General features: G+C 38.2%; 8 protein-coding genes and 1 pseudogene across 24 annotated transcripts in view; 2 read left to right on the top strand and 7 right to left on the bottom strand.

Annotated features, from left to right (window-relative positions):
* The first annotated feature begins 5280 nt into the window (after positions 1-5280).
* LOC113461301 (nuclear transport factor 2-like) lies at positions 5281-6021 on the top strand. The gene is made up of 2 exons (XM_026801161.2): positions 5281-5455; positions 5633-6021. The coding sequence occupies exons 1-2, from the start codon at positions 5432-5434 to the stop codon at positions 5987-5989; spliced, it is 381 nt and encodes a 126-aa protein (XP_026656962.1). The 5' UTR covers positions 5281-5431; the 3' UTR covers positions 5990-6021.
* Positions 6022-7859: 1838 nt separating this feature from the next.
* LOC103697198 (probable indole-3-pyruvate monooxygenase YUCCA11) lies at positions 7860-8609 on the bottom strand. The gene is made up of 3 exons (XM_008779005.3): positions 8406-8609; positions 8126-8248; positions 7860-8027 (listed from the first exon to the last, which is right to left on the bottom strand). Exons 1-3 carry the CDS (start codon positions 8607-8609, stop codon positions 7860-7862), a joined length of 495 nt encoding a protein of 164 aa, XP_008777227.2.
* A 283-nt stretch (positions 8610-8892) lies between these two features.
* LOC120112222 (probable indole-3-pyruvate monooxygenase YUCCA10) lies at positions 8893-9642 on the bottom strand. The gene has a single exon (XM_039131084.1). It carries the CDS (start codon positions 9529-9531, stop codon positions 8893-8895), a length of 639 nt encoding a protein of 212 aa, XP_038987012.1. The 5' UTR covers positions 9532-9642.
* A 10443-nt stretch (positions 9643-20085) lies between these two features.
* On the bottom strand, positions 20086-21819 carry LOC103711091 (annotated as a pseudogene).
* A 7891-nt stretch (positions 21820-29710) lies between these two features.
* LOC113461300 (succinate dehydrogenase [ubiquinone] flavoprotein subunit, mitochondrial-like) lies at positions 29711-50026 on the bottom strand. 17 transcript variants are annotated; one of them, XR_005513621.1, is made up of 11 exons: positions 49812-50026; positions 49076-49244; positions 47774-47938; positions 46885-47063; positions 45779-46397; positions 45617-45701; positions 45260-45545; positions 44992-45061; positions 44784-44904; positions 44246-44687; positions 29711-29768 (listed from the first exon to the last, which is right to left on the bottom strand). XR_005513621.1 is itself a non-coding variant. In XM_039130788.1 (4 exons), exons 2-4 carry the CDS (start codon positions 45477-45479, stop codon positions 44886-44888), a joined length of 309 nt encoding a protein of 102 aa, XP_038986716.1. In that variant the 5' UTR covers positions 45480-45545; positions 45617-45762; the 3' UTR covers positions 44784-44885. The 17 variants fall into 17 exon arrangements, 1 of the variants encoding a protein (XP_038986716.1); XR_005513623.1 differs by lacking the exon at positions 29711-29768 and adding an exon at positions 30369-30413; XR_005513618.1 differs by lacking the exon at positions 29711-29768 and adding an exon at positions 47207-47316 and having other exon boundaries at positions 43815-44687.
* Positions 50027-53287: 3261 nt separating this feature from the next.
* LOC120112221 (probable indole-3-pyruvate monooxygenase YUCCA10) lies at positions 53288-54052 on the bottom strand. The gene is made up of 3 exons (XM_039131083.1): positions 53849-54052; positions 53569-53691; positions 53288-53470 (listed from the first exon to the last, which is right to left on the bottom strand). The coding sequence occupies exons 1-3, from the start codon at positions 54050-54052 to the stop codon at positions 53288-53290; spliced, it is 510 nt and encodes a 169-aa protein (XP_038987011.1).
* On the bottom strand, positions 53992-55171 carry LOC120112138 (probable indole-3-pyruvate monooxygenase YUCCA10). The gene has a single exon (XM_039130787.1). The coding sequence runs from the start codon at positions 54972-54974 to the stop codon at positions 54330-54332; it is 645 nt and encodes a 214-aa protein (XP_038986715.1). The 5' UTR covers positions 54975-55171; the 3' UTR covers positions 53992-54329.
* Positions 55172-58087: 2916 nt separating this feature from the next.
* Positions 58088-62628, top strand: LOC103699168 (SAL1 phosphatase-like). Its single transcript, XM_039130785.1, has 5 exons — positions 58088-59402; positions 60303-60378; positions 61255-61328; positions 61415-61622; positions 62279-62628. The coding sequence occupies exons 1-4, from the start codon at positions 59355-59357 to the stop codon at positions 61598-61600; spliced, it is 384 nt and encodes a 127-aa protein (XP_038986713.1). The 5' UTR covers positions 58088-59354; the 3' UTR covers positions 61601-61622; positions 62279-62628.
* A 468-nt stretch (positions 62629-63096) lies between these two features.
* Positions 63097-63679, bottom strand: part of LOC103699475 (probable indole-3-pyruvate monooxygenase YUCCA10) — a 3652-nt gene continuing 3069 nt past the window's right edge. Inside the window, exon 4 of the mRNA XM_008781494.3 lies at positions 63097-63679. This exon is cut by the window's right edge and continues 477 nt beyond it. The gene's annotated coding sequence lies outside the window, so the exon portion shown is untranslated.

Genomic DNA, 63679 nt, shown 5'->3' with positions numbered 1-63679 from the left:
TAATGTCTTCAACATAAGTAAACAACCACCAGACGACAAAGAAATCAATGAAGTTGACATGATTGAAAGTCTGGTTCAGGAGACTTTCATACAAACTTATAATAAGGATCCTTTAGAAGCTTACCTTGCCCATTCCGAGGAAGGGGTCAAGCATGCGCCCCTTAGTTCTGTTCCCCTTATGAGTATAGATCGTCATCAGCCGACTATTCTTCATCGGACTCTTCCAAAACCATTCTTAGATAATGGTTGAAAAAAAAGGAGGATTTACATTTTGTCCGGCTGAAGACATAAAACTTTGCGCTCTTGGGAGGCAACCCAACATGTAATTTCCAAAAAAAAAATCAATACATTACTAACATGCAGGTTTGGGGGTTTTTGGCCCCAATTATCACTTTATCCACCCATATCAGGTAACTTCTCCTATGTCCTATCACTGCTTTAAATCTTCTTTAACATTGAGGACAATGTTAGATTTAGGTATGGGGGTGAGAATATTTTTGATTTTTTTATGCAATTAAAAAAAATTTTAAAAAAAAGGATTTCAAATTTTTAACTCAAACTTTAATCTTTTTGGCTGTACAAACTAGGAATTGTTTTGACAATAGCTTTGAGTTAAGGAATATGATAACAGTTATAGTTTGAGTTTTCGTCCCACCTATCTTCTGCTAACATGATACAAGATGATTTAGCACCTACACGTAAGCACATGAATAGTGGGGTATGCAAACTTGCAACTAATATGAATACTTTTAATCTTTGGAATAATTTAAAGTTATATGTGTGATGAACACCCTAATCAAAAAAAAAAGATAAAATAAAATAAAATAATGAGTTTAATTTAAGTCTTCTCACTGAGTAACCGGGCCTCTTGCTTGGCAAGCAGCGAGTGTTCGTGTAAAAAGGTGAGGATGATTGAGATTAAACTCTGAGTGACTAATTTGGCCTTGAAGCCTAGTTAACTTGAGTTATTAAGCCTGTTAGGGTGTCTCTACACCTAGTGCCCTGAGCCATCTGGATCGGGAGTCATGGGCCTAACACTCGCTACATGGGTTAGCTAGAAAGTTTAATAAGGCTAGATATTGCACAAGTCATTCTTCTTAGCATTCAGTCTGATAAAAAAAAAATATAAATAAATAAATAAATTCGGGGTGTTCATTACCATTTAACTCTAGAAAGTCTTGAAAATTGGAGTGATCATGTTGGAAGTAAGTGAAAGCCACTCATTTATATGATACTATCTTGTACCTCACTACATTCTTGACTTGTTAGCAGATAGATGGGGTGTAATGAAACTTGAGTTAGAGTCTGTTTAAATATGATAGCAACAAGTCTCTATTGTCCTTGCAATTCTAGTTTCATACAGTAATACCTGTTGAAATTTCGAGTTAAAAATTGGAAATTTCTGACTGATGAAGTTTGTGGGTAACTTCACTGCAAACCCTCACGAGACAACACTCGTCCACTAGGGTAACCTAGGGGTTTAAAGGCTTGTTGCACGTGCTAAGTGCAATCGTGATTCCCTACGAAAATGGGTACATATCTTAGTTTTGTATATTTAGTTTAAAAAAAATTAAAAAAAAATAGAGTCATAAGTTAGACTACATCTTTTTGTGCCCTCATTTTATCGTTTGCTTGTTGATTGCTAGAGACTAGCAATAAGCTAGTTGGGGGGTGTGATGAGAGCACAAAAGTGCGACCTACATGTCACTAAAATTAGTGTTGTTGCTAACCGATAATGATAAATTCACTGGATTAATATTATATTTGGGTTTGACACAGATTATCATAAATTAGAGATAAAATGCACATTGAGTACAAATTTGACTTCAGAAGGATCCCGTCCCAGATCCGACCTGGTTGAAGATCGGGTCGGGTCCGAGTCAGGTTCGGGTCCGAATCGGGTCTATTTTGTTTGTGTTTTTTTGGGAAAGAATTTTGGGGCAAATCTAATTTGGCCATATCATAACTATGAGGTGCTGGGTGACCCATGACTTGAAAGACTTGCAATTGATCTCCAGTCAGAACAGATGACCCGTGACGAACCAAGTCCATCCATCTACAAGCCAAATTTCATATCACACTATTTTTTATCTATATGACTAATTGGATGAAACTTGGTGTCTCCCAGCTCCCCTCTCAGGAGGGCAAATAAAATCCCAAACCTTCTTCCAAATTCCAATTCCATTGCAGAAACTGGCACATGACCCATAAGCAGTCCGCGTCCATCTCCACGCTCCCAGCCGTTCCGTGCATTCATTCCTCCCAAAAGTCACGCGTCTGCAGCTCCTCCCTCTTCCGTGTGGACCCGGACGACCGTCTCCTCCAGTGATCCCGCGATGCATCGTCAACGAACCGAAGCCAATCTTCCATTCCCGATTTTAATCCATGATCCCAGCACCAAGCCGTCCACATCTCCAGCCTCCGACACCGCGTCCGTGATCCACGCCTCCTCCCAGGCGCCCGTTTGAATGCAGTCCAGCCGTTCGTCCGCCTCCCAGCTTCTCCAAGAGATCCCGCGGCCAGCCAACCTCCCAGCGGTCCCACGGCGCCATCCACGGATCTGCTCCTCCCAGCACCGATTCCGGCCGCCCGTTTCAAAGATCCACAGCTTCATCCCGTGCGGAAACAAGGGAGAAGAAAGGATCCCACGCCCGGATCCAAGCCGTGACCGCCTCCTCCAAGTGATCCTGCATCCGTCCATCTTCCACGGCGTCCTTCCGTCGATCCCGCGGCCAGCCTTCCGTTTCTTCTTCAGCCAGCGAATCCCATTTGCAGCATCCCTTCCGCCCGTGATTCTCCCCCAAATCCCAGCGCCCGAGCTTCCGGATCCCCAGCAATCACGCATCCTCTCCCTCTCGATGCTTCAAGGATGGATCTATAAAAGGGGGGAGGAGCTCACGTCCAAGGGGAGGCCAAGGAGACAGGGGTTCTCGGCTCGGTTGGAGGAAGAAGAAAGGCTCTGTTGTCAAAAGAAAAGGGAAGAAACAGAGCATGGCTCTGTTTCGTTTGAAAGGAAGAATAAAAAATTAGGAAAAAAAAAGAAAGGGGGAGATTTCTATTTGATTTTCTTTTAATCCTTGTTTTCTTTTTTTTTATTTGCAGAAGAAAAGAAGCATTAGGCTTCATCTTCAATATTTTTTACTTCTGTAATCATTTCTTGTTATGAAATTTTTAATTTTTATTTTATGAAATCCATGTCTAAGATTCAGTTTAATTTCTGCAATTTATTTTATGCACTTTGGAATTCTTAGTTTTAAGATAACTCTAAAATTTTTCTTTGCTATTCGATCTGCAATTTTTCTTTATATTATGTCTTCAGGAATCAATCCCTACTCTGCATTAGAATTCAATTGCAAGTTTTCTTTCTCTCCTTTGTTTATTTTCAAATAGAAAACATTCTCTGATAGACTAGAGAATCATTCCACATCCCCGAAGTAATGTTTTCTTTTATCATTCAAAAATCGATTTCGAATCCGAGTGAACGTTTTTATTTTTAAGCAACTCCAATCGCCTCCCTGTGGATCGATCTCTTACGACCACTATTCTTCGAGTAGAACAGGTAAGAGTAAATTAAATTTAAACTTTTTTTGTCGGTTCTAACAACGATCTGTTTAGCATATTTTTAGTTAAACAGGAATCGCACAACACCTCGCATCAAGGCTGCTTCGCTTAGTTGTTTGGGCAAGCTTGGACCAATATTTTAGGCACGGCAAGTTGGGCAAGGATGAGAAAATTGGCACGTTTTGTAAATGGGCCGGGCTTGGGCCAGGGATTAAAGCTCGACCTAAGTTCTTTCATTTTTCATGTGTTGTTCATTTATGTTTGACATATTTGTATATTTAATTTGCAATTGTTGTTGATATGAGAACATAATGGGACAAGAATATTGTCGGTTGTTGATATACTATAGAAAAAATATAAATATTGGAATCCAATTCCATATTATAGTCCATATAATCATAAAATCCTTTATATAATCAAATATTGGATATTCCTAATATCAAGGAACGTGTATATCTAGCTATCCCAAAAATTATGGAATTTGAATTATATTGGATTATACTTATATATTCATATATATACTCCATAAATACAGTAAAGCACATCAAGTCATTCTTCCTAACTAATTTTCTATCTCCTCAAATCATTATAAGTGCATGATATAAATTCTAAATCTTATATAGTATCATCGATTAAATGCATTTTCTCCCTACAAGTGCTGATTAGAACTCCTCATAGCACCCTGGCATATGTTTGCCTGATTCACCTCCTCTCTTTCTACATTACCCTCTTTCTATGTGTGCAATCTCTCTCTCTCTTACGTAAAAATATATATTAATCTCTCTCTCTCTTCTTTTTTTTCTATTATCTAAGGATTTTTTTTTTGATTTAGAAAATCTTAAAATTGGTAACCTATTAAACGGTTTAATGTAATTTCTCTGCTTTACCCCTCTTTAAATGAATGAGAAACTTGAAATAAAAAAATGAAGCAAATTTCAATTTATATTTATAGATGCCATACAAGCTATATACAACAACAAGAGCAGCAACAACAACTGAAACAATGACGATGATAATAGTGGTAAATCATCGACATCATCCTATAACTCGTGAATGATGGGTAGATCATTGAACGATTTTTTGATTTGAAAAATTCTTAATCTGTAACCTATTAAACCAATTAATGCATAAATTCTCTTCTTTACCCTGTTTGTATGAATGGAGCAATTTGAAACAAAAAAATGCATCAAAATGAATCTCAATTTATATTTATATAGGTCATTCAAGCTATTTATGATGGTATTAAGAACTACAACAACAATGATAGCCAACAACAATAACGATGGCCTCCTTCTCGTCCTCCCCCGCTTCATCCTCCTTCTCGTCCCCCTCTTCGACGGCCTCGTTCTCCTCCTCCCCCTTTTCCCCCGAAGCGGATTGTGTCGCTGAAGAGATGGCTCTCCTCTCTCACCTCAAGCCCTTGGGAGCGCTCGACGGATCGAAGGAGAAAAACCAAATTTTCGCGACTTTTAACTCCAATCCCTCCTTGGATCCGATACTAGGGGCTAGATGGATCAATCCGTGACTCTTTCCATTGATGCATGGCACTGGCTCCATTTCCCAGCGAACTAGGGTTATTCCAGCTCTTGTTGACCTTCGACTCACGGCACGACCTCCAAGCAGTCGGCTCCTAGCGGATCTCCCCCCTCTGCTCAAGGGGTAAGCGTCTCAATCCGATTGGGCTCTATTTTTCTTCTTCTTGATTTAAGAATGCGAAGAAAGGTTCGTTGCTGTCTGATTTATTGGATTGTTGGCAGCTTGGGAACGTCCTTGTTCACCAATACCACCATATCCTTCACCAGTCTCCAGAGCTCATCTACCGCTTCTACCTGGGGAACAGTAAGCTCGGCCAGCCAAAGGCTCAGGGTTCATGAGTTCGATCACCACCATGCAAGTAAGCTTGTCCTTGTTTCTTGCAGGAATTTAACATCTTTGAATTTCATTGATGAGAGAAAGTAGAGAAAAATAAGAAAAAAATGAAGATTGATCGTGCTTGATGGCAATTCTTGCTTCGGGTTTTTCTTTTCTGATTTAATTGGTTTTTCTGTTGCATGGTTGGATTGATGGGAAGGCGATCAACGAGAAGATACTGTCTATGGACTATAGAGAGTTCGGGGCGGAGATAAAGGTGGTGGATGCTCAGGAACCGCTTGATAGTGGGGTGCTCGTCCTCATAACTGGGTACCTCATAGGGAAGGAAAACATCAGGAGAAGCTTCATTCAGTCTTTCTTCCTTGCCACCCAGGATAAAGGTGGTAATGTATTGAATGATATATTTAGATTTGTGGAAGAGGCTGATGAGCAACGGGGGACCTCTGGGTTGGTGAACGGCACTGGTGTGACTCTACTTGAGATTCTTCTTTGGATTACATTGGGTTTCATTGTGAAATTTCTTCTACAATATTTAACTATCATGTTCTTTGGATAAATTGTAATGAATTCTTTCTTTGTTTCTTTTTTTTTTTCTGGTTCTCTGTCAGTATCAAGTTTTAGTTCTGGAATGGAAACAAAGGATGCTTCTTGAAACAGAAATAGAGTTTTAATTTTTTTAAATACTTTTTTTGCAAAAAAATTAACTCTAACGACGCTTATAAGCATCGGCCTATCTTCGGTTTTCGCCGATGCTTACTAGTGCCGATGGACTCCAAAATATGCCGATCCCTATAACCGTCGGCAAAGCTTCAATTTTTACCGATGCTTTTTAAAAGCGTTGGCAAAAAACGTTTCTACTCCCACCTACACAATGCTTTTGAAAGCATCAGCGCCAAATTTTTTGACGCATATAAGCATCGGTACAAGCTCTAAAAAGTACCAGAACAGACTATTTTTTTGTATTTAAAATATTTTAAATATTTTGATATCTAAAAAAAAATGGTAAGAAAGTCTGAGATCTAATCCTAAGCCCAAAACCCACCTGGGGTTGAGCCGAAATATAGGATTGAAATCTGGGCCGGGCTAAGGGCCCGAGTCTAAGTAAATTGTATTGATCTTTGGGCAAAACCTAGCCTAGCCTATGATAGGTATACTAGCTGTTGTGTCTGACAAACATTAACACATATTTCTATTAGCTCTTATCTCTCCACAATCATTTGAATTCATTTCTATACTTGTTGAATTATTTTTTCTATATTTGTATTAGGCAACCGAGTCGAATATGCACACTCTCATCTCTCCAAAAAAAGGATTAATTACCAAATCAATAAGCCTTGCAATAATAGACGATCATTGGGATACATTTTTATGTTTGTACCATCTATAATCATGGACAAATATTGGAATCCAAATCCATATTATACTCCATATAATCATAAAATCTCTTACTATTGACATCCATTATTGTACATACTATACAGATATATCTAATATCAAGGAACATGTAAATCTAGCTTTCCAAAAAATTATGGAATTTCAATTAAATTAGATTATACTTATATATATATATATACACACACACACTCTGCAAATACAATAAAGCACATCAAGTCATTCTTTCTAACTAATTGTCCATCTCCTCAAATCATTATATGTGCAGGATTCAAATTCTAAATCCTATATAATATGGTCAATTAAATGCTTTTTCTCCCTACGAGTGCTGATTAGAACTCCTCATAGCACCCTGGCATACGTTTGCCTGATTCACCTCTTCTCTTTCCCCATTACCCCCTTTCTATGTGTGCAATCTCTCTCTCCCTCTTACATAAAAACACATATTAATTTCTCTCTCTCTCTTCTTTTCTTCTATTATCTACGGATTTTTTTTGATTTAGAAAATCTTAAAATTGGCAACCTATTATACGGTTTAATATAAATTTTCTGCTTTATCCCTCTTTAAATGAAGGGGGAACTTGAAATAAAAAAATGAAGCAAATTCCAATTTATATTTATAGATACCATACAAGATATATACAGCAACAAGATCAGCAACATCAACTGAAACAATGACGATGATGATAGCGATAAATCATCGACATCATCCTATTGCTCATGAACAACGGGCAGATCATTAAAGGATTTTCAGATTTGAAAAATTCTTAATCGATAACCTATTAAACTAATTAATGTGCAAATTCTATTCTTTACCCCTGTTTATATGAATGGACGAATTTGAAACAAAAAAAGTGCATCAAAAATAATCCCAATTTATATTTATAAAAGTCATTCAAGCTATTTAAGATAGCAGTAAAAATTGCAGCAACAACAACAATAATAGCCAACAACAATAACGATGGTGATGATGATAATAATTAAGGCGATACTGATTATCATCATCATCATATGAAACACAAGTTGTGGGTACATCAATAATAAGCCATGTTTATATCATCAGCAATGTTTTTTGCATCCATGGAGATTCCGGCCAATCCGCTTCTAGCAAACCCAGCAAAGTATAGCCCATTTTCTCCCTTCCAGTGGTTTGGAAATTTTGCTATGGGAAACCCATCTAGGCCAACGAGACCAAAATCATCCTACATCCATATATTAGTTTTGTGAACTATAGCCCAAGTAAGTTAAATGAAAAGAATTACATCCAATGATAAAAAATCAATTGACAATTTCCTTATACCTTTAACCATTTTTTTACTTTGCTTTGATAGCCGGTTGCAAAAACTATTGCATCGAACTGATATGACTTGTCATCGGTAAAAAGTACCTCATTGCCTTGTATTCTCGATGGCCCTTTGACAACCTATTCAATAAACACATGCAAAACAAACGTCATCAAAATCAGGCACATGCGAATTACTTGGCCTATCTCTTGCGTGATATTATGAAGAAATTAATTGAAAGTAAAAGAGCATAAATAATTTGGGATTTTGGCTCGTCAAAAAAAGTAAAATAGTTACCTGAATCTCACCGCTCTTGATCTTTGCTATAGTACCAACATCAATAACTGATGATCTACCGGTCGCAATCTTAAGAGAGAGAGGGCCTAGTTTTGGCCTTGTAATCCCATACTTGGACAAATCTCCGTATTTGAGATTGCTAAGCATAAGAAGTAAGGTGTCCACCAAACGAACGTTGAGGTATTTTACTAAAACCATCCCCATGTATATCAACTCCTTGGTCATCACATGGAACTGTTACAAGAGCCCAAAAGCAAAATTACATCTACTAGACAAATATGTTCTAACTAATAAAATACAACACCTATGGATTATCCTTAGTTGCACCGTACTTTTATAAGGGGCATATGGTGTTTAAAAATATAGCAAATCCAACCTGTTGTGTATTTCTAGCATGATATTGATTATATTTGCAAGTATGAAATATTGGATACAACTACTTATATAAAACATACAAACCCCTATAAAACTAATTGTAATACTAATATCAAGCATGTTTCAAGGTAAATCTAGTTACCGGGCTTTGGATGGTGATGGCGGTTTTTGCTCCAAAGTTTGAGAGATCATAAGCAATCTCCATGCCTGAGTTACCGCTTCCAACAACCAGAACATTTTTGCCAGCGTAAGCAGCCCCCGACTTGTAAAAAGAAGAGTGGACGACCTCCCCAGAGAAGGTCTTCAAACCCGGGATATCTGGTATCATCCCTTCATCGTTCTCTCCAGTGGCCACGACCAGAAACTTTGCCGTGTACTCTTTGACCTCCCCCGTGACCTTGTCACAAGCCATTATGCTCCATGTTCCTTTGTATTTGTCATAATTAGCAGAATCAACAACAGTGCAATAAACAATATTCGGCTTGAAACGTGCTTGATAGTTATCCAAGTACTGGATGAATTGATCCTTGGGTATGAAGGTTGGGAACGTGCTAGGGTAAGGCATGTGCGGCAGCTCACAAAATTGCTTGGCAAGGTGAAGCTTCAGACGATCATATGCCCTCCTCCTCCAAAGAGAAGCACTGCAATCCTCTTTCTCTAGTATGATGTTTGGAATGGAAAACATGTTTAGGCATGCAGCAGTGGCAAGGCCTGATGGACCAGCTCCCACGATCAGCACCTCCTTCTTCATTGTAACCTTGATGAGATCAAAGGCTTCAAATTGGCTATAAGGATGGTATCGCGAATGTCACCCTAAATTATCCCACTTGCCGACCCCATTGCATCCTCCTGCTTATATACATGCACCAATATCCCTTTTTGTTTTTGAAATAGTTTAATATTTGCTATTATTTCACTAAATCTAGCAATGACCATGGTCAATATCCATCTCTATCTTGTATATGGATAAGATTTGCAATAAATTCACCAAAATTAGCAAAAGCAGAACTTTCTATTTTTTAATCTTCAAAATGGCCATATCCCTTTTAAAAAAAAGGAAGGGAGACACACCTGCACTATAAATACTTAATCGAATAAGAAACTCTGGTTGCTAAGTAAATAGATGATTGAAATAAACCGTAGATGCAAAACCTTGAAATATGCTTGATAATTACCAAATTCCATTATATGTTGCTTATAATTTCTGTTTAATCTGAAAGGAAGATTAGAAGCTGTCTAATCTAGGAGAGAATTTCAGAAATTTTTTTAACCTGATAAATCTCTGTGCAATTAGATTTAAGAAGCTACTAAATCTCACTTAATTCTAAGTCTAATAGGGTCAAATTGTTGTGTGGTGTTGGTTGTGGTCATCTGTGTCTAGCCCTTCTCTTCTCTTATGATTTTGTTTATTTTAGGAGTCAAATCTAATGAATTGTTGATAATGTATGCATGGTAGAAGGTCATTAAGGGATAAGTTAACCCCATTTGATCCTGAGATTGACAGAACTTTTCATCACAACCTGCGAACTGTAAACCAACTGTGAATCTCTACAATGGGTGAACATATCAGAACTTTGAATGAGTTGTTTGCACCCGCATCTGCTAGTCCCCCTACTTGCATAGTATTACCAATTAATAATGCAGCCCAATTCGAGATTCGAGCTGCAACAATAAACATGTTACCCAAGTTTCATGGGTTCGAGAGTGAACAACCCTACATTCATCTAAACAAATTTTTGACAATCTGTCAAACATTTAGAAATCAAAACTTAGATGAAGAGGGTATTAAATTAAGGTTGTTTTCCATGACTTTAGAGGATCGTGCCGCTGCATGACTGTATTCTCTTGCTTCTAATTCCATCACATCATGGGAACAACTATCTAGGAAGTTCATGGCTAAGTTCTATCCCATGGTAAAAACTAAAAAAATTAAGGATGCCATCAGAACTTTTAGAAAAAAATCTGAAGAGAAATTTTCCCAACTTTGGAAAAGATTCCATGATCTTTTGGTCAAGTGCCCGCACCATGGGCTTGATAAGGCTGATCTGGTCCACTTCTTTTATAAAGGACTAACTCCGGCACATAGAAATATGATTGAGTCCATGCACAAGGGTAGGTTCATGAACCAAACCCCAGATCAAGCCTATGAATTTCTTGTTGACTTAGCTGAAAATGCCCAAAATTGGAGTAGCTATCGTGAAGAAGTAAATAGAGATGAGTTCGGGTCTAGAGAACCAAGTACCTACGGAATGAAAACAGATTTAGAACTCAAAAATGTCATGTCCAATCTGGTGACTGGAATGAACAACTTAAGTAAAAAGTTTGATGCTTTCACTGTTTCCACTAGTTCGAGTTAATACAAAGAGTCAAATCCCGTCATGAAAGTGGATCACGAGTCATATAGTTTGTGTGTCTTGTGTAACAGTCTGGAGCATCTAGTGGAGTGCTGCCCTAATCTGCCCACCATAAAGGCCGAGCAAGCAAATGCTCTAAATTCATATAGTGCCTTTAAGAAGCCCACTCCCAACTCGTTCAGCCCAGTTTACCATCCTGATAATAGGTTCCACCCAAATTTCTCATATAAGCAGAATGAACCTATTCAGCATCAAGGTGGTCCATCAGGTTTTCAGAACAACTTTCCCAGGATAGGTCCATCACAAATGAACCAACCATTGGTTCCATCTGTACCTCCTTATAATGCCCCTATCCCACAGCAACCTTCACAATTCGAAACCATGATGGCTAATATGATGAAACAACAACAAGATTTTATCAAGCAACAACAACAGACCAATACAGCCCAAGCCCAGACTAACCAATTCCATGCGCAAGCGATTGCAAAACTTGAGGTTAGTCTAAGCCAAATTGCAAACTCTCCAGGGGATAGAAAGAAAGGTGAACTACCTGGTCAACCGGTGCCTAACCCTAGTAGACAACAAAATCAAAGTCAGAGAGGTCAGTATCAAACCGATTCTAATGAAAATCCGACCTATGAAGTCTAGGCAATTACCACTTTAAGGTCTGACAAGCAAGTGGACAATAAAGTCCAACTTCCTGAATATGAAAAAGAAAATAAAAATGAATCCGATAAGAACCCTATTCAGAAGAGAGGTAAAGAACAGGATAAATCAGAAAAAAAGGAAGAACCCATAGAAACATACAAACCTAAGGTTCTCTTTCCCAGTAGACTTCGGGACTCCAAGAACTTTGATGAAATAATGGAAGTCTTTAAAACTGTTCAAATAAATATACCTTTCCTCGATGCCATACGACAAATTTCCTCCTATACAAAATTCTTGAAAGACCTCACCACGGTCAAAAGAAAAACCAGCATTCCTAGGCAAGCTGTTATGGCTGCACAAGCCTAATCTCTCATTCAACAATAGATTGCCCCGAAATTCAAAGACCCTGGTTGCCCAACCATTGAAATAAAAATAGGAGAGACGATCATCCAGAGAGCTCTATTAGATTTAGGAGCCAGTGTAAACCTACTTCCCTACTATGTGTACCAAAAATTAGGTTTGGGGGAATTAAAGCCTACAAATATTACCCTTTCCTTATATAGCAGATAGGACAGTGAAGTACCCCAAGGGGATTGTAGAGGATGTAATAGTGAAAGTAAATGAGTTTTACTATCCTGTGGACTTCGTTATCCTTGAGACTGAACCTGCAATACATCCAGATAGTCACACACCTATAATTTTAGGTGGACCTTTCTTAGCCACAGCAAATGCTGTGATCAACTGTCGAAATGGGATGCTGAAGTTATCTTTTGGCAACATGAAAGTCGAACTTAATGTCTTCAACATAAGTAAACAACCACCAGACGACAAAGAAATCAATGAAGTTGACATGATTGAAAGTCTGGTTCAGGAGACTTTCATACAAACTTATAATAAGGATCCTTTAGAAGCTTACCTTGCCCATTCCGAGGAAGGGGTCAAGCATGCGCCCCTTAGTTCTGTTCCCCTTATGAGTATAGATCGTCATCAGCCGACTATTCTTCATCGGACTCTTCCAAAACCATTCTTAGATAATGGTTGAAAAAAAAGGAGGATTTACATTTTGTCCGGCTGAAGACATAAAACTTTGCGCTCTTGGGAGGCAACCCAACATGTAATTTCCAAAAAAAAAAATCAATACATTACTAACATGCAGGTTTGGGGGTTTTTGGCCCCAATTATCACTTTATCCACCCATATCAGGTAACTTCTCCTATGTCCTATCACTGCTTTAAATCTTCTTTAACATTGAGGACAATGTTAGATTTAGGTATGGGGGTGAGAATATTTTTGATTTTTTTATGCAATTAAAAAAAATTTTAAAAAAAAGGATTTCAAATTTTTAACTCAAACTTTAATCTTTTTGGCTGTACAAACTAGGAATTGTTTTGACAATAGCTTTGAGTTAAGGAATATGATAACAGTTATAGTTTGAGTTTTCGTCCCACCTATCTTCTGCTAACATGATACAAGATGATTTAGCACCTACACGTAAGCACATGAATAGTGGGGTATGCAAACTTGCAACTAATATGAATACTTTTAATCTTTGGAATAATTTAAAGTTATATGTGTGATGAACACCCTAATCAAAAAAAAAAGATAAAATAAAATAAAATAATGAGTTTAATTTAAGTCTTCTCACTGAGTAACCGGGCCTCTTGCTTGGCAAGCAGCGAGTGTTCGTGTAAAAAGGTGAGGATGATTGAGATTAAACTCTGAGTGACTAATTTGGCCTTGAAGCCTAGTTAACTTGAGTTATTAAGCCTGTTAGGGTGTCTCTACACCTAGTGCCCTGAGCCATCTGGATCGGGAGTCATGGGCCTAACACTCGCTACATGGGTTAGCTAGAAAGTTTAATAAGGCTAGATATTGCACAAGTCATTCTTCTTAGCATTCAGTCTGATAAAAAAAAATATAAATAAATAAATAAATTCGGGGTGTTCATTACCATTTAACTCTAGAAAGTCTTGAAAATTGGAGTGATCATGTTGGAAGTAAGTGAAAGCCACTCATTTATATGATACTATCTTGTACCTCACTACATTCTTGACTTGTTAGCAGATAGATGGGGTGTAATGAAACTTGAGTTAGAGTCTGTTTAAATATGATAGCAACAAGTCTCTATTGTCCTTGCAATTCTAGTTTCATACAGTAATACCTGTTCAAATTTCGAGTTAAAAATTGGAAATTTCTGACTGATGAAGTTTGTGGGTAACTTCACTGCAAACCCTCACGAGACAACACTCGTCCACTAGGGTAACCTAGGGGTTTAAAGGCTTGTTGCACGTGCTAAGTGCAATCGTGATTCCCTACGAAAATGGGTACATATCTTAGTTTTGTATATTTAGTTTAAAAAAAATTAAAAAAAAATAGAGTCATAAGTTAGACTACATCTTTTTGTGCCCTCATTTTATCGTTTGCTTGTTGATTGCTAGAGACTAGCAATAAGCTAGTTGGGGGGTGTGATGAGAGCACAAAAGTGCGACCTACATGTCACTAAAATTAGTGTTGTTGCTAACCGATAATGATAAATTCACTGGATTAATATTATATTTGGGTTTGACACAGATTATCATAAATTAGAGATAAAATGCACATTGAGTACAAATTTGACTTCAGAAGGATCCCGTCCCAGATCCGACCTGGTTGAAGATCGGGTCGGGTCCGAGTCAGGTTCGGGTCCGAATCGGGTCTATTTTGTTTGTGTTTTTTTTGGGAAAGAATTTTGGGGCAAATCTAATTTGGCCATATCATAACTATGAGGTGCTGGGTGACCCATGACTTGAAAGACTTGCAATTGATCTCCAGTCAGAACAGATGACCCGTGACGAACCAAGTCCATCCATCTACAAGCCAAATTTCATATCACACTATTTTTTATCTATATGACTAATTGGATGAAACTTGGTGTCTCCCAGCTCCCCTCTCAGGAGGGCAAATAAAATCCCAAACCTTCTTCCAAATTCCAATTCCATTGCAGAAACTGGCACATGACCCATAAGCAGTCCGCGTCCATCTCCACGCTCCCAGCCGTTCCGTGCATTCATTCCTCCCAAAAGTCACGCGTCTGCAGCTCCTCCCTCTTCCGTGTGGACCCGGACGACCGTCTCCTCCAGTGATCCCGCGATGCATCGTCAACGAACCGAAGCCAATCTTCCATTCCCGATTTTAATCCATGATCCCAGCACCAAGCCGTCCACATCTCCAGCCTCCGACACCGCGTCCGTGATCCACGCCTCCTCCCAGGCGCCCGTTTGAATGCAGTCCAGCCGTTCGTCCGCCTCCCAGCTTCTCCAAGAGATCCCGCGGCCAGCCAACCTCCCAGCGGTCCCACGGCGCCATCCACGGATCCGCTCCTCCCAGCACCGATTCCGGCCGCCCGTTTCAAAGATCCACAGCTTCATCCCGTGCGGAAACAAGGGAGAAGAAAGGATCCCACGCCCGGATCCAAGCCGTGACCGCCTCCTCCAAGTGATCCTGCATCCGTCCATCTTCCACGGCGTCCTTCCGTCGATCTCGCGGCCAGCCTTCCGTTTCTTCTTCAGCCAGCGAATCCCATTTGCAGCATCCCTTCCGCCCGTGATTCTCCCCCAAATCCCAGCGCCCGAGCTTCCGGATCCCCAGCAATCACGCATCCTCTCCCTCTCGATGCTTCAAGGATGGATCTATAAAAGGGGGGAGGAGCTCACGTCCAAGGGGAGGCCAAGGAGACAGGGGTTCTCGGCTCGGTTGGAGGAAGAAGAAAGGCTCTGTTGTCAAAAGAAAAGGGAAGAAACAGAGCATGGCTCTGTTTCGTTTGAAAGGAAGAATAAAAAATTAGGAAAAAAAAAAGAAAGGGGAGATTTCTATTTGATTTTCTTTTAGTCCTTATTTTCTTTTTTTTTATTTGCAGAAGAAAAGAAGCATTAGGCTTCATCTTCAATATTTTTTACTTCTGTAATCATTTCTTGTTATGAAATTTTTAATTTTTATTTTATGAAATCCATGTCTAAGATTTAGTTTAATTTCTGCAATTTATTTTATGCACTTTGGAATTCTTAGTTTTAAGATAACTCTAAAATTTTTTTTTGCTATTTGATCTGCAATTTTCATTTATATTATGTCTTCAGGAATCAATCCTTACTCTGCATTAGAATTCAATTGCAAGTTTTCTTTCTCTCCTTTGTTTATTTTCAAATAGAAAACATTCTCTGATAGACTAGAGAATCATTCCACATCCCCGAAGTAATGTTTTCTTTTATCATTCAAAAATCGATTTCGAATCCGAGTGAACGTTTTTATTTTTAAGCAACTCCAATCGCCTCCCTATGGATCGACCTCTTACGACCACTATTCTTCGAGTAGAACAGGTAAGAGTAAATTAAATTTAAACTTTGTTTGTCGGTTCTAACAACGATCTGTTTAGCATATATTTAGTTAAACAGGAATCGCACAACACCTCGCATCAAGGCTGCTTCGCTTAGCTGTTTGGGCAAGCTTGGACCAATATTTTAGGCACGGCAAGTTGGGCAAGGATGAGAAAATTGGCACGTTTTGTAAATGGGCCGGGCTTGGGCCAGGGATTAAAGCTCGACCTAAGTTCTTTCATTTTTCATGTGTTGTTCATTTATGTTTGACATATTTGTATATTTAATTTGCAATTGTTGTTGATATGAGAACATAATGGGACAAGAATATTGTCGGTTGCTGATATACTATAGAAAAAAAATAAATATTGGAATCCAATTCCATATTATAGTCCATATAATCATAAAATCCTTTATATAATCAAATATTGGATATTCCTAATATCAAGGAACGTGTATATCTAGCTATCCCAAAAATTATGGAATTTGAATTATATTGGATTATACTTATATATTCATATATATACTCCATAAATACAGTAAAGCACATCAAGTCATTCTTCCTAACTAATTTTCTATCTCCTCAAATCATTATAAGTGCATGATTTAAATTCTAAATCTTATATAATATCATCGATTAAATGCCTTTTCTCCCTACAAGTGCTGATTAGAACTCCTCATAGCAACCTGGCATATGTTTGCCTGATTCACCACCTCTCTTTCTACATTACCCTCTTTCTATGTGTGCAATCTCTCTCTCTCTCTCTCTCTTACGTAAAAATACATATTAATCTCTCTCTCTCTCTTCTTTTTCTTCTATTATCTAAGGATTTTTTTTTTTTGATTTAGAAAATCTTAAAATTGGCAACATATTAAACGGTTTAATGTAATTTCTCTGCTTTACCCCTCTTTAAATGAATGGAAAACTTGAAATAAAAAAATGAAGCAAATTCCAATTTATATTTATAGATGCCATACAAGCTATATACAACAACAAGAGCAGTAACAACAACTGAAACAATGACGATGATGATAGTGGTAAATCATCGACATCATCCTATAGCTCATGAAAAATGGGTAGATCATTGAACGATTTTTTGAATTGAAAAATTCTTAATTTGTAACCTATTAAACCAATTAATGCATAAATTCTCTTCTTTACCCTGTTTATATGAATGGAGGAATTTGAAACAAAAAAATGCATCAAAACGAATCTCAATTTAAATTTATATAGGTCATTCAAGCTATTTGTGATAGTATTAAGAACTACAACAACAATAATAGCCAACGACAATAACGACGGTCTCCTTCTCGTCCTCCCCCGCTTCGTCCTCCCCCGCTTTGTCCTCCTTCTTCTCCCCCTCTTCGACGGCCTCGTTCTCCTCCTCCCCCTTTTCCCCCGAAGCGGATTGTGTCGCTGAAGACATGGCTCTCCTCTCTCACCTCAAGCCCTTGGGAGCGCTCAACGGATCAAAGGAGAAAAACCAAATTTTCGCGTCTTTTCACTCCAATCCCTCCTTGGATCCGATACTAGGGGATGGATGGATCAATCCATGACTCTTTCCATTGATGCATGGTACTCGCTCCATTTCCCAGCGAACAGGGTTATTCCAGCTCTTGTTGACCTTCGACTCACGGCACGACCTCCGAGCAGTCGGCTCCTAGTGGATCTCCCCCATCTGCTCAAGGGGTAAGCGTCTCAATCCGATTGGGCTCTATTTTTCTTCTTCTTGATTTAAGAATGCGAAGAAAGGTTCGTTGCTATCTGATTTATTGGCTTGTTGGTAGCTTGGGAACGTCTTTGTTCACCAATACGACCATATCCTTCACCAGTCTCCAGAGCTCATCTACCGCTTCTACCTGGGGAACAGCAAGCTCGGCCAGCCAAAGGCTCAGGGTTCATGAGTTCGATCCCACCATGCAAGTAAGCTTGTCCTTGTTTCTTGTAGGAATTTACCATCTTTGAGTTTGATTGATGAGAGAAAGTAGAGAAAAATAAGAAAAAAATGAAGACTGATCGTGCTTGATGGCAATTCTTGCTTCAGATTTTTCTTTTCTGATTTAATTGTTTTTTCTGTTGCATGGTTGGATTGATGGGAAGGCGATCAATGAGAAGATACTGTCTATGGACTATAGAGAGTTCGGGTTGGAGATAAAGACAGTGGATGCTCAGGAACCGCTTGATGGTGGGGTGCTCGTCCTCATGACTGGGTACTTCATAGGGAAGGAAAACATCAGGACAAGCTTCATTCAGTCTTTCTTCCTTGCCACCCAGGATAAAGGTGGTAATGCCTTGAATGATATATTTAGATTTGAGGAAGAGGCTGATGAGCAACGGGGGACCTCTGGGTTGGTGAACGGCACTGGTGTGACTCTACTTGAGATTCTTCTTTGGATTACATTGGGTTTCATTGTGGAATTTTTTCTACAATATTTAACTATCATGTTCTTTGGATAAATTGTAATGAATTCTTTCTTTGTTTCTTTATTTTTTTCTGGTTCTCCATCAGTATCAAGTTTTAGTTCTGGAATAGAAACAAAGGATGCTTCTTGAAACAAAAACAGAGTTTTAATTTTTTTAAATAATTTTTTTGCAAAAAAATTAACTCTAACGATGTTTATAAGCATCGGCCTATCATCGGTTTTCGCCGACGCTTACTAGCGTCGATGGACTCCAAAATATGCCGACGCCTATAACCGTCGGCAAAGCTTCAGTTTTTAACGATGCTTTTTTAAAAACGTCAGCAAAAAACGTTTCCACTCCCACCGACACAATGCTTTTGAAAGCATCGGCGCCAAAATTTTTGACGCATATAAGCATCGGTACAGGCTCTAAAAAGCACCAGAAAAGATATTTTTTTATTTAAAATATTTTAAATTTTTTGATATCTAAAAAAAATGGTAAGAAAGTCTGAGATCTAATCCTAAGCCCAAAACCCACCTGGGGTTGAGCCGAAATATAGGATTGAAAGCTGGGCCGGGCTAAGGGCCCAAGTCTAAGTAAATTGTATTAATCTTTGGGCAAAACCTAGCCTAGCCTATGATAGGCCTACTAGCAGTTGTCTCTGACAAACATTCTCACATATCTCTATTAGCTCTTGTCTCTCCACAATCATTTGAATTCATTTCTATACTTGTTGAATTATTTTTCTATATTTGTATTAGGCAACCGAGTCGAATATGCACACTCTCATCTCTCCAAAAAAAGGATTAATTACCAGGTCAATAAGCCCTGCAATAATAGACAATCATTGGGATACATTTTTATGTTCCTACCGTCTATAATCATGGACAAATATTGGAATCCAATTCCATATTATACTCCATATAATCATAAAATCTCTTATTATTGACTTCCATTATTGTACATACTATACAGATATATCTAATATCAAGGAACATGTATATCTAGCTTTCCAAAAATTTATTGAATTTCAATTAAATTAGATTATACTTATATATATATACACACACACACACTCTCTGCAAATACAATAAAGCACATCAAGTCATTCTTACTAACTAATTTGCTGCTATACCCCTCTTTAAATGAATGGGGAACCTGAAATAAAAAAATGAAGCAAATTTTAATTTATATTTATAGATGCCATACAAGCTATATACAGCAACAAGAGCAACAACAACAACAACTAAAACAACGACGATGATGATAGTGATAAATCATCGACATCATCCTATTGCTCATGAACAACGGGCGGATCATTAAAGGATTTTCTGATTTGAAAAATTCTTAATCAGTAACCTATTAAACCAATTAATGCGCAAATTCTATTATTTACCCCAGTTTATATGAATGGACGAATTTGAAACAAAAAAAGTGCATCGAAGCTAATCCCAATTTATATTTACAAAGGTCATTCAAGCTATTTATGATAGCAGTAAGAATTGCAATTACAACAACAATAATAGCCAACAACAATAATGACGGTGATGATAATAATAATTAAGGCGATACTGATTATCATCATCATCATATGAAACACAAGTTGTGGGTACATCAATAATAAGCCATGTTTATATCATCAGCAATGTTTTTTGCATCCATGGTGATTCCGGCCAATCTGCTTCTAGCAAACCCAGCAAAGTATAGCCCATTTTCTCCTTTCCAGTGGTTTGGAAATTTTGCTATGGGAAACCCATCTTGGCCAACGAGACCAAAATCATCCTACATTCATATATTAGTTTTGTGAACTATAGCCCAAGTAAGTTAAATGAAAAGAATTACATCCAATGACTAAAAATTAATTGACAATTTCCTTGTACCTTTAGCCATTTTTTTACTTTGCTTTGATAGCCGGTTGCAAAAACTATTGCATCAAACTGATATGACTTGTCATCGGTAAAAAGTACCTCATTGCCTTGTATGCTCGATGGCCCTTTGACAACCTATTCAATAAACACATACAAAACAAACGTCATCAAAATCAGACACATGCGAATTACTTGGCCTATCTCTTGCATGATATTATGAAGAAATTAACTGAAAGTAAAATAGCATAAATAATTTGGGATTTTGGCTCGTCAAAAAAAATAAAATAGTTACCTGAATCTCACCGCTTTTGATCTTTGCTATAGTACCAACATCAATAACTGATCATCTACCAGTCGCAATCTTAAGAGAGAGAGGGCCTAGTTTTGGCCTTGTAATCCCATATTTGGACAAATCTCCGTATTTGAGATTGCTAAGCATAAGAAGTAAGGTGTCCACCAAACGAACATTGAGGTATTTTACTAAAACCAACCCCATGTATATCAACTCCTTGGTCATCACATGGAACTGTTACAAGAGCCCAAAAGCAAAATTACATCTACTAGACAAATATGTTCTAACTAATAAAATACAACACCTATGGATTATCCTTAGTTACACCGTACTTTTATAAGGGGCATATGGTGTTTAAGAATATAGCAAATCCAACCTGTTGTGTATTTCTAGCATGATGTTGATTATATTTGCAAGTATGAACTATTGGATACAACTACTTTTATAAAACATACAAACCCCTATAAAACTAATTGTAATACTAATGTCGAGCATGTTTCAAGGTAAATCTAGTTACCAGGCTTTGGATGGTGATGGCGGTTTTTGCTCCAAAGTTTAAGAGATCATAAGCAATCTCCATGCCTGAGTTACCGCTTCCAACAACTAGAACATTCTTGCCAGTGTAAGCAGCCCCCGATTTGTAAAAGGAAGAGTGGACGACCTCCCCAGAGAAGGTCTTCAAACCTGGGATATTCGGAATCATCCCTTCTTCATTCTCTCTGGTGGCCACGACTAGAAACTTTGCGGTGTACTCTTTGACCTCCCCTGTGACCTTGTCACAAGCCATTATGCTCCATGTTCCTTTGTATTTGTCATAATTAGCAGAATCAACAACAGTGCAATAAACAATATTCGGCTTGAAACGTGCTTCATATTTATCCAAGTACTGGATGAATTGATCCTTGGGTATGATGTTGGGAACGTGCTAGGGTAAGGCATGTGTGGCAGCTCACAAAATTGCTTGGCAAGTGAAGCTTCAGACGATCATATGCCCTCCTCCTCCAAAGAGAAGCACTGCAATCCTCTTTCTCTAGTATGATGTTTGGAATGGAGAACATGTTTAGGCATGCAGCAGTGGCAAGGCCTGATGGACCAGCACCCACGATCAGCACCTCCTTCTTCATTGCAACCTTGATGAGATCAAAGGCTTCAAATTGGCTATAAGGACGGTATCGTGATTGTCACCCTAAAGGACTATTACCTGCAATTATCCCACTTGCTGATGCCATTACATCCTTCTGCTTATATACATGCACCAATATCCCTTTTTGTTTTTGAAATGGTTTAATATTTGCTATTATTTCACCAAATCTAGTAATGATCTCCCAAATATTACCCTGATGACGTTCTGCTTAAATGTATGCACTAGGTATGACCATGGTCAATATCCATCTCTATCTTGTATATGGATAATATTTGCAATAATTTCACCAAACTTTGTAAAAGCAGAACTTTCTATTTTTTAATCTTCGAAATGGCCATATCCCTTTTTAAAAAAGAAAGGGAGACACACCTGCACTAGAAATACTTAACCGTATTCGAAACTCTAGTTGCTAAGCAAATAAATGATTCAAATAAACCGTAGATGCAAAACCTTGAAATATGCTTGATAATTACCAAATTCCATTATATGTTGCTTATAATTTTTGTTTTTGAATTTTTTTGTTTACTCAAGTTGCAACTGTGCTTTTTTTTTTTGTCTGTCCCTTTAGTAGACAAGGTTTTGCTGTAGAATTTGAAAGCATATATAACTAATCTCTCTCTCTCTCTCTCTCTCTCTCTCTTCTTTTTCTTCTATTGTCTAAGGGTTTTTTTCGATTTAGAAAATCTTAAAATTGGTAACCGATTAAACGGTTTAATATAAATTCTCTGCTTTACCCCTCTTTAAATGAATTGGGAACTTGAAATAAAAAAGTGAAGCAAATTCAAATTTATATTTATAGATGCCATACAAGCTATATACAATTACAAGAGCAGCAACAACAATTGAAACAACGACGATGATGATTGTGCTCAATCATCAACATCATCCTATAGCTCATGAACAATAAGTAGATCATTGAAGGATTTTCTGATTTGAAAATCCTCCAAAGAGACGCACTGCAATCCTCTTTCTCTAGTATGATGTTTGGAATAGAGAACATGCTTAGGCATGCAGCAGTGGCAAGGCCTGATGGACCAGCTCCCACGATCAGCACCTCCTTCTTCATTGTAACCTTGATGAGATCAAAGCGTTCAAGTTGGTTGTAAGGACGGTATCGCGAATGTCACCCCAAAGGACCCGCAATTGCATGGTATGGGAGGGTCATATGTATGCAGATTTATTGCTGTGAGTGCAGAGGCCATTTTCATGTTTCGAGCATATGACGCCCTTACCATTGTGCAAAGGTCTGCCGTTGCTGTCTTGGGTATATTCATAACTTGTTGGAGAATCAGATCTGATGCCGGACACAATCTTCTAAGTCTTAAATCGGGTTAAATGTTATAGAGCAGGCCCGTTCCATGTCTACATGGCCCACTACCACCTCAACTTTTTTTTTTTTGAAAAAAAAAAAGAAACTTGAAGTTTAACCAATTCTTTGTTGTTTTAAAGCCATTTGAAAATCTTGACTATGTGGAATATAGAATTATCTGTGATTCAATATAAACAAAGATTTAGAATATGAATTGAGTGGTCATATAATGGATGCTACTTGTCTTCTTAGTTAGAAATTTTTTTATTCGGTATTCAAATAAAAAACCCATGCTGTTGATCATGATATTTACGCCTTAAACGCACATGAACCAAAATTTAGTAGGTATTGATCCTTTGTACCTACAAATCATGTGCAATTATATACATGTCCTTAAAAGTTTGTTTATTACCAGTTGGTGCATAGGTAAAGTAACTTCTTTTTACCTTTTTTGACAATCTGGTATGATATATATTGTGATCAATTGTATGAACTCTCAATTTTGAATGGCCCATAGCGTTATAGACAATAGATACAAAAGTTTATATGTCGATGAGATTCATAACACTTTATTAAATTAAACACTTTGGGCTACTTCTTTCAAAAACATTGATGAATATGTATAGCTAATTTATCTTTCTTCTATGCTTGATGGAGAATGGCAGGTATTTATATTCATTCTCCATGACATCCTTGCCAACTTTTCGAGAGATTTTCATTAAGGCTCAGCCTTTCTTTTTTAAACCAACAACCTTTCATCTACTCGTAACCATGTTCATCTGGGCTCGGTACTGTCATTAGGAGGATATGTTCAGAAGAAAATTGATGTCAACATATCTAATTGCATATTTCGGTCTTGGTCTCAATTTTGTGCTTGTTTGAGTAGAATTTTAGAAGGCTGACCCTTTTTCCCCAGTATTATTAACCATGGCCCAATGCAAGCCCTACTTCTAAGTTCTATTTTGCTTTGCTCCTTCATATTTTAAATAATTCATACTCGTGTCATCCATATTACACGTGGACAAGTGATATGTATATAGTCTGAAATGATGGACAAGTGATATGATATTACACGTGGACCGGACTCTCGCCAAAAAGAAAAAGAAAGAAAAAAAAATCCCTTTTTAATTCTCAGTCCCTCTCTAAAATACACGATGCATGGTAACATGGTATCTGGTATGGGAAAGGGACCATAAATGAAAGAGCTGGAAAAGAGCCTCGTTTTCTTCTTCTCCAACTCCTTTTTCCTGAGCCGATCCCACCGGATTGAAGACGACTAGGAAAAAAGGCAACGGATTGAAGACCATGGAGTACATTCAGCAGGTATGGCACAGCCCTCTTCTTTTCTTTTCTTTTGTTTTCTCTTTTCCTATCAATTGATATTACCACAGTTGACTGCATAAGATATATGTTTCTTTTAGCTGCTGTAGCGGATAGAGAGCTTGGATGCAATTTTCATATGGTCCTAGAATGCAGGAATCACCATCTCGCACCTTACCTATAAGCTCATCTCCCATCAAGAACTTAAGCTCTAGATGCAATTTTGAAGCTATAGTCCTAATACCATAAAACAGAGGACCTAACTAAAGAGAAACAAGCTGTCTGTCTTGATGCAATACATTCAGTTGGAATTTAGCTTCCACCTTGACGTTGTGTCAGTGGATATTGAAAAATCAATCAACATTGAAGGATAAAAAGTTTTTAACTATTATATTTGTTCCATACTTCTATAGTACTGTCACGCCCCGAGCCCGAGGCGCGGCAGACGCCGCACGCCCGCACGGCGGGCCGCGCAGGCGTGCAAGGCAACGGATTACATCAAAGCAGATACAGATGTTCAAAATTGACATAATTATTTAAATTGTTCAAAAGCAGTCTTACAAAATTTCAGAATAACATATGCCAATATAATTCAAATGTCCAAACTAAACTAACTAAAATGCCAATAACTGAAGAATCATCGGAAACTCTAACGCACTCCCCAATCCCGTGCGATCAAGCCTCTGGATCTGAAAAATGGAGAAAAACAGAATAATGAGCTACACTAGCCCAGTAAGCAACAAAATATCCCAGAGTGGGGTCAGAGCATATCAGATCAAAATACAGGATAATAAGATAAATCATAAATAACATTGTTTTACTATTTTCAAAACTTATTATCATTTTTCCAAAAACTCTGATACCAGAATCTCAACATAATAGGCTACGGCCACGTAACCCAGTGGCATGGGTTGCACAAGGTGCCAAACACCACTATTATTAAGCACCGGTGGTACGGTGTCCAAATACCACTATTCTAATCACCGGTGGTACGGTGTCGAAACCGGTTCCTCACAGATTACAAGTCGACAGGTCCAACGTATAATCCCCATTGGCGGGGCCAGAACTGAACAGAACAGATCATAGCCATGCTGAGAATGCATATATATATATATAAAAATATATTTCAGAAATTGTCCAATTATATTTCATGGATTTCAGAGCATATAACATGATTTTCAAATAAAATTTAACATGTCTGACCCATTTTACTGAATGCAAAACATATATCAAAACATAATCAGTTTATTAAATAATTTAGAAATCACACTTGAAGTATTAAGTTACTTACATCTTCTCGCTTGATTCCTACTTCAGGTAGACGGATCAGGTTCACCTGTTTAAAGTTTAATTAATTTCTTGTTAATTTCAGACTAAGCAAAATTCAAAAATAATACTATTGGACATGGCCCAACAGAGCCCAAAGTTGGCCCATAATGGGCACGGCCTGATAGGGCCCATATCGGACTCGGCCCAATGGGCCCGCATAGACTCGGCTAAATAGGGCCCCCAAGGTTGGCTTCTAATTTGTTCATTTATACAATAAGATTTATTGCAGGGACTAATACTTAATTACAGGGTACTATTCTATAATAAAACTTGAGTGAGGGGACTAAATAAATATAGTTGGGGGCCTTTATGTAATAAATCTTTCCTATAGGGATCAAATACAAATTACAGGAGTCCCTATTTCTGAAATAGCATACTGCCAAGGGCTTAACTGCAAAAAAATCTGTTTATTGGTCAAATGGGTTTGGGTTTCGGATCCCGGGTTTCGGGTTCGGGTTCCAGTTCAGGTTCAGGTTCAGGTTTGGGTTCGGGTTCGGATTCTCGGGTTTGATCTGGATCCAAGTTGGGCCCATGGGGGTATTGCCCAACTGGGCCCAACCGGACTGGACTGGGCCCAAGTTGGGCCTGCAGTGGACTGGGCCCAACGGCCCAGTTTGGCCCGTGATGGGCCTCCTCCTTCCCCAAACTCCCCCCCACGAACAGGGGGAGAAGAAGAGACGGAGGAGAGAGGGAGGTGGCCGGCGGGGGTGACCAGCTTGGGTGGCCGGGGGCCACCCCTCGATCGACTGCTAGCCAGCCGCCATGGCGGCCGGCGGCGTTGCAGGGACCGACGGGGAGGAGAAGCAACCGAGATGATGATCTCGGCTGCTTGGGCTGAAACAGAGGAGAGGAGGATCTCGACGGAGGAGGGCTTGCCGGCGGTCGACGGAGGTGGCAAATCCCGGCCGAGGGAGGCTCGGTCCGGCGTCAAGCGACGGCGGCGATGTTTGAAGCCGAGGGGTTGGATCTCGGAGCAGGGGAAGCTCGCGGAGGGGATCCGGGCGGCGCTCGGTCGGGAAGACACATCGATCGGAGAGGAGGAGGAGGGAAGGAGGAAAGAGAATGAGGAAGAGGGCTCGGTTTGCCCTAGGGAGGAGGATTTGGGGGGTTTTATCACCCCCTCGTGATGGCTCTCCGCCGCGAAGATCGCGGCGGCCGAGCGAGATCCGCGGCCGCGGTTCGACCGCGGATGAGCTGGAGGGGGGGTGCCGCGGGACTAGCGACATCCCCGCCCTGATCATCCCCGGAAGAGCCGGAGAGGATCGCAAATCGCGATCCTCTGTTCCGGCCTTCCAAAAAGAGAACGGGACTGAAGTCGGCAAGGCCTGCCGACTTCAGCCCGTGTCTCACATTCTCTCCCCCTTAGAAAAATTTCGTCCTCGAAATTTAACATACCTTAGCTTGCAAAAAGGTCCGGATATTTTTCCTTCATCTTGTCCTCCAGCTCCCACGTGGCTTCACGTTCTGAGTGATTGCTCCACTGGATCTTAACATAAGGAATCGTGTGCCTCCTCAACACTTGCTCTTTTCTATCAACCACACGTACAGGCTGCTCAGGATATGTCAAATCTTCTCTAAGCTGCAAAGGAGCCACTTCTACCACATGGCTCATATCTGGAATATACTTTCTTAACATAGAAACATGAAAAACGTTGTGGACTCCAGACAGTGAAGGTGGGAGTGTCAATTTGTATGCCACAGCTCCTACTCTTTCCAGAATCTCAAAGGGGCCCACATAGCGTGGACTGAGTTTTCCACGTATTCCAAATCGCATCACCCCTTTAACTGATCAAATAAGTCATCAATTCTTGGTAGAGGATACTTGTTCTTTATTGTTACTTTATTTATCTCTCGATAATCAATACATAATCTCATACTACCATCCTTCTTCTTTACAAATAAGACTGGGGCTCCCCAAGGTGAAACACTAGGTCTGATGAAACCCTTATCAAGAAGATCCTGCAACTGCTCCTTTAATTCTTTCATTTCAACTGGAGCCATTCTATAGGGGGTCTTAGAGATTGGTGTGGTACCAGGAATCAAATCAATTGCAAAATCAATTTCTCTATCTGGTGGCAAGCTAGGGAGGTCTTCCGGAAAGACATCGGGGTATTCATTTACTACTGGGATATCTTCAAATCTTTGATCTGACTGTCTAGTGTCAACCACTGTGGCAATATATGCCATACTCCCCTTTCTAAGTAGTCGCTTAATTTGCATAGCAGAAATAATTCGAGGGGAGGTATATGCACCACTGCCGATGAAGCTGAATTCAGTATCTCGAGGGATCTAAAATTTTATCCGCTTTTCATGACAGTTAATGGTAGCAAAGTGTGATGCTAAGTAGCCCATACCGAGAATTATGCCAAAGTCATGCGTATCTATAACTATCAAATCAGCAGGCAAGTCTTTACCTACTATCTGAACCGGACAAGTCTTGCAGACCTGATTACCCATCATCCCACTTCCAGCAGGGGTGTTAACATGCAAATCATACTCTAACAGCATGCAAGGTAGATCATGTTTTCGCACAAATATCGATGACATAATGAATGTGCAGCACCAGTATCAAATAGTATATAAGCATAAACAGAAGCAACCGGTAGTGTGCTGATCCCTCAAAGGATAATGACTAACCTTAGAGTCAAATTATTATGTTGCTAAGAATATGATTCACAAAATAAACATGTACTGATAATCATTAGATAGCAACGATTTATCTCAAAAATGATTTGTATCAAACCGCAAAAGTAGGTCTAAGAAGGCAAAGTATTGATACCATGATTCAATATGCCAGCCTTTAACTTAAACTTATAAATCATAAGATGAGAGCAAATAATGCATGGTTTATTCAGATATTTAACAAATTAGACCATATTTGGTCATCAATCAACTAACCCGAGTCATGATACGTTCAAATTATCATTATTATTATTATTTTCTTAGCATACCCAAAAATAGCAAAGTCTATCCAAGAAATAACATAATCATATCAGGATTGACCTGAGAATCAATAGTGTTCACCTTCCCTTATTAACAAAATCTTTCATTATTGAATAACATAGTCTTTCATCATAACATGTTACCAAAACACAGTCAAAATTTTTGACCAGTTTAAATTTACTCAGTTCATCAAATTTCTGCTGCACAACTCAGATCAATATTTTCCTTCTATATACGAGCTCCATGCATGATCCACATACAGATTTCAATGAATATTTTCTAGTCCAAGCTTTAAACATCTTTTTATAGATGAATCTTAAATTGCTACCAAAATAATTAACTTCAACTAGAAGCAATATTCACAGTGCCTGATATCAAGTTAAACTTTCCAAATAATTACATTGCACGATAATAACTCATGATTAATATTCCTTCACTTAATTTAGTCAAAATCTAATTAATCATAACTTGAAATACAAGTTGCTCTACCAAGAAAACTCTTAGAGTAGCTCATTCACACTTTGGTTACGACCATAATTAGGTTGCAGTCTAATTTTAGCATTTCAAAATTATGATAAAATAACTCAAATTTATCAATAACAAAAGCAAATAAATGCCTTCATCTAATGGCCTAATGTCTACCCATCTCTCAAACTTTCTGACGAATCCTAAAGATCCTAAAACTTAAGCTCCATCTGACTATTTCAAATACAATCCCTAGGAATCTGAAACCTAAGCTCTGATACCACCAAATCTGTCACGCCCCGAGCCCGAGGCGCGGCAGACGCCGCACGCCCGCACGGCGGGCCGCACAGGCGTGCAAGGCAACGGATTACATCAAAGCAGATACAGATGTTCAAAATTGACATAATTATTTAAATTGTTCAAAAGCAGTCTTACAAAATTTCAGAATAACATATGCCAATATAATTCAAATGTCCAAACTAAACTAACTAAAATGCCAATAACTGAAGAATCATCGGAAACTCTAACGCACTCCCCAATCCCGTGCGATCAAGCCTCTGGATCTGAAAAATGGAGAAAAACAGAATAATGAGCTACACTAGCCCAGTAAGCAACAAAATATCCCAGAGTGGGGTCAGAGCATATCAGATCAAAATACAGGATAATAAGATAAATCATAAATAACATTGTTTTACTATTTTCAAAACTTATTATCATTTTTCCAAAAACTCTGATACCAGAATCTCAACATAATAGGCTACGGCCACGTAACCCAGTGGCATGGGTTGCACAAGGTGCCAAACACCACTATTATTAAGCACCGGTGGTACGGTGTCCAAATACCACTATTCTAATCACCGGTGGTACGGTGTCGAAACCGGTTCCTCACAGATTACAAGTCGACAGGTCCAACGTATAATCCCCATTGGCGGGGCCAGAACTGAACAGAACAGATCATAGCCATGCTGAGAATGCATATATATATATAAAAATATATTTCAGAAATTGTCCAATTATATTTCATGGATTTCAGAGCATATAACATGATTTTCAAATAAAATTTAACATGTCTGACCCATTTTACTGAATGCAAAACATATATCAAAACATAATCAGTTTATTAAATAATTTAGAAATCACACTTGAAGTATTAAGTTACTTACATCTTCTCGCTTGATTCCTACTTCAGGTAGACGGATCAGGTTCACCTGTTTAAAGTTTAATTAATTTCTTGTTAATTTCAGACTAAGCAAAATTCAAAAATAATACTATTGGACATGGCCCAACAGAGCCCAAAGTTGGCCCATAATGGGCACGGCCTGATAGGGCCCATATCGGACTCGGCCCAATGGGCCCGCATAGACTCGGCTAAATAGGGCCCCCAAGGTTGGCTTCTAATTTGTTCATTTATACAATAAGATTTATTGCAGGGACTAATACTTAATTACAGGGTACTATTCTATAATAAAACTTGAGTGAGGGGACTAAATAAATATAGTTGGGGGCCTTTATGTAATAAATCTTTCCTATAGGGATCAAATACAAATTACAGGAGTCCCTATTTCTGAAATAGCATACTGCCAAGGGCTTAACTGCAAAAAAATCTGTTTATTGGTCAAATGGGTTTGGGTTTCGGATCCCGGGTTTCGGGTTCGGGTTCCAGTTCAGGTTCAGGTTCAGGTTTGGGTTCGGGTTCGGATTCTCGGGTTTGATCTGGATCCAAGTTGGGCCCATGGGGGTATTGCCCAACTGGGCCCAACCGGACTGGACTGGGCCCAAGTTGGGCCTGCAGTGGACTGGGCCCAACGGCCCAGTTTGGCCCGTGATGGGCCTCCTCCTTCCCCAAACTCCCCCCACGAACAGGGGGAGAAGAAGAGACGGAGGAGAGAGGGAGGTGGCCGGCGGGGGTGACCAGCTTGGGTGGCCGGGGGCCACCCCTCGATCGACTGCTAGCCAGCCGCCATGGCGGCCGGCGGCGTTGCAGGGACCGACGGGGAGGAGAAGCAACCGAGATGATGATCTCGGCTGCTTGGGCTGAAACAGAGGAGAGGAGGATCTCGACGGAGGAGGGCTTACCGGCAGTCGACGGAGGTGGCAAATCCCGGCCGAGGGAGGCTCGGTCCGGCGTCAAGCGACGGCGGCGATGTTTGAAGCCGAGGGGTTGGATCTCGGAGCAGGGGAAGCTCGCGGAGGGGATCCGGGCGGCGCTCGGTCGGGAAGACACATCGATCGGAGAGGAGGAGGAGGGAAGGAGGAAAGAGAAGGAGGAAGAGGGCTCGGTTTGCCCTAGGGAGGAGGATTTGGGGGGTTTTATCACCCCCTCGTGATGGCTCTCCGCCGCGAAGATCGCGGCGGCCGAGCGAGATCCGCGGCCGCGGTTCGGCCGCGGATGAGCTGGAGGGGGGGTGCCGCGGGACTAGCGACATCCCCCGCCCTGATCATCCCCGGAAGAGCCGGAGAGGATCGCAAATCGCGATCCTCTGTTCCGGCCTTCCAAAAAGAGAACGGGACTGAAGTCGGCAAGGCCTGCCGACTTCAGCCCGTGTCTCACAAGTACTGTAAGAATAAGCCCCCAAAAAGGGCTGAAGCCAGCAGGCCCAGCCGACTCCAGTGTGCGTTATGAGGGCGGAGACATCGCAGCAACTCCGCAGTCTCTTGAGTGGCCGCAGATTCCACTCAACCGCCGCGAGCATCACGGTGGTGAGCGGGCCACAACCGTGGTGCGTTGCCTTATAAAACAACAGAGAGAGGAAAAGGGGACTCCAGATCTCATCTCCTCCCTCACAGAGCCTCTTTCTTCTTGTTTCTCCCGGGGATAGGCTTTCCCGAACCCCCAACTGGTGCCGTCGGAGAAAGTAGCCGCAGCTTCTCTCCGGAGCGAGGTAACTCTAACGCCTGTTCTATTTTTACCCCATGTTAACAAGACTAAAGAAAAGAAGAATCAGAGATAGAGAGAGGAGAGACGTACCTATGGTCGTCGGCGTCCAACCCTCGGCCACAGGCACCGCCCGGCTCGGCCGCGGGCGCCGGCCTCGGCTACGGGCCATGGGATGCGGGACGCCGACGCGGCCACGAACTGCCGAAACGGCCCCGGGCACGGCCACGGGCACGACTGCAAGCACACACGCCCGCGGCCGCCGCAGGCCGGCCGCCGAGCGCCGTCAGCCGTTGCCGTCCCTCCCGAGCCTTCTTGCCTCATGGGAGGAGAGGAGAAGAAGAGGGGAGGAGATCGCGGTGGAAATGGAAGAAGAAAGGGAGAAGCTTCGGGAAGGAAGAAGAAAGGAGGAGAGAAGGAAAAGAAAAAGAAAAGAAAAGAAAAGAAAAAAAATGGTGGGCCATAGTTGAACTTAAATGTGAAATTGGGTTATTGGATTCAAAGCCCAATAATCCAATTTCAAACTAGAAAACTCGAGGAAGAAAGGACCTCAATGGCCATGGGCTGAATTATTGAAGTAGACTTGTAATCAGACCGGGCTCGGTCCGAGCCAAGTAGTTATGAACTAGAAACTAATTGGGCTGAAGGGCACAAACCTTAATAGAAGGCTCTTGGGTCCAAACCAGAGGATGAAATTGGCTCAGACTTGTACCAGAAACTAAATCAGACCTGTACCAGAAACTAAATCAAACCTGAATCAAATATTGAATCAGGTCTGAACCAGTAGCTGACCTAGACCTGAACTAGGTTAGGGACCTAAGAATGAAATTGAGTTCTATAGTTGGGTTGTAAACGGATTAATTAAGAAAGAATATAAATAAATAAAATTGAACATGCAATTAACAGGTAAATTGATGATGATGATAGGTAATTGAAGAATTGACACCTAAACCTAGGAATTGAAAAGCAAATTGCTGTAAGTAACCTTGGCACTGATCTTAAAGTTTTTAAATTACTGTTTATTTAAAATTATGAAAATTATTGGTTATGATATATTTTTCTCAAAATTAGGATCTGATTGCATGTGATTCATGAATTTGATTAAAGAGCATCCTTTATGAATGTTTGATGGTGTACGAATTATAAATTATGATTATATTAGACTGTATGAAAAATGATATTTGAGGCATGTTTATGCATTTTAAATTATATAATGCCATTTATCATTTTCCAACCTGTTTATGATTATTATGATTTATGAAAGAAAAAGAATAACGATTTATGAACTCTCAGATTGCTATATACGGCCCTCGTCAGCGGCTTATAATAGCTCAGCATACGGCCCTCGCCAGTGGGTTATAATAGCTTGGTGTAGACCCTGCCAATAGGGAATAATAGTTGGCAAAGATTATGGCCCTCGCCAGCGGGTTATAATAGCTCGGCATATGGCCCCGCCAACGGGTAATAGTAGTTGGCAAATATTACGGCCCTATCACGGGTAATAATAGTGACCATAGCTGCACTACCATCTGAGAGCACGGTTTTCAAAGCATGAATATGGCAAGAATTTTATATGATGCATGTTCATATTTATGAACTTTCATTGATGGAACATGCATTGCTTTATGACCTAATTTGTGTATATCATCTATAAAATGCTTTATTTTGCCTAACTGTTAGCTTCTTAAATACTGCATTGGCATAATTATACTTGATCCAATAAGATAGTACTTGGTTACTTACTGAGCTGTGTAGCTCATACTTTTCCCTATCTTTTTCCTACAGATGAATTAGACTACTAGGAGCTGGGAGCTTGGTATTATTCAAGGTCGGGGTAATTGAAAATATTATGTAATAATGAAATTTTAGAAGCTCTGTATTGTTCCAACTTCATGAATAATGTTATGACATTAGTAAATGAAACTATTTATTTTTGTTATGAAATTTTAAGTGGCTTCGTGTTATTGTGTGCATAAGATTGCAATAGCACGGTCGTGTCATGATCCGGATTTAGGGCGTGACAAGTACAATATTAACATATGACATTTAGAAAATAAAAAGAAAAGGAGAAAAGAGGATAACCACAATATGATATGTAACCCAGTAAACTAAAGCTAAAACTATACCTATTAAATCTTGAACTACATACCCAGTTAAATTTAATATGCTGATCTGTTATACTATTTTATTGATCTCGCCCTCTTTGTTGTATTCCCTTTAAAATTGTAATAAATTTATCCACACTCATTTTCAAGTCGAGGTATAGTAAATAGACCAAAAGATGATGTAGCACTAATTATGTTGCGAATGATACTTCGAATCATAGTCTGCCGTACCAGCCCGAACCGAATGATAGGAGACATACCATCTGTACTAGTTCAGTATTAGTTCTCTAAAAATACCCAGGCTCCTCAGAAGTCTACTGTAAACAACTAATCATAATTTTGGAGTTAATCCTGCTGGTTTGGATGTCTCTAGCTTCACATCATCACCTGTGTGTGTCAATATTATGATTTTTCTTTGGCATGAAAAAACATGCAAGGACCGCCAAACAGATATTTTTCATTAAATTAATTAGCTTTAGATGTTATATCAACTGTCGAGATAAAGATTGACAGGTAGACCCTTCTTCAACTATACATACTGCCAATACATTGGCTTCTTTAAATCTGATAGAAATGTTACAAAACAAAAGAAGAAGGCTTCAATCAAAGAAGGAAAACAATTGGCAGTCGACTGAAATTGACCTTTGTCAATACTGTACAATGTTGAAGTTGAAAGATAATTAATTACTCTTCCATATCCAAGCATGTCTACAGCAAATTGATCACTTCTTACTCATCGTTGGCTTTGGCATTCAAAGTCATCATCCACATCATAAGCTGGATTATATTTTTGTCTCCAAGATCCCTAGATTCAATGACGGACCGAGAGAGAGGGGGATAGAGGTAGAGGGGGGAGACAGAGGGAGAGAAAAAGGTCGGAGGCCATTGACAGGGTCCTTGGAGAGCCCCAGATCCAGTGACGGACTAAGAGAGAGTGAGGGAGAGAGAGGGGGAGAGACTTACCTAGGGACTTCGTCGTCGTCGTTGTACAATGGTGGCATCGACTCATGAGGATGGAAGCAGCTGGGGTTAGGATTTTGAAATCATTCGAGCTTCGATCAAAGGAGAGGCATCGTTTATATCCTAAACCGAATCAATGAATCATGCCAGTAACCAACCAATCCGATTTGGTATGCCCTAAACTAGCTGGTTCAGCATGGTGTAGCTAACTATGGTCTAACTTGCGAAGATCAAAAAAATGCAAAGTTTAAACTATTAAATATGAAGAAAATAGAATCTTCCATGGCTCCTCCTGTGTTTTTAGCACGTTTTAAATGTTTAGATTTGTTAATTCTATGCTTTTGTGCTAGTTAAATATATACAAATTTTTATGTCATGAATTTCCAAAAGTATGACATGTTGACATGTCACAACATAGGGATGTATATTGGCTCATCTTTTTAGGATGGTTGCAACTTGCAAGAGTTCATGAAACACTTCTCCTAGTAAATGGTAAAGAACATTTTAGTGCTCCAATTATTCATTTACCTTTATTAAGAGAGTAAACCCAAACATGTTAACAATCTTCATTTCAATTCAAGTGGATACAAAGGAAATCATAACAATGATGAAAGCAAGCAAACCTTATTCCAACAACATGCATTGTGTTTCACTGAAGTTTTAACTATTGATGCTGATGGGGGTGCTAATCATTAGCCATCATGGTACATGTTATCCAAATTGTCAAGTCTTGCATCATGCACAAAAAAAAAATCAAAAACTCTTTTCAAAGTAAAAGTTTTAAAAAAGTGTTAAATTATTGTCATGCTGACTAGTATTGGGTATTAGTTTTAGGCTAACATAATAGTATGTGCCAACTAACTGCATGTTGCCAACACCTAAATCCATAGTTTCACCATCTAGTACTATATCGATTATATCCCCTCAAACCCTTTTAATGAATCTTATTCCACTACCTCGATTTCACTCACATGTTATAGTCTCGCAAATCCTGATGCAATGCAAAGAATAGAGCATTTCCATCCTTCCTTGCAAAAGAAAAAAATCCTAAGAGCAAAAACATTAGCTCTTTAAAACCTAGGTTTCCTAGTACTATTTCAACTCCATGAATCTTTTGGACTTCCTTATCTCCACTAGGTGCATGCAACCTAATTGTTGTATAGCATTTTGATCAATAAAGCACAACATGATCTCATTTGTTAATATATTATCTTCCTTTATGCCCTTGCTCCAAATTTGCATTTGCATATCATTAACCTGCTCATTTTGTTGGAAATATATGTTTCAATTTTACCCAATCATTATGTGGCTGGGGTGTCGTTTGCACATTTTTAAATTTCCTCTCGTGGTTTGACCATGAATTGGATCAATTAGAGGATTACCGGGCTCTTTTTCACGCCTCACTTAAGAGGATTTAACAAATATGCCGAGTGATTGTAAGGACAAGAATAATAGCTGAAGCAAATCAAAGACAAAAATTAAACAAAAGAAAGCAAATGCTCTGCCTTCATTCGATGATAACTCATACATCCTTGATGGCATAATTGATTGAGAGCACCAATCTTTCTCTTCCTCAAAACCATTGGCATGTATTTGTTATATTTTAGCCTTTTAAGGCTTCTCCATGATTTATAGTTAAACAGCTTTGACTATCAAAGCATTCTTAAGATTATTCCCGTATTTTTTCCTACCTTGGTTTTCACTTCTTTGATACTTTGGGGGACGGCCTGATCTTGATTCTTTTCCACTTTCATTTGAATTCTGTCTTAGATGTACATTTTACGTGAACAGTGTAAAAACCCTATATGCATACAAATTGCTATAGTGCTGGAGAAAAGCGGGTTTTTGACAGTAATCCCAACATAATTGAATATGACTGTGTGCCATGATAAATATGAAGAATGATAGTTCTATTCCAGTTTTCCTTTATGCATCATTAAAGCTTGGTTATTTTTCAAGAAGAATTCCAAATAGGATTCTTAGGCCCTTGAATATCGGATATTTTAGCTGAAGCATCATGCATGAATTCTTGCATGCCCATTGGAGATTAATACCCATGCACATCTTGAATCAAGATATTTCATTTAGTTTAAAGAGTACATGTGAGGCCACCCTTGACTACATCCGGCAGATCTATTGATTTTGTGATACATATTAGAAATGTTGTGATCACAAAAAATTGAGTTTTAGATAAGTAAGGCACTTGACCAAAAACCCATTAACTCTTGAAGAATTGCCGTGGACTGGAAATTACAAGTGATTGAAATATTCAGAAATATTATGAATCAAAATATATTAACAATTGTTGTCGGTCCTTAATGATATATATATATATATATATATATATATATATATATATATATATATATATATATTTCAACTTTATCTTTTAAATGATTACAGTTTTGAAGTATTAACTAGTAGGGCTAAAGCAGTGGTTTTATGTCGATATTCTTTCAATCAAAATGTAAACTAACCCAACTGCTCTGGCATGTAACGATGATCTCTTATAGTATGGTTGCTGATCAGTCTGACATTGAAAGACATAAAGGAGATATCTATTGATACATGGTCCTCCCCTAGATAGGGATCTATGCCATATTGTTGTGTATCAAATAGACCAAGACTTCACAAGAACATTTCTGAAATCTATTAGATTCCTAGAATTTGGATATAGTTCTTTCACCACAGCTGCTACCTGCAGCAGGATGACTTTAATCTCCATGGACTCTTCCTAAACATCTTGCTTAATGCTAGAAAATTTTTAATCCTGACTTGAAACTTACATTAGTTTTTATTTTACCCGATAAGCTTAATTTTACACACAATTTCTGATGCAGTGCCCTCTCTTTGATCATTTTTAGCCAGCAACATTCTGGAGCTTAACTTTCAGATAGCTTGTCATCTGGGGTAGTAGTGCTGGGAAACAATGAGTTATTAGACGCGGATGTAAAGCACCTTTTCAATGATCCTTTTCTGATGTTATCTGAAGCATGTATGGCAGATTTGAAGTGTAATCTACAATATTTGTTTGCTGAATATCGAAGCTACATCTAAGAGGAAGAGGACAGTTATAAACAGATTGATCCTGCCCTTCTTTTGTATCATCCGATGTTCCTTAGAATTCTTGGAATATCTAAAGAAACTTGTACGGGCTGTTACATTGAGCAAATTCTTGAGTTTCCAGTGGTCTTTTCTTCTTGCATAACAATCAATTTAGGGTTTTTGTCATGTATATGTAAGGCTGCAAACGGGTCGGGTCAACCCATGACCCAACCCGACCCGACCCGACCCGCGTAGACCCGATCCGACCAGAATTTTAGGCCCCACGGGTCCGGGTCGGATCCTAAAATTGGACCCGATTCATTTTCTAGGTCGGGTCTGGGTTTACCGAACGGACCCGACCCGACCCGAATGAATCCGAAGAGAAAGAGAGAAAAAAAAAGAAGGAAAAGTGAGGGAACACTCGGCCCGTCAGGATTCTCTCTCAATCTATTACACTGTTGATATCTCTAGTGTCTCGGTAGCTGGCTTTTTTTTTTTTCCTTCTGTTTTTGGGCTTTTGTTTCTTTTAACGTTTGAAGGGCGAAAGTGAGGGAACACTAAACTGAAAATGGGTCATGTGCCAGTTTTCTGCAATGGAATTGAGTTTTGGAAGACGGTCTGGGATTTTTTTTTGTCCTCGTGAGAGTGGAGCTGGGTGACACCAAGTTCCGTCCAATCAGTCATATAGATAAAAAATAGCGTGGTATGACATTTGGCTTGTAGACCGACTTAGTTAGTCATGGGTCACCTGTTCTAACTCAAGGTCACCCATGACTTACCAAGTCTTTCGAGTCATGGGTCACCCAGCACCTCATAATTATGATATGACCAAATTAGATTTGCCCAAATTTTTTTCCAAAAGCATAAAAAATTGGACCTGATTCGAACCCGAACCCGATCCGACCCGAACCAGAATCGGACCAGACCCGGACCCGAATCGGACCCGACCCGACCCGATCTTCAACCAGGTCGGGTCTGGGTCCAAAATTAGGACCCGAATAAAAAATCAGGTCAGGTCGGGATCACTCAAGACCCGACCCGACCCATTTGCACCCCTATGTATATGCTTTTTAATATTCGAATTTGAGTGAATACCTTTACAAAGTTGCTATTTGTTTATATGCCCTCATAAATACTTTTTTGCGCATATATTTTTTTATTTTTTCATCATATGTACCTACGCCATCTAGTGTTGTTATGAAATGAGAGGTTTAAAATTGAAATGACTGAAATAGTTTTAATAGTTAGATATGCAAAAAATATTTAAATATATATATATATATATATATATATATATATATATATAAATAGCAACTTTGCAAGGGTATTCATACAATTTTGCATATTTGAAGGATATACACTCAGAAAATCCATTAATCTATCACCTAAAATGTGCAAGTTCCATTCCGATGATAACACCATTATCAGTACCATAAATTAATGGATTTTCTGAGCATGGGCTTGCTTTGAGCACTCTAATTTCTCAAAGTAACGGCGCTGGAGGCACGACCCGTCCAGTTAAGGACATGAGAGCATCGCCGGCAGAAGGGATAAGAAGGCCGGTGCACATCGTGGGGCGGACCGGCCAATCTGGCCCAAGATCCAACGACGAGCTTTTAACTACAAGTACTTAAATACATGCTATTTGATATACAACAATATGGCATGGATCCCTGTCTATGAGAGGATCATGTATCAATAGGTATAAACATCATATCTCCTTTATGTCTTTCAATGTCAGACTGATCAGCAACCATACTATAAGAGACCATCATTACATGCTAGAGTGGTTGGGTTAATTTACATTTTGATTGAAAGAATACAGACACAAAACCACTTGCTTTTGCCCTACTAGTTAATACTTCAAAACCGCAATCATTTAAAAGATAAAGTTGAAAAAAAAATATATCATTAAGGACTGACAGTAATTGTTCATATATTTTGATTGCATAATATTTCCGAATACTTCAATCACTTGTAATTTCCGGTACACAGCAATTCTTCAGGAGTTAATGGGTTTTTGGTCAAGTACCTTAATTATCTCAAAGATATTTTTTTATGATCACAACATTTCTAATATGTATCACAAAATCAATAGATCTGCAATATGTAGTCAAGGGTGGCCTCACATGTACCCTTTAAACTAAATTAAATATCTTGATTCAAAATGTGCATGGGTATGAATCTCCAACAGGCATGCAAGAATTCATGCATGAAGCTTTAGCAAAAATATCCGATATTCAAGTGCCTAAGAATCCTATTTGGAATTCTTATTGAAAAATAACCAAGCTTTAATGATGCATAAAGGAAAACTTGAATAGAACTATCATTATTCATATTTATCATGGCACACGGTCATATTCAAATATATTGGGATTACTGACAAAAACCCCCTTTTCTCTAGAGCTACTTTAGCAATTTGTATGCATATAGGGTTCTTACACTATTCACCTAACATGTACACCTAAGTCAGAATTTAAAGGAAAGTGAAAAAGGTTCAAGATCAGGCCATCCCCCAAAGTATTAAAGAAGTGAAAACCAAGGCAGGATAAAATACGAAAATAACCTTAAGAATGCTTTGATAGTCAAAGCTGTTTAACTATAAATCATGGAGAAGCCTTAAAGGCTAAAATATAACAAATACATGCCAACAGTTTTGAGGAAGAGCAAGATTGGTGCTCTCAATCAATTATGTCATCAAGGATGTATGAGTTATGATCGAATTAAGTCAGTGTATTTGCTTTCTTTCCTTTAATTTTTGTCTTTGATTTGCTTCAGCTATTATTCTTGTCCTTATAATCACTTGCATATTTGTTAAGTCCTCTTAAGTGAGGCGTGAAAAAGAACCAGGTAATCCTCTAACTGACCCAATTCATGGTCAAACCACGAGAGGAAATTTAAAAAATTTAAAAATGTGCAAACGACACCCCAGCCACATAATGATTGGGTAAACTTGAAACATATGTTTCCAACAAAATGAGCAGGTTAACGATGTGCAAATGCAAATTTGGAGCAAAGGCATAAAGGAAGATAACATATTTACAAATGAGATCATGTTGTGCTTTATTGATCAAAATGCTATACAGCAATTAGGTTGCATGCACCTAGTGGAGATAAGGGAGTCCAGCAGATTCATGGAGTTGAAATAGTACTAGAAATCCTAGGTTTTAAAGAGTTAATGATTTTGCTATTATGATTTTTTCTTTTGCAAGAAAGGATAGAAACACTCCATTCTCGGGAGGGGGGAGGGGAATTGCGAGACTATAACATGTGAGTGAAATCGAGTTATTGGAATAAGATTCATTAAAAGGGTTCGAGGGGACATAATCACGATAGTACTAGATGGTGAAACTATGGTTTTAAGTGTCGGCAACATACAGTCAGTTGGCACATACTATTATGTTGGCCTAAAACTAGTACCCCATATTAGTACTCGACCCGACAATAATTTAATACTTTTTTAAACTTGTACTTTAAAAAGAGTTTTTAAATTTTTTTTGGTGCATGATGCAAGACGTGACAATTTGGACAACATGTACCATGATGGTTGGTAATTAGCACCTCCATCAGCATCAATAGTTAAAACTTCAGTGTAGCACAACGCATGTTGTTGGAATAAGGTTTGCTTGCTTTCATCATTGTTATGATTTCTTATGTATCCACTTGAATTGAAATAAAGATTGTTAACATGTTGGGTTTACTCTCTTAAAAAGGGTAAATGATTAATTGAAGCACTAAAATGTTCTTTACCATTTACTTGGAGTAGTATTTCAAGAACTATTGCAAGTTGCAACTATCCTAAAAAGATGAGCCAATTTATATCCCTATATTGTGACATATCAATATATCATACTTTTGGAAATTCAAAACATAAAAATTTGTATGTATTTAACTAGCACAAAAGCAGAGAATTAACAAATCTGAATATCTAAAATGTGCTAAAAACACAAGAGCCCTAGAAGATTCTATTTTCTTCATATTTAATAGTTTAAATTTTGCATTTTTTGATCTTCGCAAATTAGACCATGGTTAGCTACATCATGCCGAACTAGCTAATTCACGGCATACCAAATCGGATTGGTCGATTACTGGCATGATTCATTGATTCAGTTCAGGATATAAACAATGCCCCTCCTCTGATCGAAGCTCGAATGATTTCGAAATCCTAACCCTGGCTGCCTCCATCCTCGTGAGTCGATGCCACCATTGTACGACGACGACGATGAGCTCCCCCAAGTAAGTCTCTCCCCCTCTCTCTCCCCAACTCTCTCTTAGTCCGTCATAAGATCTGGGGCTCTCCAAGGACCCCGTCAATGGCCTTCAACCTTTCTCTCTCTCCCCCCTCTCTCTCTGTTTGTCACTGAATCCAGGAATCTCAGAGACAAAAATATAATCTAGCTTATGATATGGATGATGACTTTGAATGCCAAAGCCAGCGATGAGTAAGAAGTGATAAATCTACTATGTACATGCTTGGATATGGAAGAGTAATTATCTTTTAACTTCAACACCGTACAGTTTTGACATAAGTCAATTTCAGTCGACTGCCAATTGTTTTCATTCTCTGATTGAAGCCTGTTTCTTTTGTTTTGTAACATTTCTATTAGATTTAAAGATGCCAATGTATCAGCAGTATGTATAGTTGAAAAAGGGTCTACCTATCAATTTTTATCTCAGATATAACATCTGAAGCCAGTTAATTTAATGAAAATGTCTGGTTGGCGGTCCTTGCATGTTTTTTCATGCCAAAGAAAACAATCATAATATTGGCACAGATGTGATGACGTGAAGCAAGAGATATCCAAACAAGCAGAATTAACTCCAAACTTATGACCAGTTGTTTACAGTAGACTTATAAAGAGCTTGGATGTTTTCAGAGAACTAATACCGAATCAATATGGATGGTATGTCTCCTATCAATCGGTTTGGGCTGGCACGGTAAACAATTCGAAGTATCATTCCCAACATAATTAGTGCCACATCATCTTTTGGTCTATTTAATATACCTCGACTTAAAAATGAGTACTAATAAATTTATTACAATTTTAAAGGGAACACAGCAAAGAGAGAACAAGATCAATAAAATAGTGTAGCAGATCAACATATTAAATTTAACTGGGTATGTAGTTCAAGATTTAATAGGTATAGTTTTAGCTTTAGTTTACTGCGTTACATATCATATTGTGGTTATCCTCTTTTCTCCTTTTTTTTTATTTTCCAAATGTTATATGTTAATATCAAGAACCTTTTATCCTTCAATGTTGATTGATTATACAATATCCACTGACACAACATCAAGGTGGAAGCTAAATTCCAACTGAATGTATTGCATCAAGACAGACAGCTTGTTTCTTTTTAGTTAGGTCCTCTGCTTTATTAGTATTAGGACTACAGCTTCAAAATTGCATCTAGAGCTTAAATACTTAATAGGAAATGAACTTATAGGTAAGGTGTGAGATGGTGATTCTGGCATTCTGGGGCCATTTGGAGATTTTGTTCTACCGGATAAGTGCTATAACCATCTATTCAATAATTACCACTGAGAAGTGACCCAACTGTATCAGGAGTCGGCCATTGAGTTGCTATCTCTTTGGTTCATTAAATTAGTCATGACAGACTGCTAAAAAAGCTATATATAATTTACTGAAATAATCAAGACATCAAAGTTTCTAACAGAAAAAGTTCTCTAAGCAAGAATATGTATTTTCTGCCAATCCTCGACACAAAGTGAGAGGCCACAAGGCTACTACTCTGTTAAGGCCGCGCACCTCATGTTCCTTTCCATATATTTGATGACAAAATTCACCAAGACAATCACTAAAACCAAATACCATGTGATAAAAACAAAACTGTTATTAACTTGGTCACTTATGTCCTAAAGGCCCTCAAGATCTCCAAGGAACCCACTTAATTACTTCAATAAGTATATCAATCTAGGCTCTCTATCCGCTACAGCAGCTAAAAGAAACATATATCTTATGCCGTCAACTGTGGTAATATCAATTGATAGGAAAAAAGAAAACAAAAGAAAAGAAAAATGAGGGCAGTGCCATACCTTCTGAATGTACTCCATGGTCTTCAATCCATTTGTTTTTCTTTCTAGCCGATCCGTCACATGGAACGCTGCGTTCAGCCCACAACCAAAAGCAAAGAAAAAGCAAATTATGCAATCCAATCAGTTGTCAGAACCATTTCTGCAAATGGCTCTGCATGGACTGTTCTACCGCCGCCGCCATGCCCCTAGAATCTATTACCCATTGATATTAGGGTCCAAAGAAGTGGCGGCGGGGTGGGGCAGACTGGGGCCATAGGGAGAGGCCTGAATATTCGAGGAAAGGGATGTTTTCGATATAGCGATCAGAGTGCCTTTTTGAGCCTAAGGTGCACCAACCATCTGCCATCGGAAGCAATGTAAGCTTTGGAGATGCTAATGTCAGATAGGAGATAATAGATACTGACCCTAGTGAATGTTTCAACCAGTTCTCATCATCTCTTTTCTGCAGAAAAGGAATGTAGAAGCACCATGTCAAAGAAATTAATCAGGAAGGGAAAGAAGTGATAAGTTTTTATTCCCTGCAGAAAGTAAATCTGACCGTAAAATCTTCACGAGCATGAGCTCCTCTACTCTCCTTCCTTGCCTCAGCTGAGTGCGTAGTTATACATGCATTTATTAGAAGATTTTCCAGCTCTACTGTTTATATTAATTCAGAATTCCTGCAACCATACCAAGTAATTAGATACCAATTAAAGTAATTGGAAACAATGAAAAGACATCACTGACAGCATGAATTGAAAAACTACCATATCAAACTCCGATCACAAATTTTGACATCATGAAAACTCTCCCATGCTTTGTCAATTAACTGACAACCTAAAATGAAATTCAGAAAACTGTAAGCAGCCCACCAAATTCACCAGAAGAAAATGTCAGTCACTCCTCTAGTAACTACTAATGCTCATATGGGTAGAAATATATCGTCATCATAATGACAGAGATCCCATAAACAATGAGGAAAATTACACAGCAAAACCTGAAAGGAAACAAAAACTTAATTTTACTTCAGCTTACCTTCTCCTAGTGTTTCTTGAGTTCGAAAAACAGCAGCATTGTTTTGCATTACCCGTTGCATGTTGAGATGAATTTTTGAAGTTGACAGTGAATCATTTGAGTTTCTTACTTTATCAAGCCAGGCAATGGTCCTTTCTCCAGCATATTTTTCAAGAGGTTTCTGTTTCTCTCCTAAAATGTTCCATAATTGAAACAGTATATTATGGTGGGAATTCCACATTTCTCTCCTAACATTCACTAGGGTCCAGGTCGCTCGGTACCTGCACCACTTCCAACAGCTCGGTACCTGCACCACTTCCAAAAGGAAAAGATTTGAGAATTTGAGCCAACAGATAAGTATTCGCCATGTAAACTTACATTTATAGGAAAATTAGCGCCTAGAAGCCACTTTCATGGAATTCAGGTGATCCATCGAAAGGATGATGCCAACATGGGTGGCAGACTTCAATAGATGAGCATCAGAGACATCTTTGCATTAGCTTTGTTTCATAAAGAATGGAAATATTAAATAATGCTTACCTTAACCAGTGTGCAGTCACTGCAGGCAGTATTGTCTATACATGCTCTGCAAGAACCAAGTAATAAAACGAGATTACTAGATATGCAAATGCAATACTCGCAAACATGCATGCGCGCACACATGCACACACAAAAAAAAAAACGAGAGAAATAATAAAACTATGAACGTTGACAAAGTGGACCATGCCATTATATGTGGAAGTGATATATGTTATCCACCTTGCCCCTGTGAAGCCATTTGCTAATCATTGACTTATATTGGTATCATACTATAAGATATGTCTGTGGTACCGCACAAGGCTGGCTTAGATCATTTGGGGCAAGGCTGATCCAGTATCATGGACAACCCTCAACATAGTCTGTAATCAAGACATATATCCCTTCTTCTTTGGCTAATACAAGATTACTCTCCACATACCAATTAGATTTGAAAGAAAAGTTTCACTTAGCTGCAGTCTTAGCCTCTTAGGTCTTTGTCTCATTCTGGGGTGTGAGTGCCCAGCGCCATGGTGTTGAGAGAGAGAAGGCCTTGCAAGATTCATAAGTCGGGCAAGACTTTCATACTCGGGATCAAAATAAGGCCACATGTGGACCAAGCCAAACACAACTAGTAGCTTTCCTGCGCATCATTAGCAACAATATATAAATGATTAAGTGGAAGCTATACACGTATATTAACAATATATACTTAAGGTGAACAGTGGCCTGACATGCAGGCTTGTTTTTCAATACCAAGGCCAATGTTACGATGATTGCTTCTCCAATATTTTTGATAATGATGTTGGTAGGTATGAGCTAATGATTGTAGCAGCATGAAAAGTGAGAGAAATTTTCAATCTTTAAAGAATAAAAATAAATTCAAGAAGATTTTTTTGATATTAGATGGCATCTAAGTGCATGCTCCACTAAGGATATATTTTGAGATTAGTGATTTTCATGCTACCTATCACTCAGTTTATAAGCCAAGCTGTTAAGTTGATGAATTTCTGGCCATACATTAACTCGGCATAAAAGTAGGGAACTTTAAATTCATATGCCAGCTGTATAATTCTATTTCATGACTATATTATAAGGCATACATAAGTCAACAAATCCTTACAACATACCATTTGGCATACATGTAAAAGTGTTACTTCAATATCTACTGCATTCAGTTTCCATAGCGAGTTCATCAGCAAGCCCTTGTTCATCCGGACATGTAACTCAACATCTTTTTCAGTACCAGAACCAACTTTGTTGATTTGGCAGCAGATGTCTTCTTGCAGTTGCAACAATTGCAAAGCACCTGGGCCATTTTTTTTCCAGCATACCAGTCAAATAAGTAGGAATACGTTCCAAAGTTATAACAGCTTTCCAAGACAAAACACTTCAAAGTAAAACTTTTGCTGCAGTAATTTGTGATTTCCAAAAATGGCATTTGGTTCACACCCATTCTGTCAAAAATGGCACCCCTAGATACAAGACATTCTTCCCAAGCTCTTTTGCTGCTTGTCTTGCATACACATAGCCAATGGTGTGTAGAATATTTACTCCAAAAGCTGTATTTGCAACACAAGGAAGAAAAAAATTGAAGCATATGTCCATCATTTCAGACTATATACATATCACTTGTCCACATGCAATATGGGTGACATGAGTATGAATTATTTAAAATATGAAGGAGCAACATAGAACTTAGAACTAGGGCTTGCATTGGGTCATGGTTAATAATATTGGGGAAAAAGGTTCAGCCTTCTAAAATTCTACTCAAATAAGCACAAAATCGAGACCAAGACTGAAATATACAATTAGACATGTTGACATCAATTTTCTTCTGAACAGATCCATCTAATGACAGTACCGAGCCCAGATGAAAATGGTTAAGAGTAGATGAAAGGTTGTTGGTTTAAAAAAGAAAGGCTGAATCTGTGGTCTTGATTTGGTAAAGAGCTCCAGATAGTAGTATATATAGCAAGATAACAAGAACATAAATCCAATCAAACAGAAAATCATTACCATTTCATGTCTGTTATAAAGGTTGGGACAACAACCAGTGTTAGAAAGTCGCTTTGCTTCAGCTTCTGCACGATGAAAGAATCCCTCCTTGTCACCATGAACATATAGGTTAAGGAAATCTCTCGAAAACTTGGCAATTTTTTCTCCTCTTTCTCTCTGTACAGCCTTAATGGAAACAAACAGGGAAAAAAACAAATTAAAATGCCAAGTAAAATATCTCTTTTAAGAAACTAGATAATAAAACATCAAAGAGATGCTGAGATGGGGGAGATTTTAAGTTTACACCAACTTTTTATACCGGCTAATAGCATGGCACAAAAAAGAATATAAACTGCATATGCTGTCAATCACGTAAAGTGTAGCATAAAAACTGCTATTTTTAAATAAGTGTTTCTGGATGAAAAATGGGATGTGATATACAATGAAAGTACCACGCAAGGAAGTCATGGAGAATGAATATAAATACCTGCCATTCTCCATCAAGCATAGAAGAAAGATAAATTAGCTATATATATATCATCAAGGTTTTTGAAAGAAATAGCTCAAAGTGTTTAATTTAATAAAGTGTTATGAATCTTTTCGACATATAAATTTTTGTATCTATTGTCTATAACTCAATAATCTTGGCAAATAGATGAGTTAAATCCTATAATGACCTTGAGACCTATCAATGTGCATAACACTATGGGCCATTCAAAATTGAGAGTTCATACAATTGATCACAATATACATCATACTAGATTGTCAAAAAAGGTAAAATAAAGTTACTTCGCTTATGCATCAACTGGTAATAAACAAATATTTAAGGACATGTATAGTAATTGCACATGATTTGTAGTTAAGAAGAATCAATAGCTACTAAATTTTGGTTCATGTGCATTTAAGGTGGAAATATCATGACCAACAGCATGGCTTTTTTATTTGAATACCGAATATGAAATTTCTAACTAAGAAGACACGTAGTATCCATTATATGACCAATCAAGTCATATTCTAAATCTCTGTTTATATTGAATCATAGATAATTCTATATTCCACATAATCAATTATCACATTAATAATGGATGCACCTACAATCAAGATTTTAAATGGCTTTTAAAACAACAAAGAATTGGTTCATTTTCAAGTTTCTTTTTTATAAAAAAAAAAAATGGTTGAGGTGGTAGTGGGCCATGCGGACAGTGGAATGGGCCTGCTCTGTAAAATTTAACCCGATTTAACACCAAAACAAGCAGATGGATAACACCAGAATTCTTTCTTAATCCCTAAACAGGAAAAAGTTGTAATTGTTGAGGGATTAACCTGAGGCGCTTGCCGATAAACAATTTCTAAATGCGCGTATTAAATTTCCGTGCGGTCTCCGATCCGCCGTTCTGTTTTCCACGTCGGACGCCATGGACGGTAGAGGCGAGTCCGTATAGAAATTTTTATGCGTTTGACGTCGAGGGGACGGGCCCCACGTTAGATTATTCTGTTCCCGAAGAGCAAAAAGATCAAAAAAAAACAGAACGAGATAATAACAGGGCGAGAGCTATGGACTGACTAACGACAGCCATCCGATCAAGATCGGACGAACGAGATATAACGGCGATCTAATCTAGCGGCCATGATCGTCTCTCCAATCACCCAGAAGACGACGGCTATCAATGTCAAAAACCGAAAAAAATAAGAGAAAAAAAGGAAATAGAATCCGAGAAAGAAAGAGAAGTAGGGCGGTCCGGCGAAGAAAAAAATATCTGTAATTTTCTATAAAAAACAAGAATATCCATCATGAAACAGTGGATATGGAGAATTCTTTCAAGAAAGAGACTAGAATGCATGAAATACACCAAGAAAACTCCTTATCTCAAGAAAACCATCAATCATAACAAAACTTCGATTCGGATTAAACCACTAAGCAAAAAAAGACTCTTGATTCCGAAATTAACCATCAACCAGGTGAGAAATTATCGGACTCGAACTTAGAAGAAGAAAAAAAAGGAAAGTTCTTGAAATCCAAGCTTTCATACCGAAAATAGAAAGAAAGGGAGAGGCCTACTTCTTTCTCCTCCGCTTCTTGGCCTCCTCCTCTTTGCCTTCTCCTTATCTTTGTCTAGAGGGAGCTCCCGACGGAGAAGAGAAGGGAGAGCGGAGAGGATTTATATATAGAAATAAAGGAGGAGAGAAGATTTGAATGGAGTGGGAGGGGAATGAGGGGCTTCGGAGGGTATACATACGAGAGAAGATTTGAACGGAGTGGGAAGGGGGGTGGGATGATTTATATGATACGCGGCGAATGGGCGAGCCTGCGAGGGGCAATAAAAGACTCGCTAGCGTGTGAGTTTGATATAGGCTGTAGGACTTGTGTAAGCCCTTAGGGATCACCGTCCATGTGGTGTGCCTTCATCATGAGCTCTCTTAACATGGGATACGGAGGGTATCAGAAATTTTAAGGAATTGGGGTACAGTCTGGCGTACGTAACGTGGCATAATTTACCGATGGGGAGAAGGATAATGATCCGGTGGTGGTTCATGCTGCCTAGCGTTTTTTTTTTTTTTTTAAAAGCAAACAGTTTATATTACACAGGTACGAATGCATTCAATAAAATTAAAAAATAAAATATTCCGAAATGCTCTCTACAACTTTCTCTCAATCGTCCATAGTGTACTTCCTGCATAATTGGCCGCGTATGCATACCATCTAACATCGTTAAAAAATAACCAATTTAAATTAAAAAAAATGAAATACCTTTACACATAGAGGCAAAAAAAAAAGCTTTAAAATGATATATGTGCAAATGGCAACTTTAGAAGGATATTTATGTAATTACGCATATTTAGAAGGGTATACATTTAAAAAATTCAATGAAAATGATCAAAATTCAGTAAAGATAATTTAGTTGTTCTTAATAAAAAAAGGTGATAAAAAAAGATTAATATTCTCGTGTCACATGATCTCATATTAATATCAACTCTTATGGAATGAATTATGTTGCTTTTATGAAATTTTCACCTAAAAAAAAATAATTCAACATTTATAAATCACTAAAAAATATTTACTTATCTAAGCATTTATAATTAATTTAAATTTAATATTATTTAATTTTTAAAAAACGAATATATAGATGTCGTAAATTTAATAATGATAATTATATCAAAATTAAATGAAAAATAGTATTACCAAAATAATCATCTAATATTTCAACTTGATCGAGTTATGATCTATAAAAAAAAATCGATAATGTGGCTCAATCTTCTTTTTTAATTTGTTGATTCAACTGAATCATAAAAAAATTAGTAAGTTCTAGCAAAATTTTAATCTTTTCTTAATAGATTTTTTAAATGTATATCCTTCTATATATAAGAAATTACATGAATATCTTCGTAAAGTTGCTATTTCCGTATATATACTCTTATAACGTTTTATTGCATATCTATCCATAAGGATATTTCAGTCCTTTTAGTTTTAAACCATTTATTTTTTAACAAATGTACAAATATTAATTTTATAAAAATATTTATATAACTTTATATATTTACAAATATATATATATAAAGTAAAAAAAATACTACTTGTCCGTCCGAAACTATGGCAGAGCCACGAGCTAATTGTGTCCGTGCGACAGTCCCCACAGCAGCATCAATCGTCGTGGCCTAAAAAAGTGTCATGCAAAATTAAGATAAATGGAACAAGAGTTTTTGCAGAGTCTAGCCTAAAAAAAAAAAAAAAAACAAGAGTTAAAAGACCTATGAAACCAACAATACCAGAGGATGGCATAGCCTCTGTCCTCGATAAACCCCTCCTCCGCTCCTTGTCTCTCCCCACCTCCCCTTCGGTCCCCAACCCCACTGATCACCTCATCTTCTTCCCTCCTGCTCTTCGCTTCTTCTCTCCTCCTCTCCTTTAATCTCCATTTCCGGAGGAGAGCTCGACCTCGATCTCTCGTGGCTTCCGTGGCCTCCTCCGCCTGCTACGAGAAGGAGCTCGCCACTGCGGAGAAGGTCGCCTCTCTCGCCGCTCGCCTCTGCCATGTACTGTGGAGAATGGGAGTTCTCTGGTCTCTTTTTTATGGTGATTTGGAGAGGTTTGCACTGGGAAAGCGGTTCTTTTGATTCTGGTATCGAGATCTGGAATAAAAATGTGCCTTTTTTGTGTCTTTTTTGTCTGTTGAGATTCTTTTCCTGTCTTTCAATTGTTCTTCTTTGGACTGTTATATCTGTTAAAAATCGCCTTTTTTTTTAACTGGGATATGGTTTTTGTCGATTTGTTCTTTAATTCGTCTTGCGTGACTTTTCTCGGTTGCCCTTTTTTATTTTTCTAGTATGTCTTTTCAGGTTTTGTGCCCAAGCCTAAGTAAATTGTATTGGCCTTTGGCAAAGCCATGTCAATGCAGGATCAATTACCATGTCAATGCACCCGACAGTCATGGACAATCATTGAGATACATTTTTATTTTTAGACTATCTGGACTATTATTGGAATCCAATTCCATATTATACTCAATATAATCATAAAATTCCTTATTATTGACTTTCATTATTATACATACTATATGAATATTCTCAATATCAAGAAACTTGTATATCTTGCTATCCCAAAAATTATGAAATTTGAATTATATTAGATTATACATTATATATATACAGCATAAATACAATAAAACACATCAAGTCATTCTTTCTAATTAATTTTCTATCTCCCTGGATCAATATATATATATATATATATATATATATATATATATATATATGTAGGATTCAAATTCTAAATCTTATATAATGTGGTCGATTAAACTCTTTTTGTCCCTATAAGTACTGGTTAGAACTCCTCATAGCACTCTGGCATACATTTGCCTGATTCACCGCCTCTCTGTCTCCATTACCCCATTTCTATGTACACAATCTCTCTCTTTCTCTTTCTTACATAAAAACAAATATTAATCTCTCTCTCTCCTCTCGTTCTCTGATATCTAAAGTTTTTTTATTTAAAAATTCTTAAAATTGGTAACCTATTAAATGGGTTAATATAAATTTTCTTTTTTACCCTTCTTTAAATGAATGGGGAAATTGAAATAAAAAATGAAGCAAATTCTAATTTATATTTATAGATGCCATTCAAGCTATATACAACAGCAATAGCAGCAACAACAACTAAAACAATGATGATGATGATAGTGCTCAATCATCAACATCATCCTATAGCTCTAGAACAATGGGTAGATCATATATTGAAGGATTTTTTGGTTTGAAAAATTCTTAATTGGTAACCTACTAAACCAATTAACGTATAAATTCTCTTCTTTACCCCTCTTTATATGAATGAAGGAATTTGAAACAAAAAAAGTGCATCGAAGCAAATCCCAAATTATTTTTATATAGGTTCTTCAAGCTATATATGATAGCAGTAAGAATTGAAACAATAGCAACAATAATAACAATGATGATGATAATAATGATTATGGCGATACTGATAATCATCATCATCATATGAGACACAAGTTGTGGGTACGTCAATTCGGTTCTATGTTGAAGGGACTAAGCTGATTCACAGCAATCATGAGCCATCTTTATATCATCGGCAATGTTTTCTGCATCCATGGAGATTCCGGCCAATCCGCTTCTGGCAAACCCTGCAAAGTATAGCCCATTTTCTCCTTTCCAATGGTTTGGAAATTTTGCTACAGGAAACCCATCTTGGCCAAGGAGACCAAAATCATCCTACATCCATATATTAGTTTTGTGAACTATAGCCCAAGTAAGTTAAATGAAAAGAATTACATCCAAGGATTAAAAATCAATTGATAATTTCCTTATACCTTTAACCAACTTTTTACTTTGCTTTGATAGCCGGTTGCAAAAACTATTGCATCGAACTGATATGACTTGTCATCGGTAAAAAGTACCTCATTGCCTTGTATGCTTGATAGCCCTTTGACAACCTATTCAATAAACACATGCAAAACAAACGTTATCAAAATCAGACACATACAAATTACTTGGCCTATCCCTTGCATGATATTATGAAGAAATTAATTGAAAGTAAAATAGCATAAATAATTTGGGATTTTGGCTAGTCAAGAAAAATAAAATAGTTACCTGAATCTCACCACTTTTGATCTTTGCTACAGTACCAACATCAATAACTGATGATCTACCGGTCGCAATCTTAAGAGAGAGAGGGCCTAGTTTTGGCCTTGTAATCCCATATTTAGACAAATCTCCGTATTTAAGATTGCTAAGCATAAGAAGTAAGGTGTCCACCAAACGAACATTGAGGTATTTTACTAAAACCATCCCCATGTATATCAACTCCTTGGTCATCACATGGAACTGTTACAAGAGCCCAAAAGCAAAATTACATCTACTAGACAAATATGTTCTAACTAATAAAATACAACACCTATGGATTATCCTTAGTTGCACCGTACTTTTATAAGAGGCATATGGTGTTTAAAAATACAACAAATCCAACCTGTTGTGTATTTCTAGCATGATATTGATTATATTTGCAAGTATGAAATATTGGATACAACTACTTTTATAAAACATACAAACCCCTATAAAGCTAATTGTAATACTAATGTAGAGCATGTTTCAAGGTAAATCTAGTTACCGGGCTTTGGATGGTGATGGCGGTTTTTGCTCCAAAGTTTGAGAGATCATAAGCAATCTCCATGCCTGAGTTACCGCTTCCAACAACTAGAACATTCTTGCCAGTGTAAGCAGCCCCCGACTTGTAAAAAGAAGAGTGGACGACCTCCCCAGAGAAGGTCTTCAAACCCGAGATATCCGGTATCATCCCTTCATCATTCTCTCCGGTGGCCACGACCAGGAACTTTGCCGTGTACTCTTTGACCTCCCCTGTGACCTTGTCACAAGCCATTATGCTCCATGTTCCTTTGTATTTGTCATAATTAGCAGAATCAACAACAGTGCAATAAACAATATTCGGCTTGAAACGTGCTTGATAGTTATCTAGGTACTGGATGAATTGATCCTTGGGTATGAAGGTTGGGAACGTGCTAGGGTAAGGCATGTGCGGCAGCTCACAAAATTGCTTGGCAAGGTGAAGCTTCAGACGATCATATGCCCTCTTTCTCCAAAGAGAAGCACTGCAATCCTCTTTCTCTAGTATGATGTTTGGAATGGAGAACATGTTTAGACATGCAGCAGTGGCAAGGCCTGATGGACCAGCTCCCACGATCAGCACCTCCTTCTTCATTGTAACCTTGATGAGATCAAAGGCTTCAAATTGGCTACAAGTATGGTATCGCGAATGTCACCCTAAAGGACTTTTACCTCCAATTATCCCACTTGCCGACCCCATTACATCCTCCTGCTTATATACATGCACCAATATCCCTTTTTGTTTTTGAAATAGTTTAATATTTGCTATTATTTCACTAAATCTAGTAATGATCTCCCGAATCTAACTCTAATGGATCCTTATTTTGAGCTTGCTTCCCTATCATGGCCTTCTGCTTATATACATGCACTTGGTATGACGGGTCAATATCCATCTCTATTTTGTATGTGGATAAGATTTGCAATAATTCCACCAAAACTAGCAAAAGTGGAACTTTCTAATTTTCAACCTTTGTAATGACCAAATCCCTTTTTAAAAAAGGTAGGGGGACACGCATGCACTATAATTATGCATACTTAATTGAATTCGAATCTCAGGTTGCTAAGCAAATGGATGATTGAAATAAACCGTTGTTGCAAAACCTTGAGATATGCTTGTGAATTACCAAATTTCATTATATTTATCATAATTAGCAGAATTAGCAATAGTGCCGTAAACAAGGCTCAGCTTGAAATGTGCTCAATAGATATCCAATTACCGGATGAACTCATCCTTGGGTACACTGATCTTTATCCTCAAAAAAAAAAAAAACACACACACACTGATCTTTATCTTCAAAGAATCCTATCTTGTATGATATTGGATCTGCATTTATCATAAAACAAATTAATAAGATAAATATGGAAAGAAACTACAACTATACGTTTTAGAAATATGGCATATGACACTTTTTGGAGGGGGAGGGGGTGGGGGAGAGGAAACAGCGTAAAGGGAGCTATTGTGACACAAAAAATGCTGGGTTTGTAGCTAGGGATCACCTATCCGGTAGGAAATTCTACCTCGTTTTGTCAAAAAACACAAGGATTGGGTAATGATGTCCCAAAAAAGATGAATCAAGATGAAGGCAACATGTAAACATTCTTTTATAAAAACATATTGCTTTTACAACATTATCGCCTAAAAAACAAACACTTACTCAACATTTACAAATCACTAAAAAATATTTTACTAATCTAACAATCTATAATTAATTTAAATTTGATATGATTTATTTTTTTAAAAAATAATGAAGAATATATAGATGTTATAGATTTAATAATAATAATTATATCAAAATCAAATGAAAAATAGCATTACCAAAATAATTATCTAATATTTCAACTTGACCAAGTTATGATCTAAAAAAAAAATTCAACAATGTGGCTCAATCTTTTTTTGACTTGTAGACCCATTTGAATCATAAAAAAATAGTAAGTTCCAGTAGAGGTTTGATCTTTTTCTTAATAGATTTTTCGAATGTCTACACTTCTAAATAAGAAATTGTTTGAATATCCTTATAAAGTTGCTATTTGCATGTATACTTTTATAACTTTTTTTTTTGCATACTACCCATAAAGGTATTTCAGTTATTTTAGTTTTAAGCCATTTATTTTTTAACATCATTAGATGGTACGAACAAATATTAATTTTATAAAAATATTTATATAATTTTATATGTTTAGATAGATAGATAGATATATATATATATATATATATATATATATATATATATATATATATATATATATATATATAAGTCTAAAAAAATGCTGCTTGTTCTTCCCCAGCTATGGTGGAGCCCATGAGCTAATTGTGGTCATGCGATAGTCCCCATAGCAGCATCAATTGTCGTGGCCCAAAAAAGTGTGGTGCAAAGTTAAGACAAATGAAACGAGAGTTAAAAGACCTATAAGTCTGACTGGGCACTTTATTTGTGGCTCATCATTTAGGAAAATTTTAATGGACCTAGTAGTCTTCTATTTTTTTTACTTTGTGTAGCCTTTTTGTTAACGATGTAGCTGGCTGTACTTGTATGAAAGCAGTATGAGCAGCAGATGGACCAAAAAAAAAACCTATCAAACCAACAACACCGAAGGATGGCATAGCCTGAAAGCTAACCCTGGGGTGAAGATGGAGATCATGGGCATTCTAGGGATTGGGGAGCAGGATGGCACACTGAGCTATTTGGGGGTCCCGATCACAGGCAAACGCCTACGTAGGGCGGAGTGCATTCAAATGGAGCAGGGCATCAGGCGCAGACTAGAGGAATGGCAGACCAGCGCTCTCTCCATGATGGGGAGAGTCATCTTGGTATAGTTAGCCTTGAGTTCGATCCATGTTTATTTGTAATCCCATACCATAGTGTTGTTGGCTACGTTGTGGGGTATGGAGAGGCAGTTTCAGAGCTTCTTACGGGGCGTTAGAGGAGCAGGAGTGGAGTTCATCTTTTGGCTTAGGAGACTGTCTATCAGCCGATCAGGAGTGGAGGTGGAGGTTTGGAAATTCACTCCCTAATTGAGAAACGGGAGCTTCTCCCGACCAAAGTAGCAACCATATTTCTTTTGGAGCTGAGTAGCATCTGGGGTGCCTTGATGTGGGCGAAGTATGGGGATCCAGCTGACATATCTGTATTCCGTACTAGCCGTCGTAGCTCTTTTGTCTGGAGGAAGATTTGTGCCCATGCCCCGATGGTCCTACCAGAGATCAGATGGGAGATTGAAGATGGCTGGGGTATTGACATTTTGGAGGATAGCTGGTTCTCTGAGGTCCCACTCCGAAACTAGCCTACTATGATTGATGTAGACTGTCTTGAGGGGCGCAAAGTTCATGATTTACTTACCCCGGGGGGGCAGGCATGGGACACAGATCTTGTTCGACAGGCCTTTGGGGAGCAGCTAGCCGAGTGCATCCTCTCTATATCGATTCCATCTATGGGGGCGGCGGATAGGAGGGTGTGGAGCATGACAGGGAGGTCGGAGGTGAGCGCCCGAGACTTAGCCCGGATGGTTGAGAGGGTTCCGAGCAGGCAGATTGAGGAGAGCTGGATCTGGAGGCTGCACGCCCATCCACAATCGGCCATGTTTGTCTGCTAGGTGGCTTGAGGATGCTTACCCACCAGAGGTACACTGGTTTGGCGTGGTGTGCATGTCCCCTCCGAGTGTCCGACGTGTCCGGAGATGGAGGAGTCCATCTTCCATGCTATCTTTGGATGCCCGAGGGCCACCTAAATCTGGGGATATGCTTGGGTCCCCCATGATCCACACCTGGGGTGGTCATCGACGGAGGGCTTCCTGCTCTTCTTGGAGACTTCAGTGAGGAGGTCGGGTCTGGAGGGACTGGGGACCAGAGCTGCCTATCTAGCCTACCACTGTCGGCTGGATAGGAATGCCCGGGTTTTCGACGACAACAGAGTTCAACCGAGGGTGGTTACGGACAGGACCCTTTGTCATGCGAAGGAGATCTCCTGCGCCAGCACACTGTCGTCCCTTGGGACGGCTGGGGAAATATGGGGTTCCTCTCTTGCTCCGATAGCGTCCAGGACCATACAGGTCTCTGGGGAGCCCCCACCCTCTTGTTTCCTCAAGGTTAATTTTGACGGAAATGTCGGAGAGGAAGGGTGTACCGGAGGCAACAGCTTCATTATCAGGGACCACGAGGCTCGACTGATTGCGGCGGGAGGTCGGTGGATTTTTGACACGTCTGTGGTCTGCACGGAGCTTAGGGCTGCATGGGAAGGAGTCACCTATGCGAGACAGGTGCTGGGTGCGGACCGCATTTTGCTTGAGGGAGACTCGGCCATGGTGATAGAGTGGATATGAGGCCGAGGTCGCGATGAGAGTTCGAGTATGCTACTTTGTGATGTTCGTAGACTCTTAGACGAGGATGATCTCTCATAGGCTAATCACATCTACAAGAAGGCGAATAGTGTGACTGATTGGGTGGCCTTATTTGCGGTCTACCACTCGAAAAGGTTCACCTGGGGCGATGGTGCATCAGTGCCCCATTTTTTTGTTATTTTTTTTTATAATTTTGTTGGTTGGGCGATGGTGCATCAGTGCCCCTTTTTTTTGTTATTTTTTTTTCTAATTTAGTTGGTTGTATCACGTTCGGCGTGTGTAAGTTGTAGTTGCAAAAAAAAAAAATAATAATAATAAATAAAATAAAAATAAATGAAGAAGATGGCATAGCCTCTGTCCTCGATAAACTCCTCCTTCGTTCCTTGTCTCTCCCCCACCTCTTCTTCGGTCCCCAACCCCACTGATCGCCTCCTCTTCTTCCCTCCTCCTCGCTTCTTGTCTCCCCGTCTCTCCTTTAATCTCCATTTCCGGAGGAGAGCTCGACCTCGATCTCTCGTGGCTTCCGTGGCCTCCTCCGCCTGCTACGAGAAGGAGCTCGCCGCTGCGAAGGAGGTCTCCTCTCTCGCCGCTCGCCTCTGCCACGTACTGTGGCGAATGAGAGTTCTCTGGTCTCTTTTCTATGGTGATTTGGAGAGGTTTGCACTGGAAAGCGGTTCTTTTGATTCTGGTATCGAGATCTGGAATAAATATGTGCCTTTTTTTCGTGTCTTTTTTTTTCTGTTGAGATTCTTTTCCTGTCTTTCAATTGCTCTTGTTTGGACTGTTTTATCTGTTAAAAATCGCATTTTTTCTGAACTGGGATATGGTTTTTGTTGATTTGTTCTTTAATTCGTCTCCTGTGACTTTTCTAGGTTGCCATTTTTTATTTTTCTGATATGTCTTTTGATACTTTATGCCTAGCTTTAGTTATTGTATCTGAGCTTTTGAAGGGAACTGGGTATGTCTAGGATAGCAAGACGGCCCTTTGAGAACTTTTCTAGGTTGCCATTTGCAACTGGCAACAGTTGTGAGATGCCTTGGAGGCGCCATAGATTTTGTCTACTTCAGTGATAAGTAATCTTGAGTGGTATATCCTTTATAAAATTATTAGTTTTATTATTGATGAATTATTGTTAAAATTATATTTTTTAATCGAATCTTTCCTTTATGATTATGTCTCTATTGCTAGTTTTTATCATTGAATTTTGCTCAAAATTTGATTCATATCCAAAAAAAGTATCCCATTTATATCCATATTTGGATAAAAAAAATTGGATATGTTTAATATGTGATTCATATCTGTATCCATTTATGACAAATATAGATATGCTTAATATCCGATTCGTATATGTATTTGTTTAGAACAAATATGGATATTAATTTTGATATCCATTTAATATCCGTATCTGTTTTCATATTCGTTGAAAAATATGGATACAAATATGGATATACCAATACGCAATCCGTATCCGATCCATTTTCAACCCTAGTTAACACATGTAAACACGTCTTTTTTTTCCTTTTTGCTCTTTTCTTTTCCTTCATTATAGTTCAAAATTATGGATGTTTGCTTTTGTTTCTTTTGCAGACGGTACAACGGGCACTTGTGCATTCAGATGTCCAATCAAAATCTGATAAGAGTCCTGGTACAGTAGCAGATTATGGTATATTACCACATTTTAATTATTTCTGTTGCTTATGTTTTATTTCTGACACCACATAATCGTTTGTTGCTTCTGATTAATGGTCTTCAATATGCATAGCTTAAAAAGTTTACTTCCATATCCATTCAAATAGTAGGACAGTTGTTCTACAAATGATAAATCATTTACAAGTTGGAGCAAATTAATTAAGTTGATCCATTTCTTCATTTGAAATTTCCAGGAAGCTCTTTCAAATAAATTGAATGCATCTTCTTCATTTCCTCACTTAAATATGGTTCTCATTTTCATTAAATAAAGTAAACAAAGGTAGAATAAGGAAAAAATTCACAATGTGGGCATGATCTCCAGACCATGTGTTAGAGGGAGATAGATCACAGCAGGGTGTATCTATGAAAGAGGAGCATAGCATGCCTAACAAAGGAATTCTAGATATATAGCATAGATGTAGTACAATCTGGTATTATATTAAGATGTCCAGAAAATACTAATTAAAAATATATGATGGATTAATGCTTGTTAGTCATTAAGTAAGCTTTTCTGTTCTTGGTAAAGTCGGTAAACAATAAAATGATGTTGATTTTGTAAAAAAATATGTCGCAATCAAGAGACTAGAGATCCTATAATGCCCACAAATGATCTTATGATAATAGTGTAACTATGGCCTCTATCTTTTTCCTTTTCCTTTACTTTCTTTCTTCTCTTTGGGCATGTGAGTCTTGTATTTATTTATGATATGACAGAAATGGGTATGTCCACTAGGTAGATGAGCTGGGAAGTGGAGGATCAAGAGTTGCTTTAGTAACTCTATAGCTTCTTAGCACATGAAATGTTCAACTTACTACAATTCTCTAGCAACATACTTCTCCTAATTTGCAGGTTCACAAGCATTAGTCAGCCTTGTTTTGAAGATGGAACTTCCATCTGAATCCTTTTCTTTAGTGGCTGAGGAGGTGCATGAACTTGACTTTAGATTCCAAAGTTTGTTGTGAATTAATTATGACAGTTACCTGAGAGCTATAATGATATTCTCCTGTAGGATTCCGGTGACCTATGTATGGACGGTGCTCAAGAAACACTAAGACGCATCACTAAGCTTGTTAACAACACTCTACTGATGGTAGATATAATATTACTTTGTCTGAGGAAGATGTGCTTGCTGCCATTGATAGTGGCCAATCTGAAGGGGTCCCTATTGGCCAACATTGGGTTTTGGGCCCTATAAATGGCACAGAAGGGGGAGCATGGTAATTTAAGCTTGAAAGTTTGAGTTCTGATCATATATAATAATGTTTGACTCCAAAAGGAAGATGCAATTTATTTTTCTTTTTTTGAGTTGATGCATTGATTGATAAGGATTAATCTAATACCTCTATAGAATTAATAAAAAAGTTGTGACTGGCTGCTGTGAATAACTAAAGGTATGGTGACATTATTTTGACAGTAAAAATTTGACCTTAGTTGACATTCAAATCTTTGTATGTCAATCTTTTAGAGTTATGATTGCTCTGATGTGGGCTGACTTTAGAACTGGCTTTGTGCATACATCTATTTGTGGTTGCATTGTGTATTGCTACATGGCTAATGATTTTTCCTCTTTGGCTTTACAATTTCTTGGTTGTTTAACAATGTACCTGCACACTTGCAAGCACATATTTGGATGTATTGATGTTTGAAATGGTGGTTTAATAATCTACACATTTGTATGTGTTATCATCATCTATATATATTAGATGGAAGTATTGAATGTAGTTTAAAATAACTGCACGTTGTATTAATTTGATTGTTCACTTGTGCTGTTACCAATATATGCACTCCTAGGGGGCTAAGTACCACATTAGCATGTACAATATATGAATTAATTGTTAAACTATGATTTCATGATTATTTTGTTTTTTGACAGGTTAAGAAGAATACACACACATAAAAGAGGAGTTTTCAATAGTATGAAAAAAAATGTTTCCATATGAGGTTGAGTGTAAGTTCAATTCCTGCCTAATGTGCAGACTTGATAGATGGTCTTCTCTCTCTCTCTCTCTCTCTCCTCCCCATCCCAAAAGGAAAGAACGATACAAAGTGATATGCTGTGAGGGTACACAAGAAACAACAACGCAGCTTAATAGGGGAGCATGAAAAAAACTTGCCATGCACGGAAAAAGTTTATTAAGGCTTTATTTAGAGATCATTATGTACATTGTGAGGGAGCCGTGACTAGCATGACAAGCAGCTGTGGCTAGATTTTGACTTAGGTTATGATGAGTCCAATTTTTTAAACTTCTTATGGATAAATCTATTATTGCTAATCCTACTTGATAAAATGGTTAAGAGATACACAATGATTATTATATGTGATATAAAATTAGTAAAATAGGCATTGGTATTTTCAGAGCGTTACGTGCTTATCCAATGCTGTTGACGCTCGAGGAAATGCCTCAAAAAAATGTAAATGAATCATATAACATTGCATGGTCAAATGAGGCTGAGGAAGAGGTTCAAACATATAATTATAGACATTTGAAAGAAAAGACTCTTCCTTGTTGTGATGGATGTGCATTAAAACATGAAGGATGGAGTTGTTAATTGGTGATCTAAGAGAAAGCTTAACAATTGACAAAACAGCAGTGATAGTTTAGATATTCATATCATAGCAGTGAGAGAGGCTTTAATATTTGTCAAAAGGTCATAGATCAAATAGCATGAAAGGGTTGGAAATATTATGTGCACCAACAAAGGGTTTATCCACATCAAGTCATTCTTTCTAACTAATTTTCTATCTCCCCGGATCAATATATATATATATGTAGGATTCAAATTCTAACTCTTATATAATGTGGTCGATTAAACTCTTTTTGTCCCTATAAGTACTGATTAGAACTTCTCATAGCACTCTAGCATATGTTTGCCTGATTCACCTCCTCTCTGTCTCCATTACCCCCTTTCTATGTACACAATCTCTCTCTCTCTCTCTCATTATCTTTCTTACATAAAAACACATATTAATCTCTTTCTCTCTCTCCTCTCTTTCTCTGATATCTAAGGTTTTTTTATTTAAAAATTCTTAAAATTGGTAACCTATTAGATGGGTTAATATAAATTCTCTTTTTTACCCTTCTTTAAATGAATGGGGAAATTGAAATAAAAAATGAAGCAAATTCTAATTTATATTTATAGATGCCATTCAAGCTATATACAACAGCTATAGCAGCAACAACAACTAAAACAACGACGATGATGATAGTGCTCAATCATCAACAACATCCTATAGCTCTAGAACAATGGGTAGATCATATATTGAAGGATTTTT

The sequence above is a fragment of the Phoenix dactylifera genome, chromosome 10 (assembly GCF_009389715.1).
Source record: "Phoenix dactylifera cultivar Barhee BC4 chromosome 10, palm_55x_up_171113_PBpolish2nd_filt_p, whole genome shotgun sequence".
NCBI classification, from domain to species: domain Eukaryota; kingdom Viridiplantae; phylum Streptophyta; class Magnoliopsida; order Arecales; family Arecaceae; genus Phoenix; species Phoenix dactylifera.
Note: the sequence above shows the minus strand (reverse complement) of the source record. Positions and strands in the feature narration are given on the sequence as shown.

Excerpts from the sequence above, each read along its gene's own strand:
- LOC113461301 (XM_026801161.2), top strand. The coding sequence starts at position 5,432 with ATGAGTTCGATCACCACCATGCAA. Across the intron at positions 5,456-5,632 it reads GTTCGATCACCACCATGCAA|GCGATCAACGAGAAGATACT; the intron begins GTAAGCTTGTCC and ends ATTGATGGGAAG.
- LOC113461300 (XM_039130788.1), bottom strand. The coding sequence starts at position 45,479 with ATGTGGAATTCCCACCATAATATACTGTTTCAATTATGGAACATTTTA. Across the intron at positions 45,062-45,259 it reads TCAAGAAACACTAGGAGAAG|GTTGTCAGTTAATTGACAAA; the intron begins GTAAGCTGAAGT and ends ATTTCATTTTAG.
- LOC103697198 (XM_008779005.3), bottom strand. The coding sequence starts at position 8,609 with ATGGGGATGGTTTTAGTAAAATACCTCAACGTTCGTTTGGTGGACACC. Across the intron at positions 8,249-8,405 it reads TCAAGAGCGGTGAGATTCAG|GTTGTCAAAGGGCCATCGAG; the intron begins GTAACTATTTTA and ends TTTATTGAATAG. Across the intron at positions 8,028-8,125 it reads AAGTAAAAAAATGGTTAAAG|GATGATTTTGGTCTCGTTGG; the intron begins GTATAAGGAAAT and ends ATATGGATGTAG.
- LOC120112138 (XM_039130787.1), bottom strand. The coding sequence starts at position 54,974 with ATGAAGAAGGAGGTGCTGATCGTGGGAGCTGGTCCATCAGGCCTTGCC.
- LOC120112222 (XM_039131084.1), bottom strand. The coding sequence starts at position 9,531 with ATGAAGAAGGAGGTGCTGATCGTGGGAGCTGGTCCATCAGGCCTTGCC.
- LOC120112221 (XM_039131083.1), bottom strand. The coding sequence starts at position 54,052 with ATGGGGATGGTTTTAGTAAAATACCTCAATGTTCGTTTGGTGGACACC. Across the intron at positions 53,692-53,848 it reads TCAAAAGTGGTGAGATTCAG|GTTGTCAAAGGGCTATCAAG; the intron begins GTAACTATTTTA and ends TTTATTGAATAG. Across the intron at positions 53,471-53,568 it reads AAGTAAAAAGTTGGTTAAAG|GATGATTTTGGTCTCCTTGG; the intron begins GTATAAGGAAAT and ends ATATGGATGTAG.
- LOC103699168 (XM_039130785.1), top strand. The coding sequence starts at position 59,355 with ATGGTGATTTGGAGAGGTTTGCACTGGAAAGCGGTTCTTTTGATTCTG. Across the intron at positions 60,379-61,254 it reads TGGTACAGTAGCAGATTATG|GTTCACAAGCATTAGTCAGC; the intron begins GTATATTACCAC and ends CCTAATTTGCAG. Across the intron at positions 61,329-61,414 it reads TTTCTTTAGTGGCTGAGGAG|GATTCCGGTGACCTATGTAT; the intron begins GTGCATGAACTT and ends ATTCTCCTGTAG.